The sequence below is a fragment of the Hetaerina americana genome, unplaced genomic scaffold (genome assembly GCF_022747635.1).
Source record: "Hetaerina americana unplaced genomic scaffold, ioHetAmer1.1.p SCAF_19, whole genome shotgun sequence".
Classification (NCBI taxonomy): Eukaryota; Metazoa; Arthropoda; class Insecta; order Odonata; family Calopterygidae; genus Hetaerina; species Hetaerina americana.
This window is the reverse complement of record NW_027286752.1, coordinates 8,937,823-9,009,911: the sequence shown is the minus strand read 5'-3', so window position 1 is coordinate 9,009,911 and position 72,089 is coordinate 8,937,823. Positions and strand designations below refer to the sequence as shown.

General features: G+C 36.5%; 2 protein-coding genes across 2 annotated transcripts; both read left to right on the top strand.

Annotated features, from left to right (window-relative positions):
- The first annotated feature begins 5,264 nt into the window (after positions 1–5,264).
- Positions 5,265–26,190, top strand: LOC139687298 (uncharacterized). The gene is made up of 6 exons (XM_071584439.1): positions 5,265–5,347; positions 18,530–18,690; positions 19,942–20,122; positions 20,405–20,596; positions 23,825–23,936; positions 25,996–26,190. Exons 1-6 carry the CDS (start codon positions 5,265–5,267, stop codon positions 26,188–26,190), a joined length of 924 nt encoding a protein of 307 aa, XP_071440540.1.
- Positions 26,191–34,753: 8,563 nt separating this feature from the next.
- eIF2A (eukaryotic translation initiation factor 2A) lies at positions 34,754–65,259 on the top strand. The gene is made up of 12 exons (XM_071584513.1): positions 34,754–34,840; positions 35,235–35,379; positions 39,968–40,086; positions 41,219–41,318; positions 46,948–47,129; positions 47,407–47,495; positions 48,972–49,122; positions 50,724–51,090; positions 54,242–54,402; positions 58,744–58,842; positions 59,301–59,527; positions 61,045–65,259. Exons 1-12 carry the CDS (start codon positions 34,804–34,806, stop codon positions 61,168–61,170), a joined length of 1,803 nt encoding a protein of 600 aa, XP_071440614.1. The 5' UTR covers positions 34,754–34,803; the 3' UTR covers positions 61,171–65,259.
- Positions 65,260–72,089: the final 6,830 nt, after the last annotated feature.

Sequence of the window (72,089 nt, the reverse complement as noted above, 5' to 3'; positions counted from 1 at the left end):
CAGGTGCGAGTGGGGAATGGGGAGTTGAGATGGGCAGTGTTAGGAAGAGGTGTAGGGCAGGGTTGCCCATTATCACCGTTGCTGTTCAACCTGTATGCAGAGGAAATGATCAAAGAGGCATGGGAAGAACTCGAGGTAGGAATGAAAGTGGGCGGGGAATTCGTAAAATCAGTTAGGTTTGCTGATGACCAAGCTTTAGTTTGTCAGTCAGCCAAGGGGCTGCAAGCATTGCCGATTGAACTGGAAATTCAGTGCCACAGGTATGGGATGAGAATAAATTTTAATAAAACAAAGGTTATGCGATTTTCTAGAAAGAAAAAGGCTAAGCTTAACATTAAAGTAGGAGGGCAAAAACTAGAGCAGGTAGAAGAATTTAGGTATCTCGAAAGTGTTTTGGACCAAAACGGTCAAAGTAGTAGGGACATAAGGAGAAGAATTGCACTACGCAAGGAGGCTTTTACAAGGAGGAGAGAGTTGATGAGAGGCACGTTGAGTAAGGATATTAAGAAAAGGCATGTGAAAACTTTGACATGGAGTATAGCTATGTACGGCATGGAAATGTGGTCATTGAAGCAGGAGGATAGACGTAGATTGGAGGCTTTTGAAATGTTGGCGTGGAGAAGAATGGAAGAGGTGAAATGGGCCAAAAGGAAAACAAATGAGGAAGTACTTGGTATGGTGGGTGAGGGGAGGGGTTTGTATGGAGAAATCCTAAGGAGACAGGAAAAATGGATGAAGGGTGTATTGATCGGTAGTGGAATGATGAAAACCAAAATAGAGGGGATAATGCTAGGCAAGCAATGAAATGGAAGGAATAGGATAGGGATGTTGTATGGGATGAAGGGAGGGAGGGAGTACACAGAGATAAAGAGGGAGAGAATAGGTTGCTGAATTGTGTTTTATTAGGAGTAACAAAATATTTATTTGGTAGTTGTCATCCAAAACCAACTCTAACCAGTAGATTACCAAATAATAATGTATTTACCAAATTTGATGGCATATAAGATGCACCTTTTTATCCAAAATTATGTTTTGAAAAATCACCCATGTCTTATACGCAAAGGTTTGAACTGCATGGGTTGCATTCAATAATGAATGTTATTTATACTCCAGTTAGTCAGTAGATTTAGATCATTATAGTATTTGCTATTATTCTTAGAGATAATCCACAGTTAAGGTAGGTATTGGATGGGCACAAAATCAAAAACAGTATTACGACAATTCCTATGCTTCTCTCAGCAAAACACAGTCTGACAATGAAGACTCCATTAAAACCTTCTTCAATTCCTTCAATATTTTCCTCCGGCATTCATTCTATATAACATCCCTATCCTGCCCCTTACTCACCTCAATCACATTCTTCAACATCCCATGGCCAATCAAAATACTCTGAATCCATCTTTCCTGACTTCCTTTGACTTCTCCCAAAACCCCTCTCCTCCTCCAGTGAGCACTTCCTCATTTCTTTTCCCTTCTGTACCCTTACCTTCTCCAGCCTTCTCTACTCCGACATCTAAAAAACCTCCAATCTATGGCCCTCATCCTGCTTCAATGACCATGTTTCTGTGCTATATAAAACTATACTACATATCAAAGTTTTAACAAGCCTTCTCTTAACATCCTTGCTCAACGTCCCTGCCATCAATTCCCTTTTCCTTGTAGAAGATTCCTTGCCCAATGCAATACTTTTCCTTGTGTCCCTACTCCTTTTACCATTTTTATCCAAAACACTTCCAAGATACATAAACTGTTCCACCTGCTCCATTTTTTGACCTCCAAATAACATTTAACTTGCCTTTTTCTTTCTGGCTATAAACCGCATAAACATTGTTTAATTTATATTTATTCTCATCCCATACCTATTGCACTGAATTTCCACTGCACTCAGCAGCACTTGCAACCTCCAGGTTGACTGGCTAACTAAAGCATGATCATCAGAAATCCTCACTGATTTTATTAATTCCCTGCTGACTTTCATTCCTATCTTTAGTTCTTCCAATACCTGTTAAACCACTTCTTCCTCAGTCAGTTGATGGCACCAAGGATATTGGGAACACCTGAGTTGAACTCCTATTCCTAGCATTGCCCATCAGGACAGTCCATCCCCTACTCCACCCATGACATGCTTTCCCGAAATTCATAAAACGGACAGATATATCCTGATTGTATTCTCTGTTCTTTCTATCATTGACCTCATTACCGATAATGCCTTAAGCATGACTCTCCCTTTCCTGAACCCAAATATATTATTATAATATTTCCTTAGTAATCATTTCCTTGCTCTCTACCCTCTTATTTATGATCCTAAAATCCACTTAAGCTTCATGCAAAATGCCTTTTTTGGGATAGGAGCTAAAATTATTTGTACAGTCTTCCAGCCAAATCCTTCCCTCATTAATGCTACAAGTTAGTCCACAAAACTCTTCCTTTCACTTTTCCTAAACTTTCAAGTGGTTGTGAGGGAATATTGTCTACTCCCACTGCCTTATTTGATTTCGACCTTGCTGGCTTGATGCCTTTACAATAGAGTTCTCCAATGTATTCCTTCAATCTCTCTTGGAACTTTCCTGATTTAACTAATATTTTCCCTGAGTTAACTGTGTTTGCAACAGTTTTCCCTTTTTACTTCCAGATAGTGATTTTACTTTCCTATAGAATGAACCAATTCCATCATGTTTCTCATATCCTCATACTGAATATTCCACCATGCTTCTTTTGCTCTATTTGTTAATACCGCAATTCATTATTTAACTCTTTATAGTACCTTTCACCTAATCCTGTGTTTATATTCTTCCATTCCCTTCTCTCATCTATTTTTCTTATCTTCTCGTCGGTAAATCATAATTTTCTTGTCCTTTTTTTTATTTACTATTCCTATACTTTCTTTTACAGCTTCCAATGTCCTTTTTATGATATGCTCCCTTTTTTCCTCCGTAGAATCAAACTCTCTTTTCTCTTTCATGATACTCTCTACAGCCATCTGATGCTCTTTCCTTGTTAATCTAGTTAACACTTCTATGTTCCATTTCCAAAACCTCCTTCCTTGTTTTATCTTTTTGAAATGGGTGCTCTTCACTTCATAATTGCTGAATTGTTATCCAAGATTGCATCTCCTACCAGAAAACCATGCAAATTGTACATGATCCTAAATCTATCTAACAAAAATATAGTCCAACTGATATGTTTCTAAGCTCCCAGCATCTTCAATGCATACCTATAGCCTAGATAGAGTCTAAACCAAGTGTCGCTGATGATAAACCCCTGTTTCCTGCAGGCCTCTACACACCCACTCACATATTTTCAAATGTAAAAACCTACCAAGTGGGGAACACATATTCATTCACATGGATGTAGATATAAGGAAAACGAATAGAAAAATACATACAGTACAACCCTTTTACCTGCTGTGATTCTAATTAGTTTATATACACAATCAAACCAAGAATTACTAATTAGATGCTCTAGTGTTCTTCTACTATAAAAATATTATTTTTCTTCCCAAAAGTATTCATTCTTTGCTTCCTCATAATTGTGCTTGGCAAGGTGTTTAGAGCATACCATCATTTGTCTCATCATTTCTAAAAACAAGCACCAACCAACAGTGATCATTGGTACATGCTTTCATGATTACTCAAATTTGAATGCAATATAGTAAAGAGGCGTTATTCTCACCTATTTTACTCACTCATACCAAGAAACCAGGTTAGAGGTTTCAGGGCATCTGTGATTGAGGCTTTTTCGTTGATAACTACCTGTCGGACTAGCTGGCAACAACTAAATAAACTAAACAAAGAGAACAATCGAAGGACTAAAAATACAATTAATATTTGATGAATGAATAAGAAAGAATCATGCACCCATGATAGTATTTTAAATATAGTCCCACCCTCTTTGTATCAATAGCCTCATATGCACAAAAACATTTTCATCAATGCATCGCACAACAGATATTATCTGAGACTGCTTGCCACAACATTTGGTAAATTGTGGTAAGTAAATGACTGTGTGCATTTTAAGTAGCTAACTGAGACATAAATTCTCTAAGTAAGCCACTTACACATTTGAAATTTTCAGTTAGATCCCTGAAGTGCATCATAATTTAGAAGCAATCATTTCCTACCTGTATCTATCATTTTGGCAATGACTAACACAGAAGATGAATATTGATACCAACCCATAAAAGGGAAATGCACAGCATACCGATGATAAGTGTGATATTGTGCACGGCAAAGATCTTTAAAAAAGGATATCACAATGCCAAGGCATAAATGAGCTCACTAGATAGGAATATAGAGTATAACCAGGGTGAAGTGATATGCTTTGGGGATTTTGAGAAGGTATTTTACCAAGTACATTTAACGCAATCGCCAACCTTTGTAGTATATATGAGTGAACAGAAGGATTAGTTTACTTATCTGAAATATATATACTCTCAGTCTCAGACCGTGTAAGTGTGGATGCACAGTTACGGATGGGCAATTTTAGACAGAGAGTACCTATGACTTTCATTACAGTTGCCAAAGAAATGGTATGACATGTGCAGAAATAGCTAGTGATAGGAATAAAAGTGGGTAGGGAACTCATCAAATCAGCTACATTTGCAAACTGTAGTTAGTCAGTTATCTAAGGGATTACGGTTAATGCCTAACATATTACAAAATCAGTGAGATAATTATGGGGTTAGAAAAAATCGCAGGATAATGGAGGCAATGAGAGTTTTAAGAAAAAAGACAATATTTATACTTTAAGCTTTCAAGCATCACTTTGTGGAATTGTTTGATGTCCACAGACTTTAAAATCTGTGGAAAATTACAAACTCTTTTAATACAACCCCACTTTTATTCAGGGGATATAAATTAGAGCAGACTAACATTAGAACGATTGAAGATTGGCACCAGATCCTTCATTAGCAGACTAACAGTTTACCTATCTAGGGAGTGTTTTAGGAGAAATTGAACAAAGTAATATTAGCATTTAATGAAGAATTACTTTAGGTAACGAAGGTTTTACAAGGAGGTGAGAGTTTATGACAAGCATCCTTGGCAAAGTAGTAAAGAAAAGTCTATTCAAATGAAGAATATGGAGTGAAGTTTTGTGTATAGGTAGCTCAGAAAATTAGTAATTGGGGCAAGGAGATAAGTTTAGACTAGAGGCTTTTGCGATGTAAGCCTGGAGAATAATGGAAAAAATGAAAAGGATGGAAAGGAGAAAATTTGATGATGTTCTAGGCATGGTATGAGAAAAGAGATGACCCCTTGAAGAAAATGAAGAAAACAGGGCAAGTGAATATGAAAGATGCTGAGAGGCATGGTAGTGCTGAAGATGGTAATAGAGGGAAGAATGCAGGGTAAGAAATAGGCAATTGTGACAGAATTAATGGATTCAGAAAGTTTGCTGAAATGGAGAACATTTCATGTAGTATAAAAAGTTTGTGACTATTCTGTGTCGAGCTTGTCAGGGCTTAGAACTACCTTTGTGAGTAGTATCTTATTCCAACAACAGCCTACCTCAATCCAGAAAATTGCTATCAATCAAGTGAGATTGACGACTTTATACACTGATCTCACCATTGTACCTGTACCTCAAAACCCACAAAATAAAAGTGTTATCACCATTGGTTGAAAAGTTGATAAATTGGCTGATAAGTTGGTTGGTCATCAACATTGGTTGATGAGTTGATCAGATTACAACATAAGTTGGGATTGCAGGGCGATGATTAAAGAAGTTCCCACACTAACGCATTCCTTTCTGCAATTCTTTCCTGGAATAATTATATCACTATGAGGAATGGCAGTATTGGAATGGGGCAATTCTCCTGTATACCTGTCAACAGGCCTGGGCAGTTTCTTTTATAGCAGCTATAAGTATCATTGGCACTTGTTAATCAAGCTGGGCTGTGCCCAATAAATCTAATGAAACTTCAAATGTAATTTTCACATATTAGTAATTTTCACTTATCTCCATTTAGGATTTGACATATTCACTGAATTTCCCTTATACATTAGAAGACCAAAGTAACCATGTTGCTAAGAAACAGGCATTTTAAATTCAGTTTAACCATCAAAATTAGGTTTTTCTATTTCAACGAAAAACAATAAATCATAACAAGAAATTTCAAATATCGTTTTTCTGATTTAAAAAAATCAACGTCAGCGGTCGAGGGTCGTATTAATAGCAGTGGCAATTCAGAGCAGTGGCAATGTTCATGCCCCCCCCCCCCCCCAGGGTTGTGTGCTACTGCAAAGCAAAGAAAATTGTCTACATTTGAATTCAATTCGATCTCTGAGGGATGTAAGGAAACACGGGCCCGATTTCATTTCATTCTGACTTGCTTTTCCTTGAAAATGTTTCAGTCCCTTTTGTTCCCTCAAATACGGTTTCCTGCGCCTCCTATTTTACGGCCCGGCGACTTTCCGCGACCCGTTCGAATGCGTCCACCAAGCTACACTCCCATGTCTCTACTACATCCCCAGCATCTAGGGGATCTCTCGCTGCAGCAACCTATTTCCCTCCGCCGCTACCCTCCCCCATTCCAAAACTTTCACCCCCCTTCCCCTGGCGGCCTATTTATACCCGACGCATCCCCCGCGAATGCGATCGAGTATGCCCACATATTCGATCCAAGGACTGCCAAGGAGCAATATGTGCGGCCCCTCATCAGCCAAAGGGATTACCCCGGTCGCATCCAATCACGCCGGCGGATTGGAGGATTAGACGTCCCGGCGGATGGATGGATAAGAAGAAGAGACGGTCGCTAGGGGAGGGGGAGGATGCGCCGGATGGGGTGGGTGTCGTGGGGATGGAGAGTGAGTGTCCTCGCTCAGCGCCTTCCACAAACGCGCGCATCGTTCGGAGATTCCATCGGGTGATGAGGCATCACACCCAGTTGGCCTCTCGCATCACTCCCGCTTTGCCCCTTACGATTGGTGCGCGCGATTGTGGCGACATCAGCGCGCAGTAGAATTGAAGCGCACCCATTGCTCCGGAGAGAATGTCTCTTTAGTATAAAATCTCTGCGCCTGTCCCCTTCGTCCGACATTTGAAAACCGCTCTATCTCTCTCTCTCTCTCCCGTCAAATTGCTCCATGCTTTCATCTCCTCTGCGGGCCCCATCTTAAATGAGTTCTCGCTTTATGCTCGCATTGAAGCCCCATTGACTGCACATCCGTGAGGATTAATGAATTATTCAGAAAAGTTAGGCAGACCGAGGGGAATTCTTCACAGAGACATCGTTATATTTTTTCATCCCTCCAGTTCTGAAACTTTTCCGATAAGTTTTTTTTAATTATAAAAGCTTTTGATTGGAATAAATTTCTTCGATCCTTGATCTTAGAGTAGGCAATGCTACAAATAAAACTTTTGAGAAAAAGTGTTGAGGTTTCCAGTTGCGTAATTTCAAAAGCCATTCAACTTGAAAAAGTATGTCGCGCCATCCTTTCACTTGGACGAATATGGTAGATGATTGAATGGAGGGATGATTTCAAAACATTTCACCCACTTCTTTGGTGTTCCTTGGAGATAAATCATTACTCATCATCAGTCTCACATAGTCCTCCCCTTCATTCTTCCTCCCTTGCACTGCACTCTTCTGCAATGGCTCGCGCTCCCTGTCCTAGTTTATCAAGTTGTCTTCTCACCTCTTCCAAGACCTTCCCGCTGAAGTTCCAAAATCTTCATATCCCATATCTTAAACAAACCATTATTGTTATATCATCCAATTACCGGATTTTTAATTGTATTTAAATCAATCACTTTTTGCTACGGTGGGCTGTTAGCACTCCGCCAAACCCTTCTACATTACCAGACCTGGACCGGAGTCACACAATTCACTCCGGACTTTTCCAGGCGAGGTCAATTGCTTCAGCTATTACATATATAGTGTTTTCGCCGATGTCCGTTCACAAATATAATATCTAAGAGCTTGAATTGTATCCTTATGCTTTACATGCGTATACTCTTATGTCTACTCTGCTTTGACGGAACCTATACCACATGGTCTGCTGGTGAATAAATGATGATATGATGTGATACGTGAAGACATGGAAAATGATCTCCCACCTATGATAGATGACTTTGCAGAAATAAACTGCATATCGACAGATTACTTCCATGTCTTCGCTCTTTTACACTAGTTAATGATAAAGGCATAGTTTTAGTATAAATATTTACGATATAATAGACTTACCTTACCAAATACGGAAAGATCATTTTACAGCAACCTTTGGAAAATACTTCGAATTTTATCAAATATTTGTGGAATCTTGTGTTAAGTATTCTTGCAATAAAGTCTCATTTTATTTCTGAAATCAAATCTATTTCATATTCAAATTTTTGGAATCCACACTCTACAGTCAAAATGAATGTTAGCTAATTATGGTAGGTAATTTATTCCGTGAAATCAATGCAAGAAAAAATTGTTCACGAGAAGGCAATGAGTGGCCATTTCATAGCATATGGTCAATTGACCATGAAAAAACAGATTTGGCTCAGCCAGGACTCGATCACTCAATTTGGAGACAGTTGAAAAGTTCAGTGTTTGAATCTCGGCCAGATGCTTTTTTCCCTGGAGCAATATATTGCTTTAGGAGTCAAAGTTTTCGAAATTGTACATGCGACGTCGTCTAATATCCAGATCAAGATTTATGGTATCACTTGTCTTTTTACGCACAAATTTTAATCTTATCTTCCTCCAGCACTCAATTGGTGCGACTGATTGAGAATTGATACCTGCGTATCAAAGCAGACGACTTTCGAGTGTGGGAACATGATTTTCCTTGGGTGCAGAGTACATCTCGAGAGGTTGTATTGATTTGCTAAATCATGGCCTCGCCAATAATGTCCTTTATACACGTGCAATCTAAAACAATCAAAGAAACTTTTAAGCATTCAAATGAAGTATCTCAGAAATTTAACAATATGTTCAGATATACAATATGCTTAAGTGAAGGAAGGAACCTTCCTTCTATCCCATGAGATAGGTGGCAGCGCCACCGAAAATTCGGAATACGAGTGATTTTTTGGTGTTTCTATGTTTTTGTTCGCTGGTGTTATCTTGACATAGATTATGTATATATATATATATATATATATATATATATATATATATATATATATATATATATATATATATATATATATATAATTTCTTCGAAATTGAAAGCTCTTCAACGGCAAAACTATATCTGTGAGTGTCCTTTTTTTGTGTGTCTATGTTTTAAAAATATACAGATGTGTTTATATATATAAAATATATATATATATATACATATATATACATATATATACATATATATTTTTATATATACACATATTTATATATATGTATGTATATATAATATATAAAACATAGCACTTTGGTTATCTTGATACTGAAATTGTCAATATTTATCCTTTTATCCTCTAAAATTCGCCAAAAGCTTTCCCTATTATTTTTCCGTCTTGTCTGGAAAATTCTCAGCCTTTTAGAAGCGTGCACACGGGAGGTCATCGTGGCGATCAAATTTTACCCCCTCCCCCCTTTGGCAAGAGGTTTTTGTCATCAGGTCAGAGGCAAGCAAGAGTAATTCTTTTGGTGCTATATGTTGGGACTGAAGCACATCGCTTCTACTTATATGATTACGTGAACGGATTGAGTCCCAAAAACAGTAACTAAAAAATATTTAAAAAAATTAACACCTCTAAAATTAATTTGTCCCATTTTTTCAAGAGTAACTGCGCGAATAGTTCATATATCTCTCATGATTAAAATGATTTGCAGCAATGGAGATGTACCGAATTAGCAGAATGGCAATACTAAGGGACAAACGCAATGTGAACAGCGTTAGGTGGTGTAATTTAATAATATTTCTTAGCACCTGAAATGGACAAACCGTCAACGGACGAAGATAAACGAACTCCCTTTTGGAAATACTGGATGCCCGCAGTGATCCGTATTTTCCGTTCCTGTAAATATTTTAAGGAGAAATTATCATTTAATTTAAAAAGCTTGGAGAAATATCCTTGGCTATCATATGAAGCATACGAAACTTACTGCAAATGTTGTGTGGTTTTTGCAAATACCGAATGCGTGGGGAGCCGACAGCTGGCCCATTTGGTCAAAACACAAGGTGAAAATTGTTAGAATGCTAGGGAGTTAACATTATCTTTAATTTAATGTTCTTTTCACATTTTGTCTAACTAAATAAATACTGGGTAACTATACCTCAATGCATGAAAATATAGTGATTATCAAATTATGTCAGACCGCGTTGGAGGTGAAATTATAGTATCTCGGGTTCGCCAAGGTCAAGAATGGGATTAACTCTATCTATCGCTTGAGAATAATTAGAATCATTTTCCACTCTCCTTTCCCGAGTGTTATGAGTTTCAGAATATGCTGAAATGGTATTTATTGAACACAAACTTTTTTTTCTTAATTTCACCTACCTCTGTTTTTTTCGTACTCATCGCAGAGCTCAGTCCACATTTTCCCTTTCACTGAAAGTATAAAGGAAAGTATGAACAGAGTTATGCGATGAAAAGGAGAAGGCTTATTTGAAGCTTAATTAGAAGAGTCTGAGAAGAATCTGATCGATTTGCTAAAAGATTGATGAAGTATTTTCACATATTTAGTTTCTGTAATAATGCAAATATTCAGTAATTTGTGAGCTATACTTTCAATTAGTAGCCTATAAATTCAGCACTTCCGAATCTTATAAGAGGAAAGAGCAAGTTAAAAGGCATAATCCTCCTGTATGGAATCAGGAAACATATTAAGCAATTCGAAGAAGAGCAATTTTTGCATGACCCGTTTATTTCTTTATTAAAGAATTAAGGGAAATTTTTGGCCAACAGAAGGCATTTTTTAGATCCATGTGTGTTTTTTCCCTAAACATGTTCATTTTATTTACTAGGAAATGATCATTCGTCAATTTCTTGAAACTTTAACACAGAAAAATATCGAGAGAGGAGTGGTTAATCAACTTAACAAAATAGCATGAAGAAGAACTCAGCTATCGAGCACCTTAAAGGTGAAAAAATATCAGCTCGATGATTTTAAAAAGTGTGACGGTGAATTTATTCCACTTCTCATTACAATTTAGTAATTATTTAATTAGGCAATTGCACTATACCCCTCTAGCAATGATCCATGGCGATTTGTAATGAATATAAAAATTTCAAAAAGTGAAATACAAATTAAGGAAGACCACTTCGCAAATTTTCTTCGTTGAAATTATACATAAAAATTCCTCAAACGTAAATGTCCAGCCTAATCTACAGTGAAAACCGATTTCCATTTTTTTGGTGCATTTTATTTGTTATTATTGTATTTTTTAGCCTAAGACTCCACGCATGTGAGCTAATATGAGTTAGAATGTACGTCTAATTATCCAGTGCCATGTTCAAATTGATGACACAATGCTCTAAAAGTTGGTCCTACTAATTATTTTTCCTTCGTGTGTCACAGTTTATCTGCCCGTGGAAATAAGAAAATATCAAGCCATAGAAAGTCCATCAATCCCACAGTGAAAAATTCGCATCCACGCCATTGCACCTACGAATATGAAATTACGACCCTAAGATACTGCACACGCTTGAAAACCTTATCAGTGAAATCATCCTTAGTATTGCTGACGACCATCCCGGTGCTATTTACAGTTCGGTCTAGAGTTTAAGGCCATTCAAAGCAGCCAGAGCCTGAACCAAAGACTTGATTTTGCTTTATCATCCAACACACTTAAATCAGATAGTTTTATCAATGATTGCCCAATGTTAGCCATTTTATTATAAGGGCTTAGTAATCGATGCGATGAGACGCATTAAGAAAAAAATTAAAACGTTGATGGAAAATTTATGATAAGCTCTATTTTCCATCAGAATATGTGGTAGCTTCTTTATGGGTTTTCCGACATTGTTCTCATTTTGAGTCAATCCCGCCTATCATTTACTGGATCAAATCAGTTCCGTTTATTATTGAATGAACTAAGGCCATGAGTTGTTTTTTGGGATCACACCTGAATGAACGGAAACTCAGGTGTTTCTCGCTTACAATAAAAGGTATATGCCAAAAAGATGTCGAAATGTGCCATGATAAGAAGAAATTCGATAGATTGTTGGGAAACGTCCAAGTCCACGAGAATTAAGCATGACTCTAAGCACAAAACCTTTCCCCAGCCTCCAGGAATTTCAATGAGCATAACATTCAAATTCATGTTTTTCTCCATATAATATGATATTATCTCGTAAATATTTCTTTATTTTTCATTTTTATTACTGCTTACATTATCCTCGACCGTCACCGTAGACTTGGTTAAAAAATGAATGATTCAGATGACCATAACGCCCAAAATTCAATGTCCAATGTATGGACAATATCTCTCGTTTGCCTTAGGATTGGTATTGAGTTTACATTAAATTTGCGTTTTAGACATGAATTTTGGCTAATAATTTTGAAATATTTTCAAATGTTAATCTGATTAATTAAATTGCTAGAAAAATACGTAGCCACGAGGAAAATCCGGCACTGACCACCTCTTGGTAAGTACGAAATAGACTTAGTCTTGGAATAGACTTGTGGATCATTATTCATTCTTGAATCCAAAAATAGATTTAGAGACTCGATTTAGTTACACGTATCTTCTTCCAGATATTTTTATGAATATGACATTCGATATGACGAACCGTTATAAGAGGTCCATATTTATAAAACTAATAAAAAAATACTAAAAATAATTTATAATCGGCGTTCAAAATGCCATTACGAAGGAGGATGATTTTTTAATTATCCTCCTTCATAATGGCATTCTGAAATTGAGATTTAAATGGGATACAAAGAAGTTTCATTCATTAATTGCCCGAAAAATGCCTTGCAATATCCTTTTTAACATTCAAGCATTTTATATTTTCCTCCCGTTCCCGAGCCATGACTAGTGCATCCAGTTGAGACTGAGACCATAATTTATTCGTCGTAAAATGCAATTTAGCAAAAAGATTAGGAGTGGTTCTTGTTAAACGCATTCGAAGCTCTAGAAACTTGAATTTATGCCCGTCCTCCTTCCCATCCCACCGCCTACCTGAGTAGGGCAACCGTAATAGATGAACTTCAGAGATAGTGATGGAGGTGACGTTTCACGTCCTTTTAAAAGGAGCGCTTGGATCCTCCCAACAGTCATATCCACGCGGTCTTCTTTGTATGTAAGTATCTACTTGATTTCATTTTCTCCGTCCTATTAAGAGTTTCAGCTTACATATATTATTTATCAAATCACCTGGAAAAAAATATCTACAGCAAATAACGGAATATTTTTAGTATTTTAAATGTTACAGTGTTTGAATGAATCACTTTTGAAAGTGTCGCCATACTATTCGAATGCAAAATTTCGCCATCTTCCAGGTAGGTTTGAGATTCAATTTGGGATGCGCAACCGCTGTTTACATTTAACTGCTTTCATCGCTTAAGTCCACGGGGTTCGTCTGGGGGCTGATATTTGCTGTGCACAGTTTGCGTCAGTATTTCTCCGCTGCGTTAATTCTTTGGTCAATTAAATTGCAAATGGGGTTATCTTTATTTCTGCCCTTATTTTTTGTGTCGTTTTTGCGAACATGAGTAATTTGAGAAGGATAACATCCTCGAAGAACGATAGAAAGAGCACTACGGTAATCAGTTAATTTGTATTCTCGATATCAATGCCATTGGCTTAACATCAGCGGGAGATGTCTCGTTCTAAGCAAGATTGCTGTTCGATTCCTTCAGCGGACCACTGTAAAAATGTTAATACCCTGTGGCAAGCTACTGACATGAGTTCAGGAACAGTGAAAAATAGAAATCGCCCACTGCTTGTTTTACAAGATTTTAAAAAAATTACGTATTTAAAAAATTTCATTTGTAAATCCACTTTAAAAGTATATCCACATTTGTATATCCACTGTTTAAAGAGTGAGTTTAAAAATAGCAGGAATACCAAGGAATAACATATGTAATTAGGCTGCCGTTATGTGGGACGAAAATTTTCAGGAATCTGGAGAACTGAAATCATTATTAATAAATTAAGAATGATGGTCATTGAAGGAAATGTTTCTATGAGTTAAGAAAAAAGCAATGGCTGTTTCAAACTGTTTTTAAAATTATTCGAAGTTATTATGTGTGTGTGTATATATGTTATATATATATATATATATATATATATATATATATATATATATATATATATATACACATATATATATGAGTGTATATATATACATACATATATATGTGTGTGTGTATATATATATATATATATATATATATATGCATATATACATACATATATATACACATATATATATACATATATATGCATATAAATATATATATATATATATATATATATATATATACATATATATATACATTCAAACACGAAATCCCGCCAAACGGCGAATAAATACTCATATATACAGAAACATATATAAGGAAAAGGGATAGGAACACGTATAAAGGACGAACACAATAGAGGTGGGGAAGGCGGAATCGAACGGATCACAAGAGTAAAAATATTTCCTCAACCGGGACTCGATCACCGGATCTTTCCACTTGCCGGGCGGATGCTCTTGTGTATTGTCTATTTCTCCTTTGGTGGGTGAAACAGCCCCCTGACGCCATCTCTTGGCTAAAGAATCGGGGCGCTTGGCGACATATAAGACCCACGGATCTCAGGGTAAATTACATATCCTCGATAGCTCAAGTGGTTAAGAGCATCCGCCCGGCAAGTGGAAAGATCCGGTGTTCGAGTCCCGGTTGAGGAAATATTTTTACTCTTGTGATCCGTTCGATTCCGCCTTCCCCACCTCTATTGTGTTCGTCCTTTATACGTGTTCCTATCCCTTTTCCTTATATATGTTTCTATATATATATATATATATATATATATACACATATATACTTCTATCTCTTCCGATGAAGACTATGCATAAGAGCGTGGTTTTTTTGTATATTGTTTGTTGCCGTCCAAGTTTGATACGCACACAATCAAACATGAAAACCCGCCACATGGCGAGCATATATTCCTTAACATGGATACAGATATAGCTGCGTTCGTCTTTTGCCGACCTTCAGGTTGGGTTGATTACGGTGTTCATGGTATACATAAACCATGCGCACCGTAATCCGGTGTGTATTTGATGTTAGGTTTCGTAGGTGATGTTAGCGTTCACCCAGTAGTGAGCCCTATACGGCGTGTGAAATTCACACATCAGGGTAGGGGGGCCAGTTCCTTTCCCTGCGGTTATGGTTTCCCAGGAAGGTCTGGTACCCGAATCATCACATAGCTTGGGTGGAGCTACAGGTGCCCAGCGAGGCTGGCCCGGGAATCAAACCCGGGCCCTCCGGTCAGATGTCCAATGCTCTACCCCTGCTATAATATAACATTTGGACGGCACAATAGAAAACAAAAATATAAATAGTGGAAAGGTAAAAGGACACATTTAAGAAATTTTAAGTTTTCGGCCTTCTCTTCGTACGAATGGTGGTGGAGGGATTGCTAGGGCTGGTGCGTGCGAAGGGCAGGGCGTGCTGGGAAGGGGAAAAGAAAGCTGTATGGGATCAGAGGTGACGGTTCAGCTCTGAAAATTCTGATGGTCGGAATGCTAAAATGTACGCGGCCCAATGCCGATTTCCAATCCATAAAAAATTCGCGAGCTCTATATTGGTGGCTGTATTATAGAGGTGAAAACCTTCTACAACGACATCTCGACGATTCCCCAACCTCTTAACAGTCCACACCACCCTAAGTTCCGTCAACGAAGCTTGCACGCGTACCCTTAAGGACCTTCCGGGATCCACCTACCAGGGAGCCTTCGAGTCGTGAAAAGCCGCTGGCAAAAGTTTGTCGAAGCTCAAGGGATGTACTTAGAAGAATTTAAGGCATTTCAGCAATACCTAACATAAATCAATTTTCCGAAAATTTTCCCGATACCTTTTATGCAAACCATGTTTATGTATCAGAAAAAGATTTTTTTCTACACACGAAGGCCAGTCCTCATTGCTACCTTCGTCATGAGCTATTCTGAATAGGAGAATAAATTTTAGGAGAATGAATCCAGCATAACCTTCATGGAGATCACAGCTTCCTCAATCTCGATGAAATCTCCTCGGTTAAAGAGATATCGTGGCTCAAGAAGATCGGGAAAAAACAACGGTAGATTTTTATCAGTATGTGGAATATATTCACGAGTTACCGCCCTCGGAGATAAAAACTAAGATAACCTCCTTGAGAACGCGAATCCGGTTTATCAGGTAGAGTTTTTTTCACGAAGTGACCGATTGGCGGACGCTATGTTAGCGACAGAAAAAATGTAATCGTAACATTTGTTTCTCTAGCCTTTAAATTAAAAGGTGTGATTGGCGGAATAATTCTTTTAACAAGCAGCCATTTAAATTATGTCATTTGTAATGCAACAATTTCAGAGCGTAAAAATCATTCGCCTTGCCTGGGACTCGAACCCAGATCCCTCCATATCCGGTAGAGTGCTTTAGCCACTTAAGCTACCGAGGCGTCCTCTTAAACTCTGAAATTTTGGGGCTTTTAAAGGAACTAGATGTTATGACGAAATACCGTACATACAATGTCACATGCATTCGTAGTCGTGCGCGAGGCGCCACTGTCCACGAGGTTAAAGCCAACTTTAAACACTTATGGTGTTTTCCCTTTGACAAATTCCAAAGAAACTGCGGGAGATGCCGCAACAGTAACTTTTAACGGAGTCATCCGCTAATGTGCATTTCAATGCTTTTCAATGCTTTCATTTCAATGCAATTACGCTCTGAAATTGTTGCATTGAAATGCACATTAGCGGATGACTCCGTTAAAAGTTACTGTTGCGGCATCTCCCGCTGTTTCTTTCGAATTTGTCAAAGGGAAAACACCATAAGTGTTTAAAGTTGGCTTTAACCTCGTGGACAGTGGCGCCTCGCGCACGACTACGAATGCATGTGACATTGTATGTACGGTATTTCGTCATAACATCTAGTTCCTTTAAAAGCCCCAAAATTTCAGAGTTTAAGAGGACGCCTCGGTAGCTTAAGTGGCTAAAGCACTTGACCGGATATTGAGGGATCTGGGTTCGAGTCCCAGTCAAGGCGAATGATTTTTACGCTCTGAAATTGTTCCATTGAAATGCACATTAGGGGATGACTCCGTTAAAAGTTACTGTTGCGGCATCTCCCGCAGTTTCTTTGGAATATGTCATTTGTCTTAACGATCTTAAAAATCAAGATCAAAATGTCGTTGTTTTTGTTCGCATCAATTTATATGGACTTGACCTGGACTTAATATGGAATAGAGCACTGTGAAGCTCAAGGACAAATATAACTCACTGAGATGCACATGAAGGTGGAATGACATAAAAATATGAACCTTTTATTTTAAATTATTTATTTGGCATGGTGAATTTTCTTACAACATATGAACTGTTGCGATGAATATTCTCATGCATATTAATGGAAACAAATTGTATACTTCGGCCAAATTTTACTGAGGAGAATTACTTTAAAAAAGAAACCTGGTACACTTCAAAAGAACAAGCCTTCTTTTATAAAATAGTGTATGGAAAACAGCTCAGTGTTGAAAATGCATACTTCACATCAATATTTTTGTTATATAATTTTGAAATTGCTGTAAAATTTGTATAAATTATGTAGAACGATACTGTGGTAATAGCCATCAAGGAAAAGCAATTAGAGATATGTATAATATGGCAATCAATGTATGAAGAATATTCACATTGGCAGGGCTATACCAAAGAAGATTACTCTATCATGACATTACTACTACCAGTTTAAGTAATGATTGATGATATTTAAAAGATTTAAAACTATAAGGAGAAAAGACAAAATTTACCTCCATTGGTAAATTTCAAATGAATTTGCAATGCACCCATATTTTTCCAAGTATACGAGGCCATTTACTAGGTCTCACACACTTAAAGTCTCGTATTTTCACCAACACTCTTGCTCAACCATTTTACTTTGGAAACGTCTCAATTGAAATAGGTATACTAGACTTTTGGAAGGTATATTATCTGTATTATTGTTTCATGACATGGCATGCTATGTACTTGAAGTTGGAATTCCATTGATACTTATAAGTGTTGGTGCTGTAACACATTTTTCATATTAAACTACTGTCAAAAATAAGCCAAAATTGGTTTTAATGACATTTGAAAAAAACATTTTCCAAGATTTTTTATTCTATAGGTAAACTATCATTTGTATTTCCTATTTTGCTCAATACACAAAAATATCTCATTTTTATGATATACTCGAATTTCATTGCAAATATATGGACTATTCTAAAGATACAGGTAACTTATCGTTGATAAGTCATGTAGTCTACACATAGAGACTAGTCTATGATATAAACTAGTCTCTATTTGTAGACTCAATGATAGTCACTCTATACTAAATGAGATCTAGCGTAGTTGAAGGATTTTATTTTGCCATTTTGTATTTTCCAACAGTGAACGCATTCCTCGTGGCTCTTCTAATTGACTTTCATATTCTTCTGCTCAGGCCCTGGATATCAGAAGCCTCCACCATGAAGGCTACCTTTGCCCTTATTGCAATGGCACTGGCCATCTTCGTGTGCAGTGGTGCTGGTCACCCAAAACCTCAACGGTCTATGAGTCCCTTCATTAAGAACATCCTGAAAACGGTGCCAGAGGAAGAAATAAGTAAGTCAACACCGTCCAAAGACAGAAGATATTGGTTGAAAGTTAAATTTCAAATGTCATGGAGTGGAATTATTCACTTTATTACCTCATGCTCAGGATGCTTACAGAAACCTATTCGGGTGGTTATATTCAGAAGATTAGTAATGAATGAGAATTTGATGAAAAAAAGATATAAGTTGATGTTATTATTCTTGAGCTACAAAAGCTAGTTAAGTTATAAACAGATTTGCCATCAGGATTGTGCTGATCAAAGTTTCTCTGTGTCAAATGGGGCACTCAAACTTATTTTATCTTACACTATCTGTCAAAAATTATTGATCGAAATAAGTTTGTTTATCTACAGGTATTTTGGTTGGAAGGTTTAATATTTTTATTTTAAACTTTCATGAACAAAACAAATTCATTGTATTATTTAAAGGTCAGGTTAAGGTGGATCTTGGAAGGCCATTAGCTCTGTTCACCAAATTACCTAATGTGTAGTACTCTCTTGACACCTTTGAATTGAACATCTCACCCAAATCACCTTCAAGAATCATCTGTGAGGTTTAGACTAGAATGAAAGGCAATGATTTTAATTAAAAATATTTGTGTTTTCATGTTCTTCAATGACGAGTCCAATGATCCTGAGAAAAAATTTGTGGGAATATACCCCTTACTCCTTCATTCTGTTGAATGTCCAGTCCTGAGTGAGTCTTAAGCATTCATTGTCCAATAAATCAGCCTAGATCAATCGCCAACTTCATGTCATCACTGGGCATTCTCTGCACTAGGACTAACACAATCACTATGTGGCACAAAAACTGTCATATGCAATTCCAAATCTCTTTACTTCAAGCCTTATTATTTTGACAATACATTTCAAATATGTTATGGAAGGTGATAGACACAGAGGTTATCATTAAATTTTGAATTTATTTCCTGGATGATTTGATATTTCACGGAAAGGTTTGATTGGCAGAATGATTATTCTGTTTATACCTGCAGCCTGAGCTATAAGGTGAAATTTTTAATTAAAGTTCAAGATGTCTAAAGGGATAAAATTGTGGATGAAGATAAACGTAAAAAATGTCCTGGTGGAAAATATTTATAAATGTGGGCTTCATTTCAACTTTCCTCAACTGTTGAATTAAAAGCAGATTCCTGTGCTTGAAGATTAGGCTATAGTGGAACTGGACCATCTCTACATCCCAGGCCTTCCCTGGTATCTCCTGCTTTCACCCATCTTGCACTTATTTGCTATTTCAATTTCAGTCGCAGAAGTCAGAAGAATCTTTGATCCAGAGCTGTCCTCTTCCTTTGATGACAAATTGAAGCAATTTCTTGAGGGTCTGAAGTCTAAATTTGCAACTGGACTTCCTCAGTATGGCATTCCACCCCTGGATCCATTTTATGTTGACCATTTTCCATTCGACATTGAACAGGATTTTGCAAAGTAAGATCTGGTATCATCTCATTTAATCATATAGATGAATGTTGATGTCTAAACAACCATGGTCTGTTTACATAACCATTTCTTAAGTGTTATTTCTGGAAATTCACTGACATACATTATTTTTAATAATTAATGCTCAGATCACCTTCACCTCCTACATTTTTGACAACTCTTTATCATCCTTTCTATTGCCATTTTTTGCACAGAATAAATTTAAATATGCTGTTAAATGATTTTAAACGTGCATACTTATTATTGATGAAATTCATGTCCCACTTTCAGGTTGACTGGAAATCTTGATCATGCCAACATAACCCAACTGTCTGAGTATAATATTGACTATACCAAGTTAAATGTTTTTGGCCTGTCAGTTGCTGTAAATATTAGCCTACCAGAAATAAAGGCAAAGGGACATTATGACATTAATGGTGAAATTGTTGATCTTCTTCCTGTTTATGGACACGGAGACTTCAAGTAAGTGTCAAGTAAATATCTTTTAGCTAACAGAGAACCCATAAAATTCTTTTCCCATTTTATTCTACTTTATTTTCACTTTCCAATGAAAGAGCTATGAATGTAGATATCATAGTGTTACTCCAACTATGATTATCAATGTAATTGGCGTATTTCCTAGTCAATAAGATGGACCCTGATTTCTCTGGTTAGCCTTCACAAAAAATACTGGAATCAGACAAAAAAGGATCAAGATATTTTGATGTGAACACTTAATGTGAAGAAAATTGAGTTACTTCATTAAAAAATAAGCAGCTTGTTATATGTCAGCGTTTATCCATTGTAGAATGACAGAAATTTGACATCCCAGGGCCAACATGCCTTTCAACTGCCTTTTTTCCGTGTTCTGAAGCGTAATTCACAAATTCAAGTTTAAATGTAATACTGCTGGACAATATTTTCTTTTAAAATTCTATGAAGTTATTATTATCTGAACTTTTTTGTGATTCTTTGTTTCTGCTATTATTTTAATAATATAAAAATTTGTATCAAGAGCAGCCATTTTCTATGCCTTTGCGACACTACATGATGTTGAATGCCTGTAGACGTCAAGGGAGAGATATCATGCATTAGCAGAGGGGCAACATCCCCATTAGCCCAACACTTATTTTTAAAGTTTTGTAGCAGCATTATATGATAGATGAAGCTAACTGCACTACATTGTATATTTTCACGATTTATTTAGGAATTTTTTTAGGAAGTACTTTCAACAAAATATTAAATCTGTTTGTTACTTTTGTATCAAAACAGTGATATCATTAAAATTTGTGATCAAGGTAATAATTTTCTATGCCTGATGCTGGAAAAAATACTTAATAGTATTGTTTTGGTCAAATGGCTAGAGCTACTAGGCTGATGTTGTAGCCATGCACCCTCGGCCCATGAGATGGAGGCTAATTTTAGAGCACATTTTAGAGTAAAAAAAGTCAGGCTGAGCCAGGAAATATGGTAATTAAATGGGTTATATTGACAGAATAAATATGGGCCTGAGCCTCCATTTCTTGCCATAGCCCACATTTCAGCATTTAACTCTATATGAATCATAATCTTGTTGATTTTTATTTATTATTGAATGGTGACATACTACAATAGTTATTGTCCAAAGTAAAAAAACCCAGATCTACATCATCAGCATTTCTTTCAAGAATGTTTTTGGAAACAGGAAGAGTAGAGGCCATTTTTGTTGCATATTCTTTCATAAGCCCTTGAAGTTGATGAGATCTTTATTATTTTTTATCTCAGCTCTATTTATGTACATTATCATAAACACCATAATCAACCTGCAGTTCGGTTTGGTATGTGATGGTACAGTTCACCCAGTCCTAAGCCCGACCGCATGTGAAATTCACACATCAGGATAGGGGGGCTAGTTCCTTTCCCTGTGCCGGTTATGGTTTCCCCGGAAGATCTGGGGCTCGAAAAACACATCGGTTGGGTGGAGCAGCTGGTGCCCAGAGAGGCTTGCTTGGGAATCAAACCCCAGGCCCTCTGGTCAGTAGTCCAATGCTCTACCCCTGGACTACCGCGACCCTTATGGGCAGTATTGGCCATTTAATACATCTATTTTGAAAATCAAACTGAGCATATAGGTTAGATAATTCTGACTCTAATGAACACCAGTGTTCTTCTTATTACTGGAGCCTTGTTTTTGGAGTTTAAGGATAGTAGGGCTTCTTGCATATCTTCTGTGATAGCCAAAATGTGTATTTCTGCTCAAGAAAGATGTCATATTTTGACATCCTGAGACAACAACAATATGTATGACTTCTAGAGTCTTCTTATTATGTATAATAGGAAATCTCTAATTCACCAGTCATAGTTATACGATTTTATAAAAAAATCATGCATACCTGTATATAGATTTCAGTTGAACTCTCAGAAAATCAGTTGAATTCATTTACCTAATCATTCCCAGCCATTAAACTGTGAAATCATTAGTCCTTTAGATTAAACCTATAAATATCTATATTCCATACTCCATTCATTGCACATTTATCCAATAAGACTAGGCTTTTAATAAACTAGAAGGTGAGACGTAAAGCATGTTTAAGTAATGATTTCATTTAGTTTTTGTGGACACTTCATTTAAATAATCATTTTAATGGCTTTGTTATTTTGTTTATATTTTTCTCCGTCTATTTTTTTGACAACATGGTAGCTTGTAGATAAAGCACTCGATCATTGTATTCAAACTGTGACTATGCCTAAGGACTACACAAGTAGGGTTAACTTATATAAACGAATGCAGAAAATTTTTAATGCATGTCCAAATATCATAGGTAGTGACTGACTTTACTTGTTATTAGTCTTAATCCAGACTGACATGGTTTTTTTCTATCCATAAAATTGTTTGAAAATCCTAACATTAAAGTATCCCTACATTTTGAAGGTTCCATGCTGCTTTTGGGAATTAGCATTACATTGGTTGGCTTGTTAGACAACAGTTTGCCCCCAGTCCTGGAGGCATCTTCAGGTCCAACTGATCTTCATTGCAATTTGGCCTGGAGCACTCTGATTGGCGGTTTCATGGCAGAAGTTGCTCCTGGACTGGGGACAAAACAAGCCAGCCTATGCTTCAGTTATTCCTGGAAGCAGCATAGGAAGCTTTAAGATTGATCCCTAAATTTCATTTGGGTTTAACTGCAATATTTCATTGAAGTGTGCACCTTCATGTAATTTTTATTATTCTATTTCCTGTATATCTTGATGACTATGTTCTATGCCTGACCAACAGAACAATGTAATAATTAAATAAAATAGGGAGGTAGGTTTTTGATATTCCCTTGAATAGTGAAATATGAATTATTTGCATGGACAATGATGACAAATCCAAATATGTAAATGAAAAACAATGTTTTCCACAAGTTATTATGATAATATACATACATGCATGTATTTCTATTTTTTTAATGATAATGTCATGAAATTTGATTAATTACATCCCTTGGATGAAATAAAGGTTAACACTAAAATCATTTGAGATGGCGTATTACCTAATGAGATTTAGCATAAAAATTATATTGAAGAGAAATAAAGAATGATGCAGAATTTAATTTCTGTCAACAATGCTACACTTCAAGTAAACATACATAAAACTATATTTCTGGTGCTGCACAGATATTATTTTTTTTATTTTTATCTCTCTCTCTTGCATGTGACATAACTATCATGATTTTTTTTATTTTACAGCTTGACTGTTGATCAATTCAATGCATCTGTGGTGATTACAGCTGGAACTGATGACAATGGCTTCATTTATGTCAAAGAATTGGATCTTGGCTTCAGCCTACAGGGTTTGAATGTAAGTAGTTGATGGCTATAGTTTGGCTCTATATCAGTTTCAATGAGTCCTAGGTACCTCAAAATAAGTTACAAATTCTTATGCATCAGCCTATCATTTGAAAGTTTACTTGAATGGAAGGACATATCTGTAACGAAATATATAATTTTCAAGGACCACCATTCTGGCAATATATTAGGAGAATTCTTGTCAACTGATCATATGAAATTCCTTCAAACTGATAAAGAAATAAATGAGTTGGTATGCATCTTGTTTTGAGGGGTATATTAGGACAAAATTATGTACTGCAATTAGCTTATGGTTTAGAATTCCAATATTTCAGATATGCTCCTGATCATGCTGAATTATCGGTGCTGTATGATACAAAGTAGTGGCAATGAGCATATTTTAATACTTAAGGATACATTGGTGCCAAGTTTTTGTGCAAGCTAAGAAGGGCATGCCTAACCAAGATTAGAAATAGAGAGATGCAGCTCATATTAGATCAGGAAGGGGAGAAGGGTATCTATAGCAGCAGTATTGTTGTTTTTACAAAACAAAATTCAAGATTTTGGAAAAAATGATTCTATTAGTCATTAAAAACCCAGTAGCTTTATTGCTATATTATTATTTTTTACTACAAAATTTTTGATTTTTAGGCTAATATTAATTTTCTTGTGTTTGCTGAAAGTTTTTCTAACACTTTCTTTTTGACCATATCACAATTTCTTTAATAAATTGCTGATGCATACTCATCTGACACAATCCAATCAGCATTTCCTCCTCCATTGTGCTTCCAAGCCAGGTCTTCACTCTTGTAGCATACTGCAGGACCATTCTATTTTCGACATAGTCGATGGAATTGCACTCAAAATTAAGAATATCTTGGTAGGGAAAAAACACTGGTTTCATTTAAAAGCTTAATGATTTCAATATTCTCTAACTTGTCTTCAATTTAATTCTATTTTCATCTACAAGTTGTACCACAATTACAGCTCTGAGTTATATCTTCTAACTCATAAAACCTTATAAACGATTTTCCATTCTTCCATCAATCCATTATATTTATTTTGAACATCTATAAATAATGTAGTTTCATCAAGGCAAAATATGGTGTATTTTCTTGGGAAAATCAAATATTTAACAATAATGTAAGTGACTCAAGATATGGTATAAATGGCAGTGAATGCTTTTCAAGCAAGAAAACGATTTGTCAAATAATTCAGCAACACCCATGGCAAACTCTTAGATTTGTATTTTAAAAAACAAAGAGTGAGTAATGATGGCGAAAAAGTTTTAGCAACAAACTGCATTAAAAATTTGGTTTCATTTTACCGTAAAAATGTGATTTTATTGAAGTTAAAACAGATTAGAAGTACAAGTGCATGCTGGACCTGTACCCCTTGAAAAGCCTAGGGATTTTACTATCCAATAATCTAGTGGCTCATCACAAAATAGTTCATCTTGATAAATGTTCAGGCAAAGTTTGTGGAGCAATTTATGAACAGTCCTATGTAGCACATTATTGTGTTTCAGTACCATTAGCTTAAAGATACTATGCTCCTCTTCACTTTGCTGTGTATATGCTCTTTGACCTTCCTTGTGCAACCTTCAATGTTATTATCCCTTTCTTCCATTATTATGTTCAACCAGTCCATGACCTCAAGGCATACCTTGTCCAAGTCATTTCTTGCTCATGTCCAAAGCATAGACATGTTAACCCAATTAATGTTTGATGAAGTCTTTTCTGGCACTGATGCAGGTAATTGCCCTGAGTTGGTGTTTCTACCTCAGGAAGTCTTCTTTGTTTGTAACATGATACTCTTATTTTATCAATAATGATGATTTTCTCAAATAAGAAAATCTTCCTCTGCTTTTACTTGATTCTCCCTCATTTTCCTTTATCATCATGTTACTAAATGAATGCTTACATTTGTCAACAATATGTTAATTACGTAATGCTAATATTGTCTTGTACATTACCATGAGTAATAGGGAACATAATTTTAACCCTCAAATCATATTTATAGTAATAATTCAGGCACATGGCAATACAATATTTTTCCTTGTTTCCCATCAGACTCACTTCGATGGACTTCTAGATGGGGGTGATGAGAGCGATTTGGCCAACAAACTCATCAGTGACAACGCACCCAGGTTGATTAATGCTTACAGTCCACAGATCAGTGGAATGCTATCCGATAAGATCATAGAAGTCGCAAATAAGGCTCTGACCAACGTCACCTTGAGTGATCTCATCCATGCCATTGGCTGATGAAATGGATGGCAATATTTTGAAAAGATTTGACTGAAATTTAATGTAACTACTTTTGCCCTTATACTGTTGATCATCTGTAGAGATTTCCCTTACTGATGGAGGTTACTTTGTGTAAATAAATAAATATTTTGCATAAGACATTAACTTGGCATGTCCAGAAAAATGTTTTCAAGATGTACAAAACAATTTATTTCATTAAACTGAGGTATTAATTCTAGGTGAAAAATTTAAACCTCAACTTTAGAATATATAGTCATTTATTTAGCCCTATTACACTCCAGGGACACTATACATTACATTCGTGCCCATTCATGGCCAGGAGTAGAAATCAGGTAAGTGCTAGACAAAAGGAGTAGGACCATCAAGGGCTTGTGTTTGATTGAAAGGCAAAGTACTATGATGGTATCTAATCATAGCAGGGGGGGGTGGAGGCTCAAAGGTGTCTCACAAAACATTTGTCTACAGCTGATCACATCATTACTATTGTGGCGGAGCTGGAAATTATATCAGTGCAGCCGGTGCTAGGAATACTAATTATTTACACCTAGAGTGTTTGAATAATCAGGGGATTCATTTCGTGTACTATACATAATAGTCCAAAATCAACACGATTAGAAATATACTACATGGGGTGTCATGTACAAGAGGGATGAATGATGATGGCTCAGCAGGAGTTGTAACAAACATAACTGGACTGGCCTTCCGCATGGATCATGGAGCATTCCTCGTGGGTCGTACCTAGGGGGGCATGTGGTGGTACACCCCTGAATCCCACCAACAAATGACGAGTGAAATCCACCACATCATTAAGAGCAGGAGGCATGACCGCCACAACAATAAGTAAGTTTGCTAGCCAAAGATGAGTGATTTTTTAAAAGCATGAATCCTGGAATTACAAACCAGGTTACTGGGATTAGAGCAGCAGGAGGGTAATAGAGCCAATTATGGAAGATACCATTGTAATCATCAAAATCAGCTTGAAAGGGGGGATGGCGCATTGATAGTTGTTCATAAGATAAGGGGGGATATAATACCAGGAATAGTTTAAATCAAGGCATATAAAGGCAGTTGGAAGCCTTTCAATTAATGAACAATGAGAAGAGACAGTTATCTACAATTTATCAGAGGATATGTATTTGGTGGCTTTTTGGACTGTGGTACTTTTGTGAATTCTGGAACTTAGGGTAAGTATGTATGTATTTCGAATTATATGCTAGAAAGAAGAACCCAATATGAGATTGAGGATGGGAAAGCATTTAGCTAATGCCAGTGAAGCAATAGCTGATTGGTTGTAATAGGTACATCATCATAGGTAGTTTTCTGGTCAGGACCAGGCATCAGACAGTCCATAACCACATTCACATATCTTTATGGACTTCTAAAGCCTTCCTCTAAGTTGAAACTCTTGTTGCTTGTACCTTATATTCTTCATTATTTCTTTAGAATTCATAAATCATGTGCATGAGTTTGTATCTTAACACCCCCTATGTCATCAAAAAAGTCTATTTTATTTATTTCTAGCTCTAGGTTGGACGAAATTTTTCTCTGGACGTATATGGCCTTCAACGTCCCACCACCTCATGTATTTCATCCATTGACACTTTTTTCTAAGTTAGTATTTATAGTGAAATGTTATTTTACCATTTTTTTCATGAATATAGAATGAGCAACTGTTTACTTGAAGTGCCATTGACTAGCCTTGAAATTAAAGATTATATACCTTATCAAGAAAACTTTTAAAGAAATTTTGAAAGTAAATATATGAAAAAATATGGCATGCCTCCAAAGTCTTTATCTTCACCAAGGCAACAAGTTTTTCCTTAATAATCAACTCACTGATAAGTTTCTAAAGCATCTATCAATTAATAGGAAGCATTGGGATGAGAGGGAAGGATACTTTCAAGGTAAGCAGATAGAATGGAAAGGTAGGCAGAGAGGGATGTGTGCTGGAATGAGAATAGGGGCTAAACAAAATTGAGTCCTGAATCTATGAGGGAGGGTGTTGGGTGGGTGGGGTAAGCATAGATGGGCAGAGGTTGTTCTAAAAGTGAGTGGTAGTTAGGAGGGAACCTGTCCAAGCAATATCTTGTGGCCCAAAATAAAATGTGAGACAGAGAGAAGCAATTTGACTGGGAAGCCAGAAGATCTTGGGATGGTGTTTGGAACCCTGGCACTCGGCCCATTCCTTGGTGTCCAGGTAATCAAAAGGCGGAGGGCATAGAGGGGAAGGATGGGGTGATAGGTCAGTTGTGGAGTGAATTTTTGGGAAAGAAGGTTAAGATGGAAAGTAATGGTAGGTATTCAGGAAAAATTTAGCAATATAGAGACAAATGTTTGGCCCATCGCCCTCCTTCCAATACTTCCAATAAACTGTCATGTATTTTTCATAAAGTTGACAGAAGACGCCTATTTTAGTGAAAACCAGTCAGATTGGTACAATAAAAAATTGTGAAAAATTACTGTGGCTGTCACTTCTTTGAACATGCATTACTTTGATTTTGTTAGTTACACCAGAAACTATTGTTCAGTGGAGATAATGGAAGACACGATAAGGTAATTATTTTTTATAGTTCTTGGACTTATTGAGCATTTATAATGATAAATAAACATCAGCTTCTTTGCTCAATGATGTTAAAATTCTTCAGCTGTACATAAGACTCTAAAAGAAAGTAGGCTGTCCAGGGCATCTATCATTGATTTTCCTTCTCTGAAACCAAACAGAGACTCACAAACAATACTTTTAACTCAAGAAATATCCACAGTTGATTTTTTATGAAAGATTCAATTATTTTGGAAAAAAAATAGGAGCAGTGAATGAAGACCTACTAACCATGAATACCGCTTCTATCACTATTTGACTGTACTGAAACTACTTTGGAGACTCAACTCATGTGGGAATTTACCTTGTAGTAAAAATTTATTGGCACAATCCAAGAGGCTCAGCAATAACATTAATGACTAATTTAATAAAATTTTTTGATATTTCATACATATCATCATTTTAAGATCATTTCCATTCATCTCAGTTTTTAAAATGCCACATAGGGCGAATTTGCCCCAAAAAATGTATTCTTTATCCAACACATATTTTTAAGTAATCCCGAATAGTAACATTTGGTGAGCTGATGCTACTAGACACTTCTTGTAAAGAGATCCTATAATTGACCAAAGTCACAAACTATAAATGACAGACTAGTTATATTTCCCCTGCACATTATCTAAGTTATATATATATATATATATATATATATATATATATATATATATATATATATATATATATATATATATATATATATATATATATATATATTATTAGGTAATCTACCGGTCAAGGTAGGTTTTTGGATGGACGTAATTACTAATTAAATAATTTGTGGCCCCTAGCAAAACACAACATCCTACTCTACATTAGGTCCCTCTTCATCTCTGAGTGTCTTCTTCCTCCCTTCTTCCCATCCAACATGCCTATCCTGTGTCTTCCCTTTCCTCGTTTGCCGAACATTCTCCCCTCTAAAGCAGTCTTCAACATCCTGCTACCGATTAATATCCCCTTCATCCACTTTTCCTGCCTCTATAGGATTTCTCCCAACGAACCCCTCTCTTCACCCACCATACCAAGTACTTCCTCAATTGTTTCCTTCTCTGCCCATTTCACCTTCTCCATTCTTCTCCACAGCCACATTTCAAAAGCCTCCAGTCTACGTCTATCCTCCTGCTTCAATGACAACGATTCCACGCCGTACATAGCTACGCTCCATATCAAAGTTTTTACCAGTCTTTTCTTAATATCCTTACTCAACGTCCCTGTCATCAACTCCCTCTTCCTTGTGAAAGCCTCTTTGCCTAGCGCAATTCTTCTCCTTACGTCCCTACTACTTTGACCGTGTTGGTCCAAAACACTTCCGAGATACATAAACTGTTCTACGTGCTCTAGTTTTTGCCCTCCTATTTTAATGTTAAGCTTAGCTTTTTCTTTCTAGAAAATCGCATAATCTTTGTTTTATTAATATTGATTCTCATCCCATACCTGTCGCACTGAATTTCCAATTCACTCACCAATGCTTGCAACCCCTTGGCTGACTGACAAACTAAAGCTTGGTCATCAGAAAACCTAACTGATTTTATGAATTCCCCACCCACTTTCATTCCTATCTCCAGTTCTTCCCATGCCTCTTTAATCATTTCATCATTTCCTCTGCATACAGGTGGAACAGCAACAGTGATAATGGGCAACCCTGCCTTACACCTCTTCCTAACACAGCCCGTCCGGACTCCCCATTCCCCACCCACACCTGAGCAGTCTGAGACATGTACAGGTTGTGGATTGGCCTCTTTTCCCTCCAATCTATTCCTATCTTCTGCAATATACTAATTAGTTTTTCCCAATTCACTAACAAGGTTTAGGAACAGTGTGATAAATTCCCACAGCTTCCCATGAGCGGATGCATACTCTGACCACAATTTAGTTGTTATGAAATGTAGCGTCCATTTAAAAAACATAAGACAGGGGCGGCGGGTTAGAAAATAGAATGTAGAAGCATTAAATGGTTTGAAAAGGAAGGAGTACAAACAAGCGGTAGAAGAAAATATGGAGGATGGTAAAGAGCTAAGTACTATTGAAGAAAAATGGTTAAGTATCAAGGAAGGGTTACCGAAAGCCGCAAAAGATGCTATTAGAACCATTAATGCTAAAAGGACTAGGAAACCATGGATCACGGATGAGATATTAACAAAGATGGATGAGAGAAGAAAATGGAAGAATGTAAATACAGAATTAGGCAAAATTAAGTACAAAGAATTAAACCATAAATTGAGGCGGGCAACAAATAAAGCAAAAGAAGCATGGTGGAAGATGCAGCGCGAGAATATGGAAAGTCTGCAGAGGAAGGGTGAAATCGGTGCGCTGTACAGCAAAGTTAAATCTTTATCGGGAAGTAAGAAAGGGAGATCAACGATAGCAGTTAGAGATAAGGCGGGTAAGGTAATAGTTCACACAGGAAAGATCCAAGAGAGATGGAAGAAGTATATAGAAGGACTGTATAGTAAAGAACTTCGACCGACAAAGTTAGACATTGAAAAAGAATATGACGTAGAGGAATATAGCTTAGGCCCAGGCATACTCAACAATGAAATAGGAAGGGAATTAACAGAGATGAAACTTAATAAGGCCGTGGGGGTGGATAACATTCCCGTGGAACTATTGAAATGTTTAGGAAAATGTGGTAGAAAGAGGCTATATGGGCTCATTCGTAGTATTTATGAGGAAGGAATCTGGCCGGAAGACTTTGTGAGATCAGTTTTAGTTCCTATTCCAAAAAAGGAAAAGGCTACATTATGTGAGGACTACAGGACAATGAGTTTGATATCCCACGCAGCTAAAGTTGTTCCCAGGATCATAAACAAAAGGATAGAGTGTAGGGCAAATGATTACTTAGCGGATGATCAGTTTGGGTTTAGGAAGGGGAGAGGTACGCGTGATGCCATTGCAGGAATGAGATTATTAATCGAGAGGAATATAGAATACAACCAGGAGGTTTCGTAGATTTCAAAAAAGCATTTGATAGAGTGAATTGGGAAAGTATAGAGAAAGGATAGAGTATATTGCAGAAAATAGGAATAAATTGGAGGGAAAGGAGGCTAATCCGCAAACTGTACATGTCTCAGACTGCTCAGGTGCGAGTGGGGAACGGGGAGTCAGGATGGACAGTGTTAGGATGAGGTATAAGGCAGGGTTGCCCATTAACACCTTTGCTTTTAAACCTGTATGCAGAGGAAATGATTAAAGAGGCATGGGAAGAACTCGAGGTAGGAATGAAAGTGGGCGGGGAATTCGTAAAATTAGTTAGGTTTTCTGATGATTTCTGAAATCATACACCAGATGGACAAAGGAAGGAGGATGGACTAGTGGGAATAGCTGGAAATCAGAGAGAATTTAAAAACAGGTCATTTTTTCAACGATTTATTTTTTGAATACCTCTTCCCAATCCTGGAAGTACCACTTTCATCCACAGAAAGACCCAACAAACCTCCCTCCCCCCAACTGTGAACCCACCAATCACCTTTCTTGATGCTTAACACCTCTCTCCCCCTTCCCATCAACGCTGATCGCAAACCCACTTTTTTCCCCTCCTTCTCCCCCCCTCTCTCACCCACCCCTCCTCTCCCTAATGAATGGTATATAAATGGACCACAACTTGATTAATTTGTACCTGATGATGATGCCTTAGCTTTGAAACTAGTTGTACAAAAATAAAGAACAGTGGAAATATTCATTCAAGGAACATGAACTTCCACAAAGTTGAGCCTAAAACAATTCAATATATCATCACAGTTATTGCCACTTCTGTTTACCATTAACTGGCATGTAATCCGATAGCCAAGGGTCAATGATGCCCAAACTGAATTGGTCCCTGCAAATATGTGTGGCAATATTATTTAAAACAGTGGGCATTGGATTTAGACCATTGAACTTGAACACTGAACTTGAACATTGAACCATTTCTTGGATGCTGATTATGAATGTTATTAGACAACCAAAACTACTGCTCACATCCATCATTTTTCAAGTAATTGTTTTTCATTGATTATATGCCAGCAGCTTTCATCTACAGTATATTTACATTTAATACTGTGAGCCAAGTTATTGTTAATGTTTACTTAGGTGAATGAGTATGTGATTGAATGAATATTTGTGTGCCCAAGATGCACCTACCGAGGGTCCAAGTAAATGGGACTTGTTTTGTACAATAAATTTCCTTCTTTTCTGAAATCTAACTTGTGTTTAGTAACCTTTAAGAGTAAATTAAGGTATTTTTTACTCAAAAGCATGTTTTATAGTGTGGATGAATACCTGTCTTAGAATCAATGAATGTGCCTGTATTCAGCCTGAATTATATCCTCATGTTCCTGTTGTTTTACATGCATATATGTCTATTCTGCTTTGGCGAAACCTATACCCCATGGCATACCATGTGGTATAGGTTTTGTTAAAGACCATGCCATACCTATTCCATGACATAACTATATGCATCATTTATTCTGCTGGCGAATAAATGATGAAATGATATGAATTGTAAGCACCTTAATTGCTGGACTGGTGTACCTTTACTGTAAGTATTACTCCACGAGTCAAGGTCATACACTAATGTTTACTCTGCATCAGTTATTATGAGATATATCAGTGACTGAGCAACATGGTAGACCAGTGGGTAGAGTACTGGGCTATCAACTCTGGGCTGAACAGAGGACCCAGGGTTGATTCTCAGGCACTCTCAGCTTACCCAAGTTGTGTGATTGTTTGGGTACTAGAACTTCCTGGGAATCCATAAGCAGTACAGGGTAAGAAAAGGGACGCCCTACCCTCATTTGTTAATATCACATGCAGTCGGGCTCAGCGCTGGGCGAATTCTTCCCTCACCAATCAAACCAACCCTCAGGTAGAAAACTCTCTTTATTGTTTTGTATGGTTTTATCCAGAACAGCCGAATTCCTTTCAGGTTTAAAATTAATAAAATCCAGCTCAAATGATTTTAGAAATTTCAATACCATTAGAGTAACCTCTTCACTAACATCAATGTTAAAATACCCACAGGCACCTTATGTTACCACTGATCTGTTGCAATTTCATGAGCATTGTTTCAAGCTCCATGAAAAATTTTGCTACGTTGCCATTGGGCACGAATAAGAACCCTATTTGGCTCAGAAAATAATCTTTTCATAAGAGTCCTGAAGATCAAAAATCTTCGGAAATCAGAGTTTTGATGCCTCGAGGTATTTATTCTCATGAAAGTCATTCATTTGTTCTTTTAGACTACACAATTTTATGTAATTGAAGAATGTGGCAGCTTACTCAATTGCATTATTTTTCATGCTATCAAAGGTTAGGTGTGTAATAAATTCCTTGTTTGAATTTGAATCGACCGGGTCAATTTCGCTCCACAGGGTTTAACAGCCAGAACAGCTTCCTCACCTCTGCCACTTTTTCATTAGGAACATAGAAAATGGGTATAGGGCAATCACAACTGTTATTATATCCAAATGGAGTTAAGTTTCCAGGTTGGGTGAAATGGCTTAAGTAAAGAAAGTAAATGATGAGTTAGATCAAAGAGATTCCTAATATAACTAAACGTAAAATAAGATGGGAATGGAATTAAAAAAGAATTATCACAAGAACTGACATAATTTGATTTTACAGCATTTACTGTTGAATGATTATATCATGAAATGTTTATATTTAACCGATTTAAAATGAAAATTCTTTCACTTTCCTTTCATGATATAGTAATAATCATATTAATTAGTGCATAACGTAACTATGCCGTTCAGATATAACGACCATTCCAGAAGTTGTTCACTTTATAGTGCACAACTCACATGCCAAGTGAACTTAATATTAATTTTAGTGATATTTTTAAACTTAATCAGAGGCTGGATGTGATGTTCGAATGGCTACTATGTACTTTCTCTGAACAGTTTTAATTCAATTTCATATTAAGCGGGATGATCTGATGCGCACAGACAAATCATTACTCTATTGTTTATTCTGCGATAAACCACTCGTGGCGATAAACTGATTGCTGTTGGTGTTGATTATCCACATGTCCAAAAATGGCTTCCCCGCCGAGTTGCATACCTACCGTGGCCAGTAAGTATGCTATGTATTCAAATTTCGCTTTTGTATCTAATGTGTTAAAATGTCAACCTGTTTCGTGAGAACTTAATGCAATAAAATTTGTGCCGACCATAGCGTTAAGTAAGTTAATTGTGGTGGGGTTCCCATGTTGTTGCCATGCGCCTCCTTTGGAAGTCTTAATAGTTGTTTTAATTTTCTCTATGATACTGATTGTCTCAATGTTTTCTTGGGATTTAATCATCTTAGGTTCGACAAAAAAATTAAATTTTCAATAATTGATTTCGTTGTCAAATTCGCTTCCAAATTTGAATTTCTGGTCTATTTTAAACCGAATGTTATTCTGTTCTTTTCGTTCATGTTATGCATTTAATTGAATGTGACATAACCATTTATGTTATGTTTGTAGTTCGAGGATCAACAGGAATCTCGTTGAACTATGGACCTCCCAATTACGATCTAATCACAACATTTACTCGAGATGACAGCAAAACATGTAAAGCGATGATATTTAGTCCAGATGGAAAGTACTTTGCATGGGCTAATGGAAATTTGTGAGTATCACTTTTGTATTTCACGTATGTAGGCCTTAAATTCTGGGCCTTTTCGTGTAGTCAGTGGAAAGTTTTGCGATTAACGGCTTTAGATATGAAACTTGCACTTCGTGTCGTTTTTTATCTATCTATCGTCCATTATGTCGTTCCATATCATTGTGTGTGAACCATAGCTTTCATAAACATATGTTATTATAGAATGTTTCATTTCTGTTGATATTATTAATATGGACGAATAGTTTTCGTAATTAAACTATTATTTTAATCAAGTATGAGAAAGTTATAAAGGTATGATTTATTTTTTACAAGTATGAAGTTTCCAAAATTTCTGACACAGTGCCCCATAAAGAGCAACGGATGTTAGCATTTAAGCGTACATCTCGTTGGTGGATACAAATCATAATGATCATAATTACGTTTAACTACTTTTTTAAACCTGTGGGCTTCTTTACTTGTGATTTCCCCCTACTTTGATGATGTACTTTTGAACTAGCGTCGGTGTTAAACAATATTGTGCTGTGGCCAAAGTACCCTTCATGAAGAAAATGAGAGGCTTCTTGATTGCATTAAAGTCATCTGTAATTCTGGGCATAATTAGTAATCGTTAGAAAGAGCTAAAGTGGTGTGTAAAAATTAAATTCCGTTAGAGAAATTGTAATAATTGAGTGAAATGGGAAATGTAGAACTTCTGATAGATAAGCTGATTTTGATTGCAGGAGCTGATAACAAATGTCACCATTTGTTGAAGACTTTTTTTCAGTGGAGAGAGCATATGCAGTTTGCTAACAATTTAAACGTCTTAAATAACTCCAGTTCTGTACTGGCTTACAAGATTGTTTGCATATTCCATTTCAGTTTCAAAGAGCAATCTCTAATTTCTCTTTAATATGTTCTCTTCAAATTATGCGTTTACATCTTTAAGTCTGATGATGTTCCAATAGACTCTGAATCTTTTAATAACTACTTTATTAGTTCGGTTGACAATATTATAGCTGATATAAATAACGTTAATCAAACCTCAGCGAACACTGCTAATAACCTATTTTATAATACTCCCACCACCAATTCTACATTTAGATGGAAAGAAGTTTCTCAGATAGATATAATTGAAGTAGTGAAAAAGTTCAAGAATTCTAATTGTAAAGATATGTTTGGGCTTTCAAATAATTCAATCAAATCTGTAATTGACTGGTTAGCATACCCTCTTGCCATTGTCATTAACTCTTGTCTCCGGTCTGGTTATTTTCCTGATCAGTTGAAGTTTTCCAAGGTCATTCCTATTCACAAACGTGGTGATATCAGTTCTCCAAACAATTATCATCCTATTACAATTATTTCTCCACTTGCAAAAATCATTGAATCAGTTGTATTTGCCCAAATCCTGGACTATTTTGAATCTTTAAATCTATTTACACCGACTCAGTTTGGTTTCAAACTCAACAAATGTACAACTCAAGCTGTTGAATATGTTATAAAGCAAATAATTAAGGCTTTTGAAGGTAATCAATGTTAGGCTCTCTCACTTTGTGACCTCTCTTTGGCTTTTCACTGTGTTAATCACACAATTCTCATAAATAAGTTGAAATATTATGGTTTTAAGGATACTGAACTAAAATGTATTTCTTCCTGCTTATCCGATCATAAGCAGTGAGTTTACGTAAATGGTAAACAGTCAAAACCATTAACCCTATTAGTGCGGCGGGCCGATATATCGGCTTTTGTATCCCTGACGAAAAGTGCGGCAGACCGATATATCGGCTCTTGCGTAGGCTATTGTTTAAATCACTGTAACTTATGGTTTTTTCTTTAATAATTTATGGTTTTTGTGCTATCGATAGGGTGAATTCCGTACAATTATATAACACATTTTTTAATGTTTTATTAGCAATTTTAAATGCTTTTCAAAAAGTATAATTCTTACTATAATTTTACGTTCAGTTTTGTACATGTCAGGAAGCTCAGCCTAATTGTCTGCTCGTTTTTTTTCTGAGTGGTCTTTCCACTATGAAAAGCCACTGAAAGGCTACTAATCTGTTTTCATCTGTAATCTCTTGAATGTGTTATGGTGTGGTGGTGTTGATGTATAACTGCTTATTCAGACTTTGTTGATACGATGGAAATGAGAGCACTGCTTTGTAATAATTTTGGTTTCTCTTGCCATCCATCCTATCTAATCATTTGCGCCCTGTGTATTGGATTACATTGTCAGCAGTGCGCCCTGTGTATTGGATTACATTGTCAGCAGTTCTCTGTGAGTTAGAACTTCCTTTTTTTCTGCCTTTAGATTATAAGCACATTGCCGCAGTCTCAAGGAAAGGTGAAAAGTCCCAATTTGACTCAGTGAGATCAACCTTTTCTACTAAATCGAACTATGCAGAGGCTGACAAAATAATTTGCAATTCACTGGTTTTTCTTTATTTATTTATAATTTTTTCTACCTGTCTTTTTGATTCTTTCTTATATTTAAATATTGTAGTTTTATTGAAAAATGTTTGAAAGAAATATTAGTATTGTGTCTAAAAATCGAAATATTATTGCTAAAAAAATATTTCTTCAAATTTATAATACTGTAATAATTACATTTATTTTTCAGATGAAGTAAATGTATAGCATCATTATTAACTGCAATATTTTATTTTAAAATAAAAAAACTGCATGTGGATATCTAAACTAATAACTTCATAATGTTTTTTCCCTAAGGTGATACATTTTCTTAAATTACCCTTCGCACTTCTCACTAGTACCCCTGGAATCCCCACCGCACTAAGAGGGTTAAATATTAAATATGGTGTGCCTCAGGGCCCTGTGCTAGGACCTCTTTTATTTCTGGTCATGATTAATGATTTGTCCCCCAATATGATTACTGACTGTGTCCTCTATGCGGATGATACTACTTTTCTACATAGTTCCCCCCATCATTCTGATGCGATGAATAGAGTTTCAATTGTACTTAAAAAGGCAGAGGATTAGTTTTCTGCCAACAATCTCCATATGAATCCCGATTAAACTCAGCATCTTCTATGTACACTAAAATCTGCTACGCCAGATACTGTCCCTGTGAAACTGCTGGGATTTTATTTAGACTCCCAAGTTAACATGGAGTGCTCATATTCTACAAATTAGGAAGAAACTTGCACGAGCCTTATTTCTGCTCAGGAAATTGAAATTATATGTGAGTAAGGACTACTTAATTAATGCCTACTATGCATTCCTTCACTCACTTATCACTTCTGGCATTAGACTTTGGGGGCATGCATCTGATATTAAGCTAATCTTTGTGATGCAGGAAAAGGCAGTCCGTACCTTATCTAATTCATGTCCACTTGAACACTGTAGACCTCTCTTTTTAAATTTAAAAATTATGACTATCTACAATTTATGTATATTCTATTCATTAGTTCATGTAAAAGAAAATACGAGTATGTACTCCACTAGGGCTGACGTTCACAGCCATAACACCAGAGCAAAGTCTAATATGGATTTTCTATACTGTAGGCTAGATAGGACTTACGAAGTTGAAGGTCTACCTATCAAATTGTTTAATATGCTGCCAAAATCTGTAAAGTCAGCCCGCAATGTAGTGTTCCGTAGGGTGTTGCGTGATTGGCTTACCTCCAATCCTTTATACTCAATAGAGGAGTATTATGAGCTCGACTTTACTAGCCTAAAATTATAAGGTCTAGCGTGAGTAGAATACTAGGTGTATGTATGCAAATATTTTCAAATAAGTATTTTATGTGATTGTATATTGTGCTGTATACTACATTATCTATGAATAACGGTATGTTCCGAAATGGCGACATCTACTGTATGTGAATATGATTATAAGATGAATAAAGTATATTATTATTATTTTATTATTATTACACTATATTATTATTATCATCTTAAAATCATCAAGAACAAGTGTTTTATTGGGGATCAGGATTGGTGCAGTGGCTATTGTACCGGTGCCCACCCGGAGGGCCCGGGTTCAAATCCTGGCAGTGTTGAATATTTTTCAGAGGTATCTCGATCCCTACTTGAGGTGCTTTGTGGAGGGCACTTTGAGTGAGTACGCCGTCCGTCGGATGGGACGTTAAGCTGCGGACCCCTTGGCGCCTTTCGTTAAGAGTAGGCTAATGCCGACACCGGGTTTCTCTCTATCCTTCATCCTTTCCTACAAGTGTTTTATTGAGTTTACTGAATTTTTTTTAAAAGTATATATGTATATTGTATTTACATTATGCCTAGGGTATGAATGTTGATTTTGCCTCGAAAGATTTTCATATATTCAATTTTGTCATTTAGTTTCAGTTTTTTCCTGCTAATTATGAAGATACGAGTGAAAATGGTAGCCCAGCTGCTCTCATTTTCCCTTACCAGTTCTTAGTTTTGTATCAGTCAATCTCAGTTTTGTATCAGTCAATCTCATTGTTGGCAATAGCTCTAAAAATTCTTTATTTCTATTAGCTTCTCTAAAACAGCTCCTTTTAAATTCCATGGAAAATCGTTTTATGTGTAAAGTGTCTGTAATCTAAGTCTGCTGTTGTGAGATGCGTCACAGTAATGAGATTATCTGTAATCACTAATTGTACCTTAATTTCAGGGTTAAGGTGGTTGCAACTGCAAATTGGAAATTATTATGTGAAATAGAGAAACCAAAAGTGTCAAAATTAGCATTTTCACCTAAAGGAACCTATCTTCTTACTTGGGAATCATTTATGGGTAAATATGCATGATTTTTTGATTTCAGTGCGGCTTCTTTATTATTTTTTGTTTAAGTTGATTATCAGCACACTTAAGTTCTTTCTTGTCCTAGTATGTAAGTACGAGGTCTGTCTGGAAAGGATCCAGCCATGCAATATTTTGAGAATAATAGCCCACCTAGAACAATGAAGAGGCCTTAGTGCCCCCTTCAAACTACTCCCCTTATGGCCGTGCATACTTATCCCAGCGCCTCTTTCACTTTTCAAAACAGTGGGTAAAGTTATTTTTCGGAATGATCATCAGCTGCTTCTTCGAATCCTTTCCTTTATCTTGTCAACCGACTAAAATCTGCACCCTTTCAATGGCAATTTTAGCTTTGGGAAAAGCCAGAAATGGCAAGGACTGTAGGGTAGGTGAGCGACCTGTGTGATACTGTGTTTTCCCTAAGGAAATCCTGTGTCATGCAAGATGAATTAGCTGATGCATTGCCATGGTGAAGGTGCCAGTCGCCACTGGTTGCCATGGCTGCTTTTTGTTGATTGCAGCCCGCACACCATTGAGGGGTTTCAGGGGTTCTTTGGAGAGAGTGGTCTTCCAGAATCTGGAATGCTTTCTATGTACTTGCAACCATCTTTAAAGCGTTGACACTACATTTGAGCATCGCTCAAGAGTCCCTTCCAAAGGCTGTGTTAATTATTCGAATTATTTCTGTGAATGAAGGTCCAAGTTTGAAGCAAAACTTGATGCAAGTCCGCTGATCTAGTTTCTCAGTCATTGTGAATGCAATACTAAGACAATGCAAAAGCTTACTCAATGGCACATCACTACTGAGTTGGGTGGCAGCCTTGACTTTTCCTGCATGTGCAGTAAGGTCTCCTGTTATTGGCTGCTCAGTTTCGTGAAGCTTACACCGCACATAATTGAGGTATTCAAAATGGCTGGGTACTTTCCAGGCAGGCCTTCTATGTACCTAATTTGTTTTGCAATAATGCTAGGAGTTGTTGGGGCCTGTTGGTGAGTTTTCAATTGTTATAGTTTGTGATTTTCAGAGATTTGAATTTAGTTATGAATTAATTAAAATATTTTTTTCAATATACATTATGTGTACAATAATGTGTCATAACTTAATTAATATATATTTTTGTTGTAGTGACTCCATCAAACCCGACTGGAAGTAACAATCTAAACATATGGAAGTCAGAGACTGGAGAACTAGTATTTTCTGTGATTCATAAGAAACAGGATGGATGGTATGTTTTATGGAATTATTGAATTCATTGCTAGACTGGGTTTTGAACTAAAGCAATTTATTTTTTGTTTTCAATTCTATAACTAGCTTAAAGATGCATATAATTATTTTTAATGATGCAAAATAAACATGCACATTGCAACCTATGATTTAGCCAAAGCCCTATTTGTTCTGTAATACATGCTTTACGTACAATCTAATGCATATAAAATTATGAATGGGGTTGAACATTGAATTCTATTGTTAGTTTAATATTTTCTGCTATTTATGAACAGGAAAATATTTTAACTTTTTAAAAGTGCAAAACCTACCTTAAGACTATCTGCTAAGTTGAAATGGCCCTCAGTACCACAGCATTCCTTATATTGCCAGGATATATTTTCAAGGCCTCCAAGGAAATACCATGTAAATTTATGTGTTGATTTATCTTTAAAATAATCATAAAAAGAGAGTTGACTGTATTATATGAGTGCTGTTTCCTCAGTTCTGTCTTCCTTGGCTGGCACCAAGGAAAATTTGTCAGTCTTCTGCCTCTTGGATCAAAGAGTATTCCATGGGATTGATAGGGAAATGATACAGCCTAGTTGTAGGTCATTGAGCATTAGCCTTCAACTTCTAGCATTCCCCTTCGCTAATCAATTTGTTGGGTTTGCCAATGCCTATATCTGCACACATAGAAGCATGTAATTTCTTCTGCAAATTAAGTCTCTCACCATGTTAGATTTTTAGAGTTGAGCAATATGGTAAATGCAGTTATTATGTTCAATTCAACATGCACAATTAATGGTTGTTTGTTGTTGTTAGTGGCCACAAAGTTTAAAGGTTCTATAGTTGCATGAGATTATGAGATTGTGCGAATTGCTTTTGAAAGTTCAACTTAGTTTCAAAGTATAGGGGGGAGTTCCAGGATATGATAGTGGTTATTTGGAGTGAATTTTAAAAATTAATGGTGAATTAAATGCGATGGTACGAATTTTGATTGAGTGTATTGAATGGCATGAAGGATTTAATTGAAAATATTCCTAAGAGTATGTAGATTTCTAAGACATGTAGATGTGTGTAGATTTTATACTTATGAACAATGCATTTGAAAAAATCCAATTTTCATTTATTTTGTACGTATAATATTTTATTATAGTTCAGCGCACCTCATGCTAATTGTATGTAAGTAAGATGTTTTCATTTATGATGATTTAGATTCTGTAATAAGTGTAAGTTGGCTGTATGTTGCTTCAATAAGCAACTGTAATCAAATGTTGGGAAACCTAGGATAGATTTTTATATTTTTTTCAATTTAAAAATTCCTTTTTACCTCGAGTAAAAGCAGAATTTCTGAGGTTTTGGTCCAGTAAAAATCATAATTACAAGGTAAGCTAGAAATGAGATTCACTCTTTAGTTGTTGGCATTACCTTGGAGGTGAAAGGTGTTTATAGTATTGACACCTTGGCTTTTAAAACGATGTTGAATATTTTTGAGAGAGTGTTAACATCCCTTCCCATGAATTACATTCTTGTTGTTTTCCGGCTTGTGTGTTCCGATGACCCATAGACCTCTTCTGGTGGGAGTTTAATAATAATTGCTCCTGGTACGGTCACCAATGCCAGATAGGTCAAAGAATAGCCACCAGATTCTCAGTGAAGCAGCTGCAAATGCATATGACCCTAGTCGGATGCCCCAAGAGTGATAGTGTCACGTTAAACATACAATTGAGGAAGGAACACAGAAACCATCGCAATTATTAATCCCAAGATTTAATTTTGGAAAGTTTGTAGAGGGGATTACTGGGAGAAATCATAAGGAGACAGGAAAAATGGATGTTGAGAAGCAGTTGAATGTTGAAAAATGGTAGAGGGGAGAATGTGAGGCAAGCAAGGAAGTGGCAGGAATAGGATAGAATTAGTTGGATGGAATTAAGGGAGGAAGAATGTAGATAGATAGATAGATAGTGGTCTTTATTTGGGCGAAATTGAGACCAAATGGTCCCTTCTTCCATTTAACCCATCGTCATATACATATTATATTAGCCATTTAAACTTACAGTTACATTCAAATCTAAACGAATGTACGTTGAATTGAAGAAGGCCTTGTAGAGTACGATGTTGTTGTGTTTTGTTAGGCGAGAGGAAAGAATAACTTGGTAGTTTATGTCCTTCCAGAACCTACTTAAACAGGTTAATTACCTATTTTAATTTTAACATCAGGAAGACTAACATCTCACTAATGTTAAGAATGAAGAAAATTGGTATTTCTAAATTTATTCATTTATTCTAAATTCCAGATTGTTGTCCTATTCCTGTCAAATTGAGCTAGGGCATAGGCAGATGCCGCTGTATTAATGGACTCCCCTCCAGCTTTCATTCCTATCTCTAGCTCTGCCTAAGAATCTTGGACTGTTCCTCCATGTATACTTTGAGAATCAGGGGGCAATAGCGGACAGCCCTGCCTGCTATGTGACCCTCCACCATCCTAACTCCCATTACATTACTTGTGCCTATGCCTCAGCAGTTTAAGCAATTTACAGTTCCATAAGTCGAGCCCTTTCCTAACAGAGTGTATACTTTTAAGAAAAGATGTTAGGAATACTACCTTGATCAAAAAGTTCCCGGAATAACCACCGTGTGGCGCTCCCATCGTTCCGATTTGAGTTCTGTTTTTTTTGTTAAATTGGTACATCTGTTGTTGATATTCCCTTTAAATCTTAGTGTCATAACTTGACATTTGCAAAAGTTACGTAGCCAAGAGTACATCTATCTCTGTGTGTGTTGGCGATTTTTTACAATTTCAGAAATGGATTTAAATTTGCAACAACGAACTTGTATTAAATTTTGCGTAAAAAACGGATTTAGTGGCGCACGGACGTTGGAAATGTTGGAAAAGTGTTTCGGCAACGATTCTCTAAAAAAAACGGTCGTTTACCAGTGGCACGAGCGGTTCAGAAGTGGTCGTGAGTCAATCGAAGATGATGAACGCAGTGGCAGACCATCGACATCGAAAGTCGGTGAAAAAATTGATAAAGTAAAAGAAATGTTGGTCAATAACCGCAAATTAACCATCAGAGAAATAGCGGAGGACTTGAACATTGCCTATGGATCCGCCCAAGACATTGTGGTTAATGATTTGGGTTTCCGTCGTGTAGCAGCAAAGTTGGTTCCAAAAGACCTCAATTTCATGCAAAAAAGAGACCGTGTTGACGTCGCAAAAGACATGATTTGCGAGGCTGAATCCGATCCCACATTCATCAAAAGGATCATTACTGGAGACGAGACGTGGGTTTATGAGTACGACACGCAATCCAGACATCAGGCAAGTGAATGGCGTTCACCAAATGAGCCGAGACCAAAAAAACCACGTCGTTTTCAGTCAAAAAAGAAGGCAATGCTGACGGTTTTCATGGATTACAACGGTGTAGTGCATCATGAATTTTTGCCAGAAGGCCAGACAGTAAACAAAGAGTATTATTTGGGCGTTATGAGACGTTTGCGTGAAGCAATTCGCCGAAAGAGACCAGAAATGTGGGCAGAAAACTCGTGGATTTTGCACCATGATAACGCACCGTCGCACACTGCTATCATTATTCGTAATTTTTTGACGAAAAATGCAACAAATACCATCCAACAGCCACCGAATTCACCTGATTTGGCTCCCTGTGACTTCTTTCTGTTCAATCGAGTTAAAAAACCATTACGGGGAACGCGTTTTAGCAGCCGAGAGGAAGTAATGGAAAAATCGCAGGAAGCACTGATGGACATACCGAAAACCGACCGTAACTTTTGCAAATGTCAAGTTATGACACTAAGATTTAAAGGGAATATCAACAACAGATGTACCAATTTAACAAAAAAACAGAACTCAAATCGGAACGATGGGAGCGCCACACGGTGGTTATTCCGGGAACTTTTTGATCAAGGTAGTATATGTAATAATTTGATTGATGTGTGGTGTATTGTATTATATGTAATAGCTTAATTTTTTTACATTTATTTTTTTCTTGCTGATTGATGGATGTAAATGAGATGGGGATTTGCTTGTTTTGTTAAAGAGATTTGAGTTTCGAAGTCTGATTTTATCTATTATCTTTTGTGATTATTTGGGACTTGTGTGCCACCTGACAATGTCTATCAGCACATGTGTATTTTTAATAATAATAATAAACTGAGTATGTATCTAACTGAGTACCGCTCTAATCTATTTTTATCTTCTTCAATATGTTCAATTCTAACCAATTTACTCTGTTGAATGCCATCTTTGAATCCAGAAGGCAAAAAAAACATGCTGAATTTTTATCTACCAATGACCTAATTAATTCTATGGTACCTTTCCTCCTTCTGAAATTACATTGATATTTTCTCCTAAGAATTGTTTGGCCTCATCTTTATACTTTTGCAGGTGATCCTAAGTATTGCTCTTGGCTCTGTGCGCAGTCTAACTTAATGTCTTATACTCCTCACATATGGCTGATGTACCTTGTTTTGAATGGAATGAATATTAATGTTATTTAGTCTTTTGGCTGAAAACCTCCCTCTTAAATCTATGCATTGGCCCAAAAAAAATTCATCCCATCACTTTTTAATACCCCTAAGTAGTTCCATGTGGATGTTTATCAACCCCCAAAGGCTTGTATGATTTAATTTCCTTTAATGACTTTTCTATGCTTATGCTATCCTAATCAAAATGCCCATTTGCTCTCAATTTATGTCTAAACTTGTGGCGTTAAGGATTCAGATAAAAGTCAGGAAATATTGTAATCCAAATAAAAGGCAACTTTATTATGTAAGATCTTTGCTCCCTATTCAAGAAAGAGACTGATCCACTTGAGTCCTTGACGAGGGCAGGGATTTTTTAATTTGATTTTAAGATACCACATTCTTCCCTCAATGGATTTTACCACAGGAACTCTATGGTAGGTCGTTATGTGTTACAGAATGATGGATATGTGCATTTTGCTAATAATTTTCAAAGTTAAGGATGTTTCAGTAAATATTTTTTGTATTTTCCCATTTATTTTGCATAAATATTACAACCCTGGAAATACAACATAAAATGGAAGGAGGTCTATAATCATAAGTTTTATTATCCTCATTGATAGATTAACCTGTGGTGATTTCCACATTGTGGGAAACAGAACAGAGGAGAGATTATTAAAGTATTTCTGTAAAGAAGAGGCGGGGATGAATTTTCTTGGGCATGGAATACAATATTTTACATTTTTTTAAATTAGTGCTGCATTCTTCTGCATAATCTCAGTTTATTTGATTTCTAAGTTATGCATAATTTCTTGAGCCATGGGATAATTTTGAAATTGATCAATTTGACAATTCATGGGTCGTTTTGTTGTAATGGAGTAATTGATTGTGTAACAATTCTTATCAAATTCTTGCCAGTCCCAGTAAGTGCTATCGCGAGTAAGTGTTTACTAACGTAAGAAGCTGCCATTTCTGTTCGTGTATTTTAAGACTTCAAGTATTTTGATCATTAGAAATGGGGTTCTACATGGGCCTTTGTGGTGTTTATTGTACTGGCATGGTAAGAAATAAAAACTTTTTGAGAGATATTTACATGGGAAATGCAAGCCTAAGCATTCCACTGTAGCCATTTATTAATTCTACTGACTTGTTATTAAATTTTTCAGGGAACCACAGTGGACATTAGATGAAGGAGTTTGTGCCCGTTGGGTGAACAATGAGGTTGTATTCCATGAAAATGGAGATTTTGACAATGTTGTCCACAGGTCACATTTGCAGAGAGTTGCAACTTTCTCCCTGTCGCCAAATGAGACACCTTCTCAGACACACATTCTTTTTTATGTTCCTGGTAAGATGTATGCAACTCTTCAGATGATTAAACTCTTGGTAGTCATATACTCGAATGGTTTCATTTTAAAGTTTTATGTGCAAGGAATTATCTTTCATGAATAAATTAATCATAATCATAAATTAATAAAGCAGTTTCCAAAAATAAAATGCTCAGGGAATTTGTATAAACTGTGATTAACACTTAAGGGTGGTTGATTCAAATATAAGCAACCGGTCTAAGATATATTATTGCAGTTTAAAAACAAATGGCTTTAATCTTTTTTTTCTTTACTCAGGCAAGCAAGGGCAACCCTCCTTTGGTAAATTATATCAGTATGGGAAATTTGATGCCAACCACATGGTAGCTAGTAAAAGTTTCTTTCAGGTAAGTTTCCTGTTTAAATTCAATGGTATTTGGTCTAATAAGTTGGTGGGATGCTTTTATACTTAAATTGAAAAGAGAAACTAAGTTTCCCATTGAATCATGTTTCCCATGCGGATCTTGTGGAATATGGGAACTTGTGTTGTAAATCACATTTCTGATTTCAATTCCAGTAAGCTCCAGATTGTTTTCTCTGACCATACTTGGCTGCTTCTTTGTTAATTAAACTATATCCCCATATTTTCTCAAGTTATTATGATTCTTGGGATAGTATGCCATATTTATGTCAGTGTTGAAAATGTGCGGATGAAGTGTGGCCCTCAGGGAAAGCCTTTCTGTATAATATTTGAGTATTAGGCTGCTAAGGCTATGAAATAATTTTATCCTTAAAATGGCTTTGGCAAATTCTCCAGGTGTATCTATTATGTTTGTTGTCATGGGACACACACTTAAAACCTAAAAATGTTATGAAAATTCAGGCTGTCCTGGTGCTAATTTGATCAATCAAGCCCTTTTAAGGTGTGTGGTGAAGGTTTTGCCTGCTGTGTTAGAGTTTCTCACAAATACAACACCTTTTATTTTTACATATACCTACGTCAGCATTTCAAGGCATACCTTTTTTGATTTCACTGATCTACAAATTGACATTCATAAATACACCAAAGTAATTAAAACTTTCTAGATTAGTTGATCGTCTGCAACATTTACTGTGTACGATTATTGTTATGCGTGACAAATGGAGGGAAACTCATATTCACTGAAATATAGCTCTGTAGCATTTTCAATTCTAATTTCTTGTGGAATCAAGCTGGAATTACACAATTTTTTGATAACTTTAACGAAAGACCTGTTAACACAAAGGAAACATTTGCTTGCTCTCATAGAAAATAGCAGTCAGCAAGGTCTGGGTTCACTTGTGCCAGTAAGCCTGGCATTGGTTTTTAAAAATGTGACGAAAGAGGTTCAACTGTTAGTTTTCATTGAGTTGCTTTGTACTTTTGGCATACTTCTGTGTTATAATCTAGCTTATTTATTGCCTTGTGATATGAATAGTGTTTACAGAAGCAAATTGTGTTAAACAATGATAATTCTATTCAAAATGGTACAGAAGACTTCTTGTTTTGTATGTTTATATCAGACTGTGATACCTATTGCAAGCTATCCATGATATATGGATACTATTAATAAAATATTAGGGGAATCTATATCAGTGAATAGAAATAGTTTAAGCCTGCTGTTCGTTAGTTGCTTGGCACTAATTTCAACCAATGTCATTGGTGGAAAAACACCTGTTTTGGTAGCCGTCCATCAGCATGCCATATTATGCATCATGTATAATTAACTTCACCCATCTTGTAAGCTCCTCTCGTGCCAGAAATGGCATCAGTTGTAACCGATGCCCAGTGCTTTTACGAATAACTGCCATTTCCATTTAAAGAAAGATGATTGTACGAAGGTAAATCAATTGATTTTTTTCAGGCTGATAGGGTGGATATGTTTTGGAACAGCAAAGGTACAAATGTGTTATTGATGACTAGTATGGAAGTTGATAAGACAGGAGCGTCTTACTATGGCAAGCAGGCATTGCATTCTTTGTCAACAAAAGGGGAAACAGCCATGGTCATGCTTAGTGAGTATTTCATATTTTTGTTGTATGTTTCAGTAGCTAATTTTGTAATTATAAATGGTGATGGCATAACCATTTTTTGCTTTTTTAAAAGTGCATAGGAATTCCAATTTCACTCATGCAATCACGATTTTATGACTTTCTCTGGTAAGTATAAATTAACTTGGTCACTTAGCCACTGGAATATGCATGAATGGTCGTCACTGATTGTAATTTTTTGAGTTCAATGATGGGAGACACTCTACCCACCAGTCATGCATTATTCATTAAAAGTGAATGCATTTCTGATTGGGCCGTGCAAATGATAGGGTACATGGTTATCGATTAGATAAAGCGCTTGGCCACTGGGGGGAGGGCCCAGGTAATGACTCCGGACACTCCCGCATTCACCCAAGTTGTATTATATTTGGATTCCAGAACTTCCTGGAAGTGGGCTAGTACTAGGTAAGCTGCCTTTACCTACCCACTTTACTGGCTGATTGACTCGCTAATCTTAAGGGGAAGGGAAATGTTAGAAAATTGCAATAATGGATGCAGTGGAACTTCATATGATGGGCATAATTTGTTCTACAATCTTTCTCATAAAGCAAAATATTCATTTAATGCAGTAACATTTTGCATATAAATTGATATCAAATGCAATAATGCGTTCCATACTGAAAAAAAAATTATTAGTAAGGTTTATAGAAAGTTATAAAAAAAATTATTATGTATACATTGTTGAGAATCGTGGATCATGTTTACCTTTTCTTCTATTGCGGAATGAAGTAACCAGAAATGTAACCTCGATTTTTAAAAGCAGAAGAGAGTAAATATTTAATTATATATGACATGTACCCAATTCCATTATGCTAGATAGCTCTTTAGAGATGTTTGTGTTTGTTGACGCTTAAATATCCAGTTAAAATGTGACTCAGAATTATCATTACATAAATTTCTCTTGAGCATTGACACTTCTATTAGGTTGATGCCTCAAATGCGTGGAGTGATGCGAAAGTTTCCAATGATCCCCACATCATATTTAGCCTGCTGTTTTGGAATTAACATTTCTTGAAGGCTTTGCGACTTTTTGATTGGTGAACAAGCAAGGGTTTAATTTCCAAGTAGCCACTTGCATTTGCTGAAAATAGAAGCGTGAGATGGCCTTTCATTGGCTTGTGGTCACGTAATGCTTTCTCTTCTACGTTACTTGAAGAAATTTAGGTTCCCTTTAGTATCTCTCCTAGTTCCTGAGTTTCAATGACTTTATTTTTCATTTCTACTGTTATTTTTATTCTTTTGTGCTTTTCTTCTTATAGATTATTCTTTGGGGTAATTTTTTAAATGATGTACAAAATATTATTAAACTTTGCACCATAGAATCTGTAATAATAATCCTGGGCCCAAGTTTTGAAAGATGTGTATTGCTCACCATGCGAGGTGCTCGGTACTACGAGCTGTATTTGTAGGAAGCAGCAATGAATATCCAAGGTAGTGGCATAGGAAGTTGAGCTCAATTTTTATTTAAAGTTGATATCACTAGTTTTTTCTCTTTTTTTATTCCATTGCTTAAAATTGCCATCATATTTATTTCAATAAATTTAATAATTTCACTTCATTTCCAGGTAAAGAAGGCCCGATTCACTCTGTCCAATGGTCCCCAGTGGGGAATGAATTCTGTGTTATTTATGGCTTGATGCCAGCACGTGCCACACTCTTCAACCTGAAGTGTGAGTCAGTGTTTGATTTTGGTGCAATCCCGAGGAACTGTATTCATTACTCACCGTCTGGGAGCCTTTTGATACTCGGTGGCTTTGGTAACCTCCAAGGGAAAGTGGAATTGTGGGACATGAGGGGGGGTGGGGGCAAGAGTAATCAAAGGAAGTTGGTGGCCAAGCTGGACGCTCCGGACACCACTCTCTTGCAGTGGTCCCCGGATGGTGTGCACTTCCTCACTGCCACAACTGCTCCACGGCTTCGGGTTGGAAATGGGTAAGTTATGAATTCTTTTGTTCATGCCTCATATTTGTACTTCTTCAGAGTGTACCCATTTTAATCATTGCATAAAACCAAGTAACGATGTTACTTGAGTATTATGTCTTGAACGCTGAAGCATGGTGTGTTTTGTTGAATTCGTAATTTTGCCGTGGCGACATGATTTAATGTCATCAGGAGTAAGTTTCTTGCATTTCCTGCAATGTGCTTCTTGGTGAATTTACCATATAAATTGTCATTTCAAGTATTTTCAACACCAACTATTGGCACCATTTAAATGTTTCCTTACAACAAACTAGAAATACTCGCAGGTGTGGGTGTACATAATGTGATCAGAAAGCCCTGTCCACGAGGATGATCAGAGAAATATTTATGGATTATATTTACAGGAGTTAAATGGTTCTCAGGGCAAATGACCAAATTAACTACCTCAATATATGATGAATGCTCGAAAAGATAATTTAGGATAGTTGGAATTTGTTTTTAACCTTTTAATATGTGGGGTTTTGCCAATACCACTGGCATCTTGTGCATTTTTAAACAAATGAGTCAGGTGATTCATTCATGCTAGCTAACTGTATCCTGCCATATCTTTCATTGATTTTCTGTTTGGGGTGTCTTAAACCTTATGTTACCACTGTTCACAAGTGACTACTTTGTATCTGTACATGATGGGTATAAAGTTGGATGTAAATATACGATGGACTTTACTGCTGAAGTGGAGGAACATTTGTTTTAAGCCCTCATTTTGAGCAAGTACATGGAGGGTGATTGCATAAAAATAAAATGTATAAAATTGATTAATAACTCTGAAACATCTTTAAAACAGTGTATTACCAGTTATCCATTTCAAATGCCTTTGCAGTGATTTCTGGTTGCCAGAGTTATCTGTTTGGTGCATTAACTCACTATTTAGAGGCAAACTTATTGCTCCGGACAAATGAGACCCTCATAACTGATCCATATTCATGGAAAAATTGTCCATTTTTTGTTTTCCACGGGTAAACTCTTAAGAATAAAGGATATAAAAATATCATCGAAATCAAATAAAAAGTAGAAATGCCTTCTGCTTATTCTGTGGATACTTCCAGGAAACGATGTTCATATCAAAATTCAAAGCACATTCAAAGCCGCTGGCTGGAGGCTTCATTTTTGGGCACTTGCATGTTTGATGTTGGTTGTTGGGCACTTGCATCTTTAGGTTTTTACTGCATGGTGTTGATGGTGAGGAAACTTTTGAGTTTCACTGTGTGCAGAATGTTTAGTGGCTCATCCTTTCTCCCACGTTGCAGCAGGCCCATTCAAGATTGAAGTGGATGCCCGCTGCAACATGGGTATGTAGCAAAATTCTTAGGCTTTGCCAGTGTGCTTTAAACTGAAAGAATTTTTATTTCTAATTAATCTAAGGTTGAAGATATGGTAGAATCTTGATATTGCATAACACATGGGGATTGTCAATGTCAGTGTAATGTGAAATCATGATTTTTTATGATGGTAAATAATGATTGTCGATGATAAGTGAATATGTTTGAAATCCAAAGTTTCTTAGTCATTATAACTTTCTCAAAGGATTATAATCATGCTAAGTGAATTGCAAAATTAGTTTCATTTTTCGAGGAAAACCAGGAATATTCTTGGAATTAATAGCCAACCAGGGTATTTTAATAACACTTTCTCACTAAAATGATAATCATCAGTGTGTATCAAGCAAATCTGTACATAATGTATTAAATGAAAGCAGTTGAAATTTGGTAGGTCATTGCTATTTAATGATATCATTCAAAGAATGAAACAATCTCTTCCCTCTTGGATCTGTGGTCATGTAGAAATTGGCAGGTGGAGGCTTGATGGACCATAGGCCTTTAATCCTGATTTTATCCTCAATGTTCACCTTGTTAAATTATCATTCTCTTTTTCAAGCTTTGTGAATTTAACTGTGTATGCCAGCTGGACTCTTAAACATTTGAACACATTTATTATTTGTATTCTTTCTGTGTTCAATTTTATGTAGATATTATTTGAAATTAATTTGAAATGTATATGAAAAACATGTCTATGTTGATATTATGAAGAGTTGGTCAGTAGTGGGTCAGTTGGTGTTAATAGAGACTCAAAAAACCATTTGTCAATTTTGGCTGAACTTTTCATTGATTGATTCTCTATGATATCAGAATTGTCATAGGCTCTCTGTCATCAGGAGGCTCTATGAGCACCATACACTTTAAAATGCTGGTGGGTTCATGAACATTTATGAAGTAATCGTCCGTATCCAATGCTTACTGCTATCTGATGAACTTTGGTTTTAATTATCTTCATTTTATTCCTACTTGGATATTGCCTTGCACACCTGGGTATGGCACCCACTGCCTGGAGTAACCCATGATTAATTGTTTTAAATGAAGATGCCTCATATGAGAAAACTTTTGACGGGTGTAGTGAAAGCCAACACATATCCATATGGAGCAATTTAAAATACAAGCGGAATAGGAAGTGAAATGGATGATGGGGTTGCTAGGGATGCATTAGTGAAACCATGGGATGATGTTGAGCTCATGCTTTCCCGGGACCTAAATACCATGTTTGAGAAAAGTCTTCTGTTATCATTGGTGTGACTCATCTCCAAATGAGCTATGGAAAAATGATAACTCACCCTATTATTCTTCCAATAGATATAGCAAAAACAAGGAAACGGTGATTACCCACCTTAGAATTGCTCTTTCCATAAGCATCCACTCATTTTCATTTTCCATGGACAAATAACCACGGGTTTGTCAGGATTGTCAGTGTCTCATCGCAGAGAGACGTCTTCTATTGGACTGCAAAAAATGCAGCTACTTGCATAGGAAACAATATCAATGGAGAGCTTATAGTTATTCTTGGCCGTGACTCCACGGAAGTTAGACATTTTTTTATTAATTTTAAGAGAGGCTTCACAGTATCCATGCTAAGATTGATATAGTGAACTTTGATACACTCTGGGAAATAATGATATCATCTCAACCCAAATTCCTGTTCTATCTCCTTTAAGCAAACCTATTAATGACTTTTAGTTGTCAAAGCCCCACGAAAACCAAATTAATTTCTTGTCTACCTAATCATGGAAGGATTGTATGGCACAAACTGATGCAAACAATTTTTTCTCCAATAGGTTTAAGATTTGGCACTTCACCGGGGCACTTCTTTATGAAAGGCCGTGGAATAAGCAGGAGGAGCTGTGGGAAGTTTGCTGGCAAACATTTCCCCCTGGAACATTCCAGGAACAGCTTGTGTTCAAACCTGTGGAAGGGATTACTCCATCACAGCCTCAAGGTATGCTCTATGTTTATATTTATTTCAGGAGAAATTATCGAACTTGTACATTATTATACTGCACCTACATGAAGGCCTTAAGCCTCGCCTTATGTTCGTTAGTTATCCATGTAGGCATGTTGAGCAGGGTGCACATTCTTAGTAAGTAAAATGTATCTCATTCACTAATTAACCTATCTGAAAATTATTGTATGGTTTGATCAAGAAAAATGTGAAAATTCTGAACAAGTGTTTCTACCCTTACAATGTTTACTTTTGTGTAGAAAATTCTCTTAAATCTCTCAAAAATGTCTTGGCAACATTTTTGGGAGAGAAGTAGGGTCAATTTATTATTTTAACTGCTATTGCCATATTTTCCCATCAATAACGTGCACCTTATGTATAACACGCACCCAGAGCTTAGTAGTCCTCATGGATTTGTATAGATACCGCATGGCTTCATAGTTATCCTGAAAGTGTATAGAGGCCAAGATACCGCATGGCTTCATAGTTATCCTGAAAGTGTATAGAGGCCAAGAAGGAGGCCTTCTAGGCACTTTTTCAAATCTAATCGAAACTTAATCAATTAGTGCTCGTGTAATAATGGTGATGTTTATTTAATTGGCATGTTCAAAAATCACAGTCTGTGGTTGATCTTTAAACATGTAATGCAGTAGCTGAAAAAATATATATCCCAGTTTACCTTAGCTATGTGGAAGAGCATTTTTTTTCATAGACTCCATTTAAATTCTCTTATTATCAATTGATGCAATGTATTTCTATTTCCTTCCTGCCATTGAGTTCATATGCTATGACAGGTATTGCTACTTTTTCTAGATGAAAATATGGTGGAAACTCATTGTAATGGAAGCTCATCATAGTTGAGGAGATTTTCAAGATGGTTTCTATTGATAACATACCTCCATTTGGCTTCTGTAGAACTGTAATAGATCTGAAGGCTAAGTCAATCTCCTGTGATTTTTGCTCACTTAACTTCGCTTCTAAATGTTCAGGCCTTGATGATTTCTCTCAAAAAGTACTACAAGAATGCGGAGACTTATTTTGAAGTGTTTTCTTTGCCGGCGCTCAACTTTAAAAATATCAAATATGGCGAACGACATCAAATTTCTCAAGCGTGAGGTGAGTTTTCTGAAATCAGCCCACTTTAGTATGCCATTGAATCCCCATAAGGTTGCTTCTTTTCCCAACCAAGTGAAACTTACCACAAAGCCCGGTAAAGGTGTGCTACAACATGTTCCCATTACAGCTAAGAAATATTCACCAATTGCTATGGATTACGAATGACCAATTACTCGTAACTCCAAGTACCCAGATGAAGCTTCTGTTCATACAGCTCCTAATATCTCAGATAATATCTACCCTGTTCTTAATACTCAAAAGAATACCAAGACTTATGTCATTGAAACAAGAAAATGCAGAAGAGAGCGTTCCTGACATAGAAAACAAGGAATTCACTCTCGTTCATCATAGACGCAGATGCCCTCATCCAGCAATGGGCTCCTCGGGTAAGGGGTGCTCTCTTTCTGGGGTCAATAAACACAAATTTACAAGTCTGGGACTTCGCTCCTGGCACAGCAAAAGAAAAAGTAATGGCACATAGGAAGGAACCAGTTCCGGAAATTACAAACTCTTTGGTTGAAATTGAACAACTAAAGGTGACTTGTGGCAATTATGCCTCCTTCCATATCGTGGTCAATGAAGATCTTTGTGATAAAATATTACAGCCCGATCTCTGGCCAACAAATGCTTATTTTGGAAATTATTCATTTCGGAGACTACGCCTACTGACACAAACAGGTTAATGCATCACTTAAATGTCCTTCATGTAGACATTCAGCGCATGCTCAACAAAATGGTGGAACTAGAAATTCTTGTGAGTAATTATAAACCTGATGTGATTTGTGTAAATGAGCACTGGCTCATTTCGTGGGTATCTAGTGTTTTTCATCTGCTGGGCTTGGTTATGGCCGACGGCATCTGCCGACCAGTGCATAAAAATGGTGAAGTTTTAATCTTAGTGTCTGAGAGCTTGCATCACTCCCCTGTTGATTTCTTGGGGTATTTCCTGAATGAAGAACCAGCGTTTGAAACTAGCACGATGCAGATTCATCTGAAGGACTATGACTTCATTGTCCCTGTTATTTACCGTTCTCCCTCTAGTAACTTAGAAATATTCCTTACCAAAATGACTGAACTATTGGAAATAATTCATAATTCTGATCAGCGTGCTCCAGTAATCATAACCAGTGACTTAAACTGTTATCTCCTGATGAATTTCCATGTTAAGTACAAATTCCTTGCCTTACTATCATTATTTAACCGTCATACCACTATAGCCGAAGCCACAAGAGTTCGTCCATCCTCTGCAACCCTCATTGATAATAGTCTGACTGATAGTGATTCAGGACTAATAACAACCAAGGTTAACTCTCATATCTCAGACCATTCCCCACTACTTTCCTCAAGTGTAGCTTATTCAACTCGCAATAATGAAACAAAGTATTAGAGGTGTTTCTCGGATGAAAATCAAATCAATTTTTATGAACTGTTAATTCCCATGATTGGACTAGTTTACTGTCATCATTCATTTGATGAGGGCTTTAAATACTTTTACTCCATCCATCTTTATTATTTTGATGTCTATTTCCATAACTCCCTCATCCCGAGAGAGTTATGGAAATCTTATGCATTCAAGAATAAGAAACCCTGGGTCACAGATGGAGTATGCTATCTATCGAGTTGCATGAAAAATGCAACTGCTTATTCATATTATCGAGAAGGGTGTGTTGGCAGGTAAGAAGTTGTGGAATGGCTTGTTTCATTTTCATCATTTATGCCGCTGATATAGCTGGTATGAAGCACCATTTCCAGTTGGTGATCTCTGCTAACAAAATCATTTAAGAAGGGCTCTTCTGTGATGTCCAGTATTTAACGTGTAATCACTTGACTAGCAATGATGGTGCTACTGAATGACTGAAATACAGTCCTGCAGAAAACAAATGAGCCGCAGAAAGCGCGTTGGACGAGAAAATTATTGAATGTACGCTGAGACTGTTGAAAATGCTTGGCCATAAAATAAAGAATCAATTTTACGATTTCCACGTTCCGGCAGGTATGTTATCACTCGTAATGTCAGATTACCACTGTGCCCTCCATAAGCATGCCTCTCTAACTTTTAAGTTGTTATATGCAATGAGGGTGCCATCATAAGGAATCTAATGTTGCTTCGAAGTCTATGAATGAGGCCACCTTGACAAATTCCAAAGAAACTGCAGGAGATGCCGCAACAGTAACTTTTAACGGAGTCATCCGCTTGTTGCATTGAATTGTTGCATTGAAATGCACATTAGCGGATGACTCCGTTAAAAGTTACTGTTGCGGCATCTCCCGCTGTTTCATTCGAATTTGTCAAAGTGAAAACACCATAAGTGTTTAAAGTTGGCTTTAACCTCGTGGACTGTGGCGCCTTGCGCACAACTATGAATGCCTGTGACATTGTATGTACGGTATTTCGTCACAACATCTAGTTCCTTTAAAAGCTCCAAAATTTCAGAGTTTAAGAGGATGCCTCGGTAGCTTAAGTGGCTAAAGCACTCGACCGGATATTGAGGGATCTGGGTTCGAATCCCAGTCAGGGCGAATGATTTTTACACTCTGAAATTGTTGCATTGGAATAAGGCCACCGTGTACTACTTGGTTAAAACTCATAAAGAAATTACGCAAGATACATTAGGACACGGGGAGTTTAGATTATACCTTAAGAAAATAGGGAAGAAGAAAAAGGAGTGGACGTGTGAATGCATGATGGAGGAGGACACATGACAATACACTTGGAGAGTCCTTTGTTGCCCTATTTATGCCGAGGAAAGATGCAAACTGGAAGCTATTGGTGGATATTTGCATAACATCAAACAAATTGGGAAATATCTACATGAGGAACGTTTTAGGAAAATATTGGATAGATTTATCAACAAAAAATTAAGTGTGAATTGGGAGAACGATGGAACGGAAGGGCATGTAACTCGCATTTCGTGAAAATTAACGAAATTGTATTGGGGGTTTAAAAATTAGGTACCCCAAAAAATTGAAACAATAAATTGCCTGAATCTAATGGAACGGGCTAAATTATTATTATAAGCGAGCCTCACTATTTTCAATTTATCTTACATTTAAGATTTAGGACGATAAACTGACTTGGGTAATGCTTAAAATACCAAGAGTCTGGTAAAATGCTATTTGTTATGTAAGCCTTCCAACGAACCAAATATATTTAATTGCACTCTCACTCTACTTTTATGCAACATTTGTATAATTATATGATGATTATAATTTTCTTTCCAGCATCCAAGCAAGTTTATAGACCCCCAACCGCCAGGGGAAAGCCAAGCAACTTCAATTTGCATGATGAAGACACGGAACCTACCGCAGCATCCAAAGATGGTATGTTTGTCTTGATTTGAGTCTTCCATTATTAACATTTATTTCCCTAGCGTTAATTTCCATTAATGCTTGTTTCCCTAGTTCTAATAAAAACCCTGAATGCTACTAGAGTCCTAGCGAGCATTTACAGGTATAAAGTTGATTCTGCAGATTGTGAATGCCGCTTTTCATACGAATGACAATCGTCATGAATTGCATAGGGCTTGTAATTTCAAGGGTAGGAAGTATGTACAGACTAATTGATAGCTTGTGGCACTTGCAGAGTAGATCTGGTTTGAAAGAGAGATTGTAAGTCACTGTCATGGGTGAATAGGTAACTAGTGTGCATCTGTCCTCTATGGCCAGTTACAAATGGGTTCGGAAACCACAGTGTGGTCCAAGAACCCCAGTTGTGAGAATTGAATAAATAAACCCTCTTTGATATTTTGTAACTATGAATCTTATTTTTGTTTCTAAAGGAAATATATCCAAGACAGCTCTGAAGTTGCGAAAGAAAAGAGAAGCCAAGAAAGCGAAGAAGGAATCTGGGGCATTAGCTACAAATGGTGGCGATCCTACAGTCACCACACCTGCTCCACCCAAAGTTTCACATCCAGCATTGCCCATCAACCTGCCAGTTGATCTGACCCAGGGAGAAATAGCTGGTGATCCTGAAAAAGTGAAGAAAATAAAAAATCTGCGTAAGGTAAGGAAAGGATATTCAATATTTTTTCCCTTTGTGGTATTATTATTATGGGTATTCTATTGGTTAAGGTAGATTTTTGATAAATACAACCCATAGTGGTACGATGATGCATTTCATTGCCTCTCCTAATGAAAAGCACAACCTGAAATGGGGCACTACAGTAAGCCACCTTCTATTCTGCATGCTCCTTTCCTACCTCCATTCTCTCCAATATCCCTATCGTATTCCTGCCCCTTCCTGGCTTGCTCAATGTCTCTTTGCTGTCGTCAGCATCCCATCACCCATCAGAATGCTCTCAGCATCATTCATCATTGCCTCATGATTCCTCCCTACAATCCCCTCTCCTCCCCAACCATTCCATTTGCACTTCCTCTTTTGCTTTCCTGTCTGCCTATTTCGCCTTTACCTTCTCCACACCCATATTTCAAAAACCTCCAATCTATGCCTGGCATCCTGCTTCAACTAAAGTTCCAGTTAAAGTTGAGTTCAAATGGCAAATGGGACACATTTTGACATTGCATTTTTTATGCAGTAATAGTGAGGTATTGTATGGAATAAATACATCCTCATTCCAAATCGTGCGCTATCAATGTGGAGTACCAACAAATGTTCTGAGTCTTCCTTGGATCTCACACAGACTTCGTCTCTGTGTTCACGGATTGATCAACGTTAGAGTCAGCGTGTGGTTGTTCAGTTTTCTTGCCCCACCATGGAGACCTGAGGGCAAAGATTAACAGCCTTTGCAGTATTCACACAGTGGAACTCTTTGCCATCAATATAGCCCTGGAGGAAATAAAAGACAATGACTGTTCCTTCATGATCTGCTCCGACTCCTTTGAGTGCTCTGAAATCCATTTCCTGCTTCTCCCCTACGTAAAAATTGGGTTTTAAACATGAACGAGGCTGATCATATGCTGGTGCCAATGGCCAATCTCAAGTCCTGTGCAATGCGCAAGTCGGTTCTAAAGTGGTAGGATGTGTCAAATGTCCCATTGTCGGGAATGCCACAAATAATAAGCTCTGGGGGATGAAGCAAGGGAGAGCCAGATGGAATAGGTGGCATTGTGCCCTCACCTATTGGTAACTCTGAACGGAGGGAAAATCAAAGAACTCACTTGGAAGAGGAGGACCTTTTTACAAAGAGACTTATAAATAAGCGATGATCGAAGTAATATTTTAGGGGATGAACTGAACTCTTTAAATAGTCTGAACTTTTTAAGGGTTACTGGCATTAAAGGAAAAACTATAGTTTTTTTTGTGTGAAGGGGATTGAGGTTATAAACCTTTCGATAGTGTTGCAAAATGACCAGAGCCGTCGATGCTCCCCATAAAAATAAAACTACTACTGCTGCTAACTGTGGTAGTCCTCATGTTTAATTACAGAAAAGTCATTGTAGCCGGTCTTAATATTAAAAATTTAATATTGTTGTCCTATGTTTTTGTGGGTCTCTGCATGGAACTTTTAAGTTTTCACTTTTTCGAAAAACTTAGAAAGTTTTGGTGGCATTTTATTGCAGAAATTGGAGGCAATTCAAAGGTTGAAGGAACAAAAGGAGAGTGGGAAAACACTGGAGCTCAATCAATTGGAGAAGATCGGAAAAGAGGCAGACCTCATCCGGGAGCTGGAAGATCTTGCTTTGTGATGATGTATTTGGGTGGAATCCCCATCATTTCCATGCACTGTTTTTGCCCCCTTTCCTTGGGAACACTGACAAGAGGCTTTTGTGCCAACGGTGGTTGTGAAGAGGTGGCAGGAAATGGCTGTAAGTGTGCTTCTTACCCAAAGGGAGACGGAGAGCCATTAAATAATTGTTATAATTTTCTGTGATGGAGGTATGCTAATATTTGATACCTAGCAAACTTCTGAACCTCAATCAAGGCCAAAATGAAGTATTGCCGTTACTCCTGGAGGTAGAGAGGGTTTCAGGAAAATGTTGAATGGCATGGTTTTGTATTGTCTATTGAAATGTTTAACATTACATGTTTTTCCTACTTTTGTCGTATTCTATTTACCAATCTCCATAATAAGTTTGTCCTAATTTTTCTATGGGTTTTATGTTGTACTCAAAACAGTGTGCCAGTTGTTTAAGTAGTTCTTAGCTAAAATATTTGATAAATCAACTTGTAATGTGGAGTTACTTCTTTCCCTACCATGTCAAATGTTTATCTTATTTTTAAGATACTTTCCTAGGTAACAGTAAAATGATAAGTTATTATATTCATGACTGCATTACTGTGAGATGAGATTTATGTTCATTATGAATTTTAAAAGCATAAAAAAATTTTTATGCATGTATCTCAATTATCAATTATTTGCAGATGAAATGTGGCACTTATTGTGATGCCTATGTTTGTCTGATCTGCACTCGGTGGCTCCATTTGTCAAGGTACTTTTATTATTACAAGTGTGAGAGGTAGCTTTAATCATAAGGAAAAATATTTTAATCAACATAAAAAAATTTTATAAGTACACTAAAATGTGCATTGCTGTTCTTGTGCAGAAATTTGAGATTGTGTCATTAACCATCATATGATTAATGTCATAAATATGCTCCCGATTTGGTGGCATTTATCCGTATTGTGTTATGGATAGCTCTTTAGAAGTACATATTATGTATGTATATTTGGCACCATGTAATTCTCTTCAGATGGCTCAGTCAATTCCACGCATGGGTTTACCATATTGCCAATTGCCCTTAAGTAGAGGTTTGCATATACATCGTTGAAGTATGTTTATTCACATAAGTAATGTACTTGTAGGATATCATTTACAAATTTAGGGTTCAAATGAGGCCATTACTCTTATGGAGATAATAAGGTCAGTGTTAATATTTCAACTTGACAAAATGATTCAAACCTTTTCTGATCATCTATGACTATATTTTATAGCTTGTATCAGTTACCCTATCAGTTTAAATTTTTATAGCTTGTAGTTATTTCATCATAGTAACCAATACATTTTGAGTATATGTGCACTTGCCATTAGGTAAGGAAGGCAGGAAAAAAATCTTCTTTGAAGTGTAATTTTGTTTGACTGGAGCTTTAAATGTTTTTTGCAAGGCTGATTAATTTGCTCAAAGTACCTATAGCCTGTATATCTATATCTGTTGGATATAGGCCCCTTGGTTGGACCTGGCTTCTTGAAAACTGCAATTAAAAACTTAAAGTCAACATTTTTAAAACCTTTGACCTCTCATAATCTAAAGAGATAATGAAAACAAGGGTAAAATTTAAATATCAAAAAGAAAATACCTAAAGTATCCGCAAATAAACACAACATTTATATTATGCTACTTAAATTAGTCCATTGTTTAGTGGCATCATTTGCTGTGGAATTAACTCCTTAATTGGACATTACCAATGCATCTTACAATGTTTTAGGCATCTGTATGCTAACAATATTGTTATACTAGACGTGCAGAATACATGAAACAATATTGTTATAGTGAGTCCCGTAAAACAAAACATTTTCGAGTTCTACATCACATTTGTATCATTTTGATTGATCAACCAATGTGTAATTTGGTTCTTAATGAACCACATATGCCATGATGCCATTTTGTCACCATTGGATTTCTGTTCAACTTTGGAAAGCCTTTAAACCTTTCTTATCATGGTTTATTTTGGGAGCAAGTTTGAATTGACAATTTGAAAAATTTACACTGCAAGATGTAGAAGTATCAAGGTTTATTGCCGTTAGGTCAACCAAGTTATAAAAAGCATTTTTGTCCATTGCGAAATATGGTGGCTGATGGGATAGCTGGTTGCCACCCTGTGTTCCATTTCATCTCATACCATTCCTCAGTATTTGGCTTGGTCCTCACAATGGTTTCCTTCCAATGGTTGAATTTTGGTTAGCATGATATCTCCCTTTTGTTTTTCCATGCCGTGTTATTCACTCATCCCTTAAACTGGTCGGTATGGCACCAGATGTATATTTTAGCAGTTTTGGGTCCCTAAGTAACTAGAACAGTTTTGTTTGGAAGAAGTAATTCTATTTTTCTTTATTTAATTTAAAGGGAGTAGGCCATGTACGATGAATGGCTCAATACCTCAACTTACTTCAATTCTTGTAACAGTTTCATTTGATGCTGTAATTTCTTGGGTAAAAATTTATTTTTCCTTAAATATATCTTGTTGTCGCAAGTAAATAGTTTCTCAGATTTTGAATGAAAACATTTGTGCATTTCTTTGGATGTATACTTAAAATGCTTTGTTCTTCATGCTTGATAATGTTTATTAGCAATTCCCATCGGAAGTTGAAGACTTCATAAATTGCAGTGCTCATTCTGGTGATAACATTTAGCAAAAATGTAATTGTTTTTGAAAATGTTATCTGAGTTAGTTTAACCTCACAGTTTTCTTTATCAGGTAATTTCATATGCCTATGCTTAGACACGGGGATTGCCAGTTAAATTTAGGAATCTGAAAAAATGAAGGGAGTGGCCATGTCTTGTTACAGTTTTGAAGAAGGTAGATTGAATTGCTCAAGTAAGAGGTCAAGTGTCAGAGTGTGTTTTTTTGAATTTGATTTAATTTAAAATGAATGAACAAAAAATGTTGTCTTTAGAATTATCTGGCTATGCTTACCTGCTGTTTTAAAGAAGGAGTTGCAATTTTGTTGATAAAGATTTGTTGGGTCCACTAATGGTTGTCAAACTATGGCGGAACAAAGTGGGAAAATGTACAGTGGGCCATTACTATTTTATTTTTTGTTTCTTCAAATTTCACTCCTTTTCATGCCCCATCAAGGGATTTTGAGTTGATGATCCCAGGTGCAGTGCAGACTACACCCTTCTCTGATATCAATCTCCTTCTGAGAATCCTCTCCCCGCATCAACACCAAACTCTCCATAAGAATCTCAATTACTATCAACATTCAGTTCATCCTCAATTTCTTGCTTCATGATTTCCATTTGGGATCCATTTGTCAAGGATAATTCCCTGGTAAATATTCTTTGTGCATAATATTTCAGATGAAGTCACTTTCAGATCTTGCTGCCATTGCAATGGGAATTCAATTTCCCCTTTGCATTTAAAATTGGAAAGTTATCAAATGCACGACTGGCATGAAAATGCTTTCGAGAGCTTCACTCCTCTCACATCCTTATCCTCCTTAACTCACCTCATTGGTGCTCACTTTGAGTAACATAACATTTAGAAAATGTCTCTGCGTATCTTTTTTCTGCACTCTCAAGGTCATGACCTCTGGTAATGCTTTAAAGGAATCTAAGACATTCTATAACGTGAATGTAGTGTACTCACCATAAAAACTATGAATGGAATGTCTACACAAACATTCTTATTGTCTATGGTTCCTGATAACATAAATTCACGTGCCCTCTCATTGCTTTGTAATGTTCAGCTTGTGACAATTTCTTCATCTTTTTGAAATTTTGAGTTACAGAATGGTGTTTTATGGTGATGTGATTACTAAGGTTATAAATTAATCACAGGCTCCTCATGTTATTTTGAATTCTGCACTTCATTTCTTTTGATTGAAATGGATGATTATAATAAATTTAATAGCTTTGATTGAGATAATATTAACTGTGAAGGCATAGTATTTAAAATTTTGATTGCTGTGTTCATTTCTTTTACTACATATACTCTGAGAATATCCTTTTATATTTTCTTGTCGTGCATAAAATTATGTATAAATAAGAAAAAATGACTATGATTGTGCGACAGATATGTATTTTTGAAGATATATTATGGTGTATAAAAATGAACAGTATAAATACAATGATTTTACCTTTAAATGATGCATTTTATACATGTTTAGTGTAGATTTTAAAATGCATTTAGATTTTACAATGAATTTAAATGTTTCTCTGCAGTCTCTTGCAGAGAAACAACTTTTTTGATGAAATGAATTTTTTTTAAACTTTTTTAAGTTATAATTTTTTATTCCAAATGTTTCTAAAAGAACAGTTTTTTATACTTTCTTTGAAATTTATAAAAAGGAAGAGAATTTTAAAAAATCAAAAATTTTCTGAAAAGTGTATTGAAACTTTTTCCCTTGATCAGTATATCAAGGTTCGCAGCATCCCCGCATGTTTTAAGAGGTGACTGAAAGGGTGGTGAGACAAACCCAAAATCAAAATCCCAGTGATCAAGTGATGTGCCCAGGCAGTCTAGTGGATGTGATCAGCTGTACTACGTGGCCTTAGATCCACCCAAGTGTTTTCCTGGCTTGAAAACTCGTTAGTGAGAGAAGGGTATCCTGGAGGGTGAGCTCTTAGGATCCCAGCCTAGTTTCCCGGCTCAGACATGGGAGAAAGACCCCTCTTTGGCCCTGAATTTCATGTAATCAGGTGGTTGGGGTCTGGTCACTATGCGAGGCTGGTCCCCTAAGTACCTGGCCTGACATAGAGATGGCGGTAGTTGTTTGAAAAAATGCATACTTTTTAATAAAGTGTTAATCTACAAAGCATCTGTTTCAAGTTTGAAGATGCCGTGTTGTTTAGTATTTGTTTAGCAATCATCAATATTGAACGTTTTCATTGAGTTGTGAAGTTTGAGGAAATTGGTCATCGTTGTGTGTTACAATACTTTTATTTGAAGGGCCTCAGCCCAATCAAAATAAATGCTGAACTGGATTCTACTCTGGATGAGTCTGCTCCTTCGTTTACTACACTAAAATATTGGGTGGCTGAGTTTAAATGAGGCCATACGAGCTGTTAAGACGAGCATCGCATTGGTCGACCAAATGAGGTGATGACTCCAGAAATGGTGAAGAAAATCCACCAAGTGATGCTGGATAATCATCGCTGGTAGACAGTGGGCATTTCAAAAAGTGCAGTACATTGAATGTAAACTGAAAATTTGGACTTGAGAAAGCTGTGTGCTGAGTGGGTGCAACGTTTTCTCAAACCCCAGCAAAACCAGTGTCATGAAGATGTCTCCTTTGAGTGTTTAGCAAAGTTTCACAGCAACAAAGTAGAATTTTTTCGCCATTTCATAACCATGTATGAAACTTGGGTTCATTGCTACAAACCAAGATGAAAGAGGGTCCATTACTTAACACCTGAGACGAAAGAAATATCAAAACGATGGATTCAAAAGAGAGGACCAGCTCCAAAGAAGGCGAGGACCATTTCATTTGCGGGCAAGGTCACGGCGATTCTACTTGGGATGCATGTGGGATAATTTTTATTGATCATCTTGGAAATAGGGAAACCTATCGACGGCAAGTATTGTGTGAACTTCTGGCAACATTAAGTGAGGAAATCAAGCGAAAGCGGCCGCATGTGGCTGAGAAGGAAGTGTTGTTTCATCAAGATATCCACCCCAAAATATTATTTTTTGCAGTCTTATCATATAAGATAGGACTTGCATGGACAAAAAATTGCTGATACCACATTAGAACAACCCATTTTAAAAAATGTTAAATGGTCAGCATAGACATATGTTGGCTTGTCAGTATTATATGTTGTTTTAACGCAAGTGTTTGTTTGTTCAATTTTTTTGGGGATTTGAGAGGCACAACCTGAACTGAATTGACAAAAAGCGCTGGATTCTACTTCATTTATCCCAAAATATGACCTACGCTCTTGCCTACCAGCTATGCTAAACCCTCGAAACGTGTTCGTGTAACCTACGCGCTACTAACTGCGATGCCTCGGCAGTACAATGGACCCCGGAGCGATTAAGGGGTACCCGACACGATGAGAAGACGGGCCTCAGATCAATGAAGTCCGCTCCGATTCCCCGGCAAAATCCCAGCAATCTCTGATTTAAACCCTCAAAGCGGCTCCAAACGAGCCTTCCGCGGTCTACACGCGGCACAATGCTACATATACTTAATTTAATTGGGACCTTCAACTCTGCCTCGACTCGTTTCACCTCCGAGTGCATCTCCTTAAAGGAGCGCAGGATCTCTTCAGATCCACGTTCAGAGGCGTCGTTTGTCCCGACATGAGCCACAATGCGTAGCTTGGAGCAGCCCGTATTACTGACGGCCGCCTTCACCGCCAGCGTCGCCTGGGGTACCCCGCCGCCTGGTATACACCTGGACGACAAGAATCCAACACCTCCCTCCTGTTGGACTCCGCGGCGCAGCGGATTCATTATACGCCGGACATTGGAACTACCTAATATAACGGTTCCCTCCCTTCCCAACCGCTGATGACTTACCCTAGGCAGTGCCCCCGTAGTAGGGGTAGGGGCTGCAGATACGGTGGTGCTGTCATCCGACAGCACCTGGTACCTGTTGGAGACGGGGATGGTATCTGCCTCCGCAGAGTCCAATCCTCGCCGCGGTGTTGCCTTCCCCTTGCCCCGAGAGACGACCCTCCAATTGTCCGACCTACGGACGTGAGACACTCCCTCGTTGACAGATGGGACCCGGGGTAGGTCTCTAATCGCCCAGCCACGTGTAGCATTCGGACGAATCCGTGCATCCCTATGGGCGTGGCGGGTTTTCGTATTCCCACCCTGAGCACCATCTCTCCTGAGGGGAGCCCTCCGGCCGGCGATCTCCGATCGAAGCTCCCGCACCATTCTCTCCAGCATGACCGTACAGTAGTGTACTGACATTTGTGTTGAGCTGTGCAATCAGTACAGTCAGCGGATTTTCTCTCAATTTTTTCATTTCTAGTATTTCAAACTCCTTTTTTCAACATTCGTTGATTTTTCCATCGCAAAAAACGGTGTTATAATTTTAAACGAGTATGTTTTGTGGTATGTCGACGGAAAACTTCTCGTTTTTATTCATTTTTCGTGTTTTCAATGGAATCGCGTATTTTCCCTCCATTTTTTCCTTTGAAATATATAAATTCCTTCCTTCAATATTCGTGATTTTTCCATCGCAAAAAAAGGTGTTATAATTTTAAACAATTGTTTTGTGGATTTTCCACTGAAAATTGCTCGTTTTTATTCATTTTTTTCGATGAAAACGCGTATTTTCGCTGAATTTTTTCCTTTTAAATTTCAAACTCCTTTTTTTCGACGTTCATTGATTATTCCATCGCAAAAAATCTTGTTTCAATTTTAAACTCGTATGTTTTGGGGTATGTCAAAAGAAAACTGCGAAAATCGCGTATTTTCTCTCAATTTTTTCCTTACGTGTATTTCAAACTCCTTTTTTCAACATTCATTAATTTTTCAATCAAAGAAATGGTGTTCAAATTTTAATTTTATGTGTTTTGGTATTTCCACTGAAAATCTTGTTTTATTAATTTTTCGTGTTTTCGATGGAGACGTGTTTTCTCTCAATTTTCTCCTTTCTAGTAATTCAAACTCCTTTTTTAAACGTTCATTGATTTTTCCAACGCAAAATATGGTGTTTAAATTTTAAACTGGTATGTTTTGTGGTATGCTCACTGAAAGCTGCTCGTTTTTATTCATTTTTTGTTTTCGATGAAATTGTGTGTTTTCTCTCAATTTTTTCCTTTCAAGTATTTCAAAGGCTCATTTTTATTCATTCTCCGTGTTTTCGATGAAACTGATTATTTTCTTTTCAATGTCTAGTTATTTCAAACTCGTTTTTTCAAAACTTGTTTTTTCAAAACTCGTTGATTTATTCTTCGCTAAAATGGTGTTTTAATTTTAAACTCGTATGTTTTCTGGTATGTCCACCGAAAGCTCCTTTTTTGAACATTCGTTGATTTATGCATCGCACAAATGGTGTTATAATATTTTACGTGTATGTTTTTTGCCAGTTCCACTGAAATACTCGTTTTTATTCATGATTTGTGTTTTCGATGAAATCGCGTGTTTTGTCTCAATTTTTTCCTTTAAAGTAATTTAAATTTTAAACTCGTTTGTTTTGTGGTATATCCACTGAAAGCTGCTCGTTTTTATTCATTTTTTTTGTTTTTGATGAGATTGTGTATTTTCTATCAATTTTTTCCTTTCAAGTATTCCAAACTTTGTTTTTCAACATTCGTTGATTTTTCAATTGCAAAAAAAGGTTTTATTATGTGGAAGGCGTATGTTTTGTTGTATGTCCAGCAAAAGCTACTCGTTTTTATTGATTTTTGTGTTTTCGATGAAATCGCGTGTTTTCTTCCTTTTTTCATGGTTTATTGAATTTTCAATTGCAAAAAATGGTGTTTTAATTTTAAACGTATATGTGTAGTGGTAGGTCCACCAAAACTGCTCGCTTAAATTAACCTTTGTGTTTTCGATGAAATCGCGTGTTTTCTTTCAATTTTTTCCTTTCAAGTATTCCAAACTCCTTTTTTCTACATTCGTTGATTGTTCAATCGCAAAAAATGGTGAAAGAAAACACGCGATTTCATCAAACACATGGAAAATGAATTGAAATGAGTTTTTTAGTGGAACTACAAAAAAACATACATGTAAAAAGTTCAAACACCAATCTTTGTGATGCGGAAATCAACAAATGCTCATAAAAGGAGTTTGAAGCACTGGAAAGGAAACAATTGAGAGAAAATACCTGATTTTATCTAAAACACGAAAAATGATTAAAAACGAGCAGTTTTCTGTTGACATACCACAAAACATAGGCGTTTAACATAATAACACCATTTTCTGCGATTGAAAAATCAACGAATGTTAAAAAAAGGACTTTGAAATACTTGAAAGGGAAAAATTGAGAGAAAACACGCAATTTCTTCGAAAACACAAAATTAAATAAAAACGAGCAGCTTTCGGCGGAAATACCACAAAACATACGAGTTGAAAATTAAAACACTATTTTTTGCGTTTGAAAAATCAATAAACGTTGAAAAAGGAGTTTGAATTACAAGAAAGGAGAAAATTGAGGGAGAATATGCGTCTCCATCGAAAACTGGAAAAATTAATAAAAACAAATTTTTCAGTGGAACTTTCAAAAAGCATACAATTAAAACACAATTTTTTTATTACAAAATCGAATAGCATTGAAAAAAGTAGTTGGAAATACTTGAAAGGGAAAAATTGAAGGAAAACACGCGATTTCATCGAAAGCATCAAAAATGAATAAAAATGAGCTGCTTTCGGAAGCCATACCACAAAAAATACGAGTTTGAATTTAAAACACCATTTTTTGCGATGGAAAAATCAATGAATGTCGAAAAAGGAGGTTGACATACTAGAAAGGATAAAATTGAGAGAATATACGCGTTTCCATCGAAAACACAAAAAAGAATCAAAACGAGCAGTTTTCTGTGGACAATCTACAAACCGTACGTGTTTAAAATGATAACACCATTTTTGCTATTTTTTGTGTAACTACAACAAAACACATGTAAAATATTTAAACACGATTTTTTGCGATTGAAAAAACAATGAATGTTGAAAAAGAAGTTTTAAATACTAGGACGGGAAAAAATGAGAACGCGCATTGAAAACAAAAAATTAATAAAAACGAACAGTTTACTCTGAACATACAACAAAACATACCCGTTTCAAAATTATAACACCTTTTTGGGATGGAAAAATCGACTATTTTTGAGAAAAAGGGTTTGAATACTTGGAGGAAAAAATTGAGAGAATATACGCGATTTCATCGAAACCAATAGAATGATTGAAAACGAGTTGCTTTCGTTGGAAATGAAATAAAACATACACGTTCTACATAATAAAACCTTTTTTGCGTTTGAAATATGAACGAGTTTTGAAAAAAAGTAGTTTGAAATACTTGAAAACAAGGAATTGATAGAAAATACGTGATTTTATCGAAAAAACGAAAATGAATATAAACGAGCAGTTTTCTGTCGAAATACCACAAAACAATGGTTTAAAATGACAACACCATTTTTGCCAAGAATAAATCAACGAGTGTTGAAAAACCTGTTAGAAATACTAAAAAGGAAAAAAAAGAAACTACGTTTCCATCGAAAACACGAGAAATAAATAAAAACGAAGTTTCCTGTTGACGTACCACAAAACATACGCGTATAACATAATAAACCAATTTTTTGCGAATGAAAAATGAACGATTTTCGAAAAAAGGAGTTTGGAATACGGTATTATTAAGTCGATCGCGTATGCTTTTGGTATATGAAGGGAAAACTTCTCGTTATTATTCTTTTTTTAGTTTCCGATGAAAACAAATATATTCCCTTAATTTTTTCATTCTGGTATTTCAAACTCGTTTTTTCAACGTAAATCGATTTTTCTATCGCTAAAATGGTGTTTTAGCTTTAAACACATGCTTAGCGGTAAGTCCACAAAAGCTGCTAACTCATTCATTTTGTGTGTTTTCGATAAAATGCCTGTTTCCTCAATTTTTTCATTTAAAGTATTTCATACTCCTTTTATCAACATTTGCTTATAATTCAATCGCAAAAAATGGTATTATTATTATTAGAGTATGGTATTAAAAAATGGTATTATTAGTATTTATGTCCACCAAAAGCTACTGGTTTCATTCTATTTCGTGTTTTCGATGAAATCGTGCGTTTTTTCTCAATTTCTTCCAGTCAACTAGTTAAAACTGGTTTTTTCAACATTCGCTCATTGGCAATCGAAAAAAATTGTGAAATTATGTTGAACAAGTATGTTTTGTGATATTTTAACAGAAAACTTTTCGTTTTTATGCATTTTCATGTTTGCAATAAAACAGTAATTTTCGTTCGATTTTTACCTTTCAAGTATTTCAAACTCCTTT

Coding starts and splice junctions, on each gene's coding strand:
- LOC139687298 (XM_071584439.1), top strand. CDS start 5,265: ATGAAGAAAACAGGGCAAGTGAATATGAAAGATGCTGAGAGGCATGGT. Junction 18,691..19,941: donor GGTGCCAGAGGAAGAAATAA/GTAAGTCAACAC, acceptor TTTCAATTTCAG/TCGCAGAAGTCAGAAGAATC. Junction 23,937..25,995: donor TCAGCCTACAGGGTTTGAAT/GTAAGTAGTTGA, acceptor GTTTCCCATCAG/ACTCACTTCGATGGACTTCT.
- eIF2A (XM_071584513.1), top strand. CDS start 34,804: ATGGCTTCCCCGCCGAGTTGCATACCTACCGTGGCCA. Junction 35,380..39,967: donor GCATGGGCTAATGGAAATTT/GTGAGTATCACT, acceptor CCTTAATTTCAG/GGTTAAGGTGGTTGCAACTG. Junction 40,087..41,218: donor TACTTGGGAATCATTTATGG/GTAAATATGCAT, acceptor TTTTTGTTGTAG/TGACTCCATCAAACCCGACT.